This window comes from Bidens hawaiensis, unplaced genomic scaffold (assembly GCF_021521415.1).
Source record: "Bidens hawaiensis isolate Kalapana, Puna unplaced genomic scaffold, B.hawaiensis_p1.1 tig00007412_1, whole genome shotgun sequence".
NCBI lineage: Eukaryota > Viridiplantae > Streptophyta > Magnoliopsida > Asterales > Asteraceae > Bidens > Bidens hawaiensis.
In genome coordinates, this window is record NW_027491516.1 from 1,142,849 (window position 1) to 1,214,937 (window position 72,089).

At 36.8% G+C, this 72,089-nt stretch overlaps 4 protein-coding genes and 2 pseudogenes across 9 annotated transcripts; 3 read left to right on the top strand and 3 right to left on the bottom strand.

Moving 5' to 3' along the window:
• The first annotated feature begins 22,934 nt into the window (after nt 1–22,934).
• On the top strand, nt 22,935–25,986 carry LOC143635171 (homeobox protein ATH1-like). Of its 3 annotated transcripts, none has more exons than XM_077103057.1 (5): nt 22,935–23,055; nt 23,656–24,625; nt 25,211–25,548; nt 25,641–25,701; nt 25,807–25,986. In XM_077103057.1, exons 2-5 carry the CDS (start codon nt 23,699–23,701, stop codon nt 25,939–25,941), a joined length of 1,461 nt encoding a protein of 486 aa, XP_076959172.1. In that variant the 5' UTR covers nt 22,935–23,055; nt 23,656–23,698; the 3' UTR covers nt 25,942–25,986. The 3 variants fall into 3 exon arrangements, with proteins under 3 accessions (XP_076959172.1, XP_076959174.1, XP_076959173.1); XM_077103059.1 differs by having other exon boundaries at nt 25,789–25,926; XM_077103058.1 differs by lacking the exon at nt 22,935–23,055 and having other exon boundaries at nt 23,324–24,625.
• LOC143635172 (histone deacetylase 2-like) lies at nt 25,970–29,160 on the bottom strand. 2 transcript variants are annotated; one of them, XM_077103060.1, is made up of 13 exons: nt 29,029–29,160; nt 28,891–28,946; nt 27,913–28,030; nt 27,765–27,827; nt 27,601–27,669; nt 27,345–27,511; nt 27,201–27,265; nt 27,067–27,113; nt 26,929–26,973; nt 26,798–26,848; nt 26,630–26,716; nt 26,459–26,546; nt 25,970–26,380 (listed from the first exon to the last, which is right to left on the bottom strand). In XM_077103060.1, exons 1-13 carry the CDS (start codon nt 29,113–29,115, stop codon nt 26,292–26,294), a joined length of 1,032 nt encoding a protein of 343 aa, XP_076959175.1. In that variant the 5' UTR covers nt 29,116–29,160; the 3' UTR covers nt 25,970–26,291. The 2 variants fall into 2 exon arrangements, with proteins under 2 accessions (XP_076959175.1, XP_076959176.1); XM_077103061.1 differs by having other exon boundaries at nt 26,003–26,380; nt 26,459–26,541; nt 26,625–26,716.
• Nucleotides 29,161–30,375: 1,215 nt separating this feature from the next.
• Nucleotides 30,376–32,483, bottom strand: LOC143635154 (uncharacterized). The gene is made up of 6 exons (XM_077103039.1): nt 32,301–32,483; nt 31,634–31,704; nt 31,517–31,554; nt 30,948–31,418; nt 30,770–30,860; nt 30,376–30,693 (listed from the first exon to the last, which is right to left on the bottom strand). The coding sequence occupies exons 1-6, from the start codon at nt 32,455–32,457 to the stop codon at nt 30,607–30,609; spliced, it is 915 nt and encodes a 304-aa protein (XP_076959154.1). The 5' UTR covers nt 32,458–32,483; the 3' UTR covers nt 30,376–30,606.
• A 5,074-nt stretch (nt 32,484–37,557) lies between these two features.
• Nucleotides 37,558–43,576, top strand: LOC143635173 (glycine dehydrogenase (decarboxylating) A, mitochondrial-like; annotated as a pseudogene).
• A 3,786-nt stretch (nt 43,577–47,362) lies between these two features.
• On the bottom strand, nt 47,363–48,723 carry LOC143635155 (zinc transporter 4, chloroplastic-like; annotated as a pseudogene). The gene is made up of 2 exons (XR_013154003.1): nt 48,011–48,723; nt 47,363–47,885 (listed from the first exon to the last, which is right to left on the bottom strand). The product of XR_013154003.1 is annotated as a zinc transporter 4, chloroplastic-like (transcript).
• A 14,861-nt stretch (nt 48,724–63,584) lies between these two features.
• On the top strand, nt 63,585–68,088 carry LOC143635174 (putative splicing factor 3A subunit 1). 2 transcript variants are annotated; one of them, XM_077103062.1, is made up of 3 exons: nt 63,585–63,689; nt 65,367–67,563; nt 67,648–68,088. In XM_077103062.1, the coding sequence occupies exons 2-3, from the start codon at nt 65,461–65,463 to the stop codon at nt 67,915–67,917; spliced, it is 2,373 nt and encodes a 790-aa protein (XP_076959177.1). In that variant the 5' UTR covers nt 63,585–63,689; nt 65,367–65,460; the 3' UTR covers nt 67,918–68,088. The 2 variants fall into 2 exon arrangements, with proteins under 2 accessions (XP_076959177.1, XP_076959178.1); XM_077103063.1 differs by lacking the exon at nt 63,585–63,689 and adding an exon at nt 63,907–64,078.
• Nucleotides 68,089–72,089: the final 4,001 nt, after the last annotated feature.

The window sequence follows — 72,089 nt, forward strand, 5'->3', positions numbered from 1 at the left end:
CTTTTCCAGAAGTGAGACGTGAAACGACTGTCTCGATCAGAAATAATGGACAATGGAACTCCATGTAAAGCCACAATGTTGTTAACATAGATACGCGCTAATCTATCCATACAATCACCCAGATAGCATTGTGTTGTCGAGTCGTCTTCGAGAGTTTGGTAATGAAGTCCGAAGTGATTAACTCCCACTTCCAAACGGGAAGTTCGGGTTGCTGAAGCAATCCTGAAGGCTTTCGGTTTTCAGCCTTGACTTTCAAACACGTCAAACATTTCGCCACATGCGAAGCGACATCTCTCTTCATTCCATTCCACCAATAGTTTGCTTTAAGGTTATGGTACATTTTGTCGCTCCCGGGATGCATCGTATATTTAGACTTATAGGCTTCGTTTAAGATCATCTCACGCAATCCTGCAACAATTGGTACCCAAATTCAGTTTCCCATTCAAAGAATACCATCATCACCTTTGACTAATGAGTCTGTAACAACGTGAAAATTTCGAGTTCAAAGTATCAACTTTCCAAAGTCTAGGGAGTAAAATTGCCAAATTCCAAACTTGAGGGTTAAAAATGAAATTATGGTTTTCCTGACCCATCGCGCTACATGATGAGTCAGAAGAGACTCCCATCGCGTATCGCGATGGGGTGTCTGACAATGTGTGACACGTGTGCCACGTGGCACTGGTTATCGCCACGCGTCACCACGTGGCAACAGTGCGGTGCCTGCCATGTGTCGACACGTGGCAGGTCTACGCTGTGAGTCAGCAGACCTATATCGCGATACGCGATAGGTCTGCTGAGCAACCTATCGCGTATCGCGATAGGGACCAATTTCAGCTCTATAAATAGCAAGTCCGGGATTTCATATTTTCACATCCTAAACAGCTCTCTCACTTCTCTCTACCTTCTCTCTAAATCCCGAGAACCCGACTCACGATTCACCTCGATAAACGTGCCATATTTCATCGTAAAGCGTGTCCCGATCCTTCATTTGTGTATAACGTTTCCTCGAAGTTGTGCCACCCTCCACCCACATACCAAGAAGGTGTTGTTATAATGGCAATGAATCTCGATAAGCGGGTTGTCGAGAGTTGAAGTTTGGCGTTATCGATTGACGACCAAAGAGTTCAAGCGGCGTTGGAGTTCTGCTTGAGTCCCTAGAGTTTCTGTACGCCATTAAGGTTAGGCGTAATGATGAATTCAATATAATTCAATATTATATTAAAGGCTTAAGCCTTAAGTCGAGGTTATACTCGATACCTCGATAAAAGAAAAGAAAAGAAAACATAACAAAGAAACGAATGAAAATATGATTATGAATATTGTTGAATACGTATATATGTGTGTAAGTATATATGTAAATATTCTTTGTTATGAAATATTATTTAATGAAAAAGGAGTATTCTTAAATAATAAAAGAAAATGATTACGTTTCTTGGAGAAGAAGAAACGTCGGGTTTTTAATATAAACTAAAGGTTTATAATTTACTTTTAAACTAAAGGTTTTCAAGTAAACAAGAATTGAACTAAAGGTTCAATCGAGGATTGAGATATAAGACTAAAGGTCTTAAGCCGGATCGTGTATCCGACTAACAAATATTTATACTCATACTATAGGTGCGAGATAAAGAAAGGGAAAGACCCTTGGACGGTGAGTGAAGCCGATCCTAAAGAGACAAGGTGAATACGCCCCCAAACTTTTACTTATTTAAAATGAGTCAAACTTGTTATTTGAAATTGTTTACAAGGAGCTATGTGTTCCAAAAACCGTTATGAATAAGGGTATAAACCTAGCCCTCAGGCTGTGGTATACGTATGTCTGGATCCTTACATAGGTGGTACTATGTGATGTATGGGCATGATCGCACCACCCTTGGTCGTAGGACGCTCTCCTGCAGGGAGTACGACCTTATGTGTATATTTACGGGTACTTAACTAAGTCGAACGCTGTGGTGTTTGCTGAGGTGACCTAGCGTAGAGGCTCATATTTATAATGTGTTATTTGACTTTGTTATTCCTAAGCCACGTTGGGCCTAGGCAGGCGTAGTCTCGAGGTGTAATAAAGTAAAAGATAATATTTTTGCGTCAGCGTGTTCACCAGCATTCGTTGTTGACGTATTTTATTACATTTTGCAGGTGAACAAAGTTAGAGCTTGAAAATGACGAAGTACTAATATCCGATGGCTCGGATTCTTTTTTTGTATAAGTTTAACATGGTTGTTTGTAAACATAAAACAAGTAATCTTTTGTTAATAACTTTAAATGGGTATTTTATAATTCCCGTCTTTTGAATGTTTATATCAATTACATTTTCGATCCTTAAAGTTTTATAAGCCTTCCGCAACATAACGCAACTCTGAATTATTTACAAACACGATACCAACATGTGGGTCGCACTCCTAGGCCCTAGATGGGGGGTGTGACAGGCTTGGTATCAGAGCCATCGATCTTAGCGAATTGGGTATCATAAAACAATACCAAGCTTCGATCCAAGTATAGGAAACTATTTGATTATTTGTTTTAAGGATAAGATAGGCTGGTAACCTTTCTATCCCTCTTTACATTCTAAACTACCCAAATTAATAGATGTCATTCAAGGCTCTCATGGAGAATTTTACTCGCAAGGCCATGGAAGCCGGTATAGCCGAACCTTACCCCGAGGATAACATGAGCGATGGATTTTGTGAGGCATACTTCAACCAAGATGTGGAACACGATTTGTCCAAACCCTTATACTACCCTGGAAGTTAGCATTACCCGATAGAAGTACCCGATAGTCCACCCAAGCCAAGTGTTGAGCCACCGAGACACTCCAGCTATCACCCACCAACCATACGGATGTATCAACCATCACAAGAACCACAAAACTATCCCACTGGATATTTCCCAAATGCACACCCATCCTACACTTTCCTTTCAAACCGACCCATGAAGGAAGAACCACGAAGCCCATCCTCCGATTGGATGCAATGTCATTCCGACCCATGCCGATGGTTTACCGGAAGCTCTACTTTCAATGATGTAAGCTCCCAACCAGAGAATAATGAAGGGCCGTCCCGCAAGCCCAAGATGAGGGTAATGATGCCCTACAAAAGCCCGAAGAAGATGAGGACCCTGTGGAGGAGTCCGAGGAAGAAATGGAAGAAGAGCATCCTGATAACTCTAACGAGATGACAAGCTCAATGAATGGATCACTCACTTCCAGAAATCCAAGCTACGGTTTCGTCGATCCGTATGTTCAATATTCGGAACAACTAAGGAACCAAGCTTCGTCAAGCTTCTCGCCATTTCAAGGGAGAATTCCATCAATTCAAGAACAAGCGGATGAAATTCGCGAGCAGAACCAAGCCGCCAAGACATACCTCTACCTTGCATCTGATCAGACTTATGTTCCGTATCCTGAGCCGCGGAACCATTACGAGATGGTAACACTGGGTTATCGCGACCCACCTCCGCAGTACGGATACCCTAACATAGTCCCGCAGATGTATGAGGAACATTTGGATCGTGCATTGCATGAGACCGTTGACTGGAGAAAGAAGGTAGATGAGGAAGAGAAGAAAAAGAAGAAAGTTGGAAAAACACTCCTTCGTAAATGCAACAAACTAACGAAGGTAGTGAAGAAGTTCTTGAAGAACTGAAGATGGAAGAATACGATGTGAAGTTTGTGTAAAATAGTTTTGTATGTTATGTGTATGAATAAAGAACGTTTGAAACGTTCTCATGTAATGATAGGATGATATATATATCGTTGAAACGATATATATATGTATGTGTAATAGAAAATATATATATATATATATATATATATCTTTTACGATATATATATGTGTGTGTGTAATAAAAGGTGTGTTTAATAAAAGAAATGTTGTTAAAATTTTCAGAATTAATTGAAAAAGATAAAAAGAAAATGTCTGAACAAATCAATAATAACGAAAATGCTCGTAAAGAAAAAGAAATGAAAGACAAGGGGAAAGGCCCCGAGAACGAGCGAGAGGAAGAAATTCCCGAGAAATATATGAATAAAATTCAAAATATGATTAAAGATGCTGTTAGGGAAGAATCCGCGTTTAGATCTCAATCTAGACAATCTAGACATTCTCGAACTGCTAATCCTTCCGTTCATCCTTCTCAAAAATCCGAAAGGTCTCGACCGAATCCGTCTCGTGTCGAGGAAAGTGTGCATGAGTCTAACGCCGACGGCGGAGTTAGACGTGAGTTCAAGAAACTCAAGATAAGTGGTTGTTCGTTCAAGGACTTTAAATACTATGGACCGAAAGAGTTCCATGGTGACAAATGGGCCATCACAACTGTGAGATGGCTCGAGGAGATGGAAACTATTGTTATAACAAGCAAGTGCTCCGAGGAGGAGAAAATTCAATACTCTGATTTGATGTTCAAGGGTGAAGCGCATGAGTGGTGGAATGCGTTGTTGATGAGTAAGGGAAGAGATGTGATGTGTGGCCTGACATGGGAAGAATTCAAGGCCATGGTGATGGGAAAGTTTTGTCCTATGCACGAAACTGACCAGATCCAAACGAAATTTCTCAATCATAAGGTTGTAGGGACAAACCTTAGGGAATACAACACTAAATTTCTTGAATATTGTCGCCTTGTTCCCCAGCTGGTTAACCCTGAGTCCAGCAAAGTCACAAGATACATATGTGGATTTCCGCGGGAAATCCGTGACATGGTAAGGTCCCACTTACCCCAAACCGCTGACTCGGCAATGGAGTTGGCTGGTTATTTGATGGGCGGCATGCTCCGCAATCGAGAAGAGGACAAGAAGGTGCCAACAACAACGGCTGCTCAAGGAAAGACTGGAGGAGGTTCCAACTTTAAAGGAAAGGGCGTAAACCGAAACAACTCTACGCCATGCAAGACATGTAGGAGATACCACAAGGGCCGATGCAATTACGCCCCGTCTTCTAAAGTTTGTGAATCCTGTAATCGTACGGGACATGATGCTGATAGTTGCTGGAAGAAGAAAATGACTTGCTTCAATTGCAAGGAAATGGGTCATTTAAGTTTTGAGTACCCAAAGAACAAGCCCGATGTTGGTGGTGCGGGTGGAAGTGGTCAAAATAAGAAAGGAAACGCTCGAGTCTTTGTACTTGACACAAAAGGGTCGCTGATGTGCCCAAGACCATAACCGGTACGTTTCTAGTCAACGACACCTATGCGAGAGTTTTATTTGATTCAGGTGCCAATTTGAGTTTTATAGATTATAATTTATGTAGTCTATTAAACGAACCATTCCAAAATTAGATAAAACTCTAAGCGTCGAGACTGCTAACGGTGAAATCGTTAAGATCTCCGAAGCTCTTGAAAACGAAAAAATCCTTTTACCCGGTTATTTGTTACCTATCTGTTTGTTACCCATGAGTCTTGCTGGTTTTGATATTGTACTTGGTATGGATTGGTTATCCGATAACCATGCCCGTATCATCTGCAATAGCAAAACTGTTGAACTTCAAGCCCCCGATAAACGAACGATTCGAATTGAAGGGGAGAAAGACGCTGGCCAAGTTAGCATAATCTCCATGATTAGGGATAACAAATGTTTAAATCAAGGATGCCTCGCATTCATGGCCTACGTCATTGAAGAGTTTAAGCCAAAAGAAATCAAAGACGTTCCTATCGTTTCCGAATTTTCTGACGTTTTTCCTGATGAACTCCCTGGTATTCCTCCCGATCGCGAAGTAGAGTTTAGAATCGATCTTGTTCCCGGTACTGCTCCGATCTCCAAAGCTCCATATCGCTTAGCGCCGACCGAAATGAAGGAGTTAAAGAAACAACTCGATGAACTTCTTGGAAAAGGTTTCATTCGACCGAGTTCGTCGCCCTGGGGAGCACCAATTCTATTTGTTAAGAAAAAGGACGGTTCCATGAGGATGTGTATCGACTATCGTGCGTTAAACAAAGTTACAATCAAAAACCGATATCCACTCCCTCGTACTGATGACCTTTTCCGACCAACTTCAAGGTGCTAGTTTCTTTTCGAAAATTGATCTTCGTTCCGGCTATCACCAACTTAAAGTCCAATCCGAAGATATTCCAAAGACTGCTTTCCGAACAAGGTATGGACATTATGAGTTCACGGTTATGCCGTTTGGACTTACTAATGCTCCGGCTGGGTTCATGGATATGATGAACCGTATTTGCAAGCCCTACTTGGATAAATTCGTTATCGTATTCATCGACGACATACTTATTTATTCAAAGTCAAAGGCTGATCATGAAATTCACCTTCGTACTTTGCTTGAAATTCTTAGAACCAAGAAGTTGTACGCTAAGTTCTCAAAATGTGAGTTCTGGTTGCACGAAGTGCAATTTCTTGGTCACATTATTAACGTCAGCGGTATTCAAGTGGACCCCGCTAAGATTGAAGCTATCTCTAAGTGGGAGATTCCAAAGTCGCCAACCGAAATTCGAAGTTTCCGGCCGGCTATTACTGTAGGTTCATCGAAAACTTCTCTCGTATCGTCGTTCCCTTAACTTCTTTAACTCGTAAAAACATCAAGTATGAATGGGGAACGAAGCAACAAGAGGCGTTCGATATACTCAAACAAAAACTCACCCAAGCACCTATCTTGGCTTTGCCAGAAGGTACTGAGGATTTTGTAGTCTTTAGTGACGCGTCTCATTCTGGTTTGGGATGCGTACTAATGCAACGAAAGAAAGTAATCGCCTACGCCTCTCGACAACTCAAAGTACACAAAAAGAATTACACGACTCACGATCTAGAGTTAGGCGCCATAATCTTTGCACTTAAGATATAGAGGCACTATCTCTACGGAGTAAGATTTACCGTGTACACCGATCATAAAAGCTTGAAACATAATTTTGATCAAAAAGAGCTTAACATGCGTCAACAGCGATGGATGGAAACGCTCAATGATTATGATTGCGATATTGTTTACCATGAAGGCAAGGCCAACGTTATGGCCGATGCCTTAAGTCGCAAAGAGCATGAGAAGCCCAAAAGAGTTCAAGCATTGCGCCTAGAGCTTCAAATCGATCTTTTCGAACAAATCAAATCCGCGCAAACTCAAGTGATCGATGAAAACCAAATCTCCGATGAAAAACGCAATGGCACCATTGACTCGTTAGCCAAGGGTGACGACGGTATCCTTAAACTTGGCAATAGGATTTGGGTACCAATCGTTGGAGGTTTGCGTGAGAAAATCTTGAACGAAGCACACAAGTCTAAATAAATGATGCATCCCGGAAGTGATAAGATGTACCACAATCTAAAGGCGAACTATTGGTGGAACGGGATGAAAAAGGATGTCGCTTCTCATGTTGCGAAATGTTTGACTTGTTTGAAAGTTAAGGCTGAACACCAAAAGCCTTCGGGATTGCTTCAACAACCCGAACTTCCCGTTTGGAAGTGGGAGTTAATTACTATGGATTTCATTACCAAACTCCCAAAGATGACTCGACAACATAATGCTATTTGGGTGATTGTGGATCGCTTAACAAAGTCCGCACACTTCATACCCATAAATGAGTCATATTCTATGGATAGATTAGCGCGTATCTATGTAAACACCATTGTCATTTTGCATGGAGTACCGCTGTCTATAATATCTGATCGAGACAGTATTTTACGTCTCATTTCTGGAAAAGCTTCCAACAAGCTCTCGGTACAAAGTTGAACCTTAGCACTGCTTATCATCCGCAAACTGATGGGCAAAGCGAAAGGACGATTCAAACGTTGGAAGATATGCTCCGTGCTTGTGTGATCGATCTAGGTGGAAGTTGGGATGACCACTTGACCCTAATGGAATTTTCGTACAATAATAGCTATCATGCAAGTATTCAAACCGCACCGTTCGAGGCGTTGTATGGAAGAAAGTGTAGAAACGCCCGTGTGTTGGTCTGAAACTGGAAACAGTCAGTTATCTGGACACGAGATAGTCCAAGAAACCACCGACAAGGTTATCCAAATCCGAGAACGACTTAAGACGGCACGTGATCGCCAAAAGAGTTACGCCGATGTCCGTCGTAAGCCATTAGAATTCAAATTCGGTGACAAAGTCTTATTGAAAGCCTCGCCTTGGAAAGGCGTTGGTCGCTTCGGTAAGAAAGGAAAATTGAGTCTTCGATTCGTTGGACCTTTTGAGGTACTCGAACGAATCGGCACTGTTGCATACCGGTTGCGACTTCCTGAGGAAATGCAAGGGATACACGATGTATTCCATGTTTCGAATCTGCGTAAGTGTTTGAGTGATGAATCGTTGGCTATGCCACTTAAAGACGTTGAAATAAATGAGAACTTAAAATTTGTAGAACGTCCAATTCAAATTGAAGATTCGAAAACAAAGAAGTTAAAGAAAAGAACTTTGAAAATTGTGAAAGTTAAATGGGACTCGCGTAGAGGGCCCGAATATACTTGGGAACTCGAATCGGAAATGAGAAAGAAATATCCCCAACTATTCTTGTAAAGCAATCTCGAGGACGAGATTTGTTTCAAGGTGGGGAGGATGTAACAACGTGAAAATTTCGAGTTCAAAGTATCAACTTTCCAAAGTCTAGGGACTAAAATTGCCAAATTCCAAACTTGAGGGTTAAAAATGAAATTATGGTTTTCCTGACCCATCGCGCTACGCGATGAGTCAGAAGAGACTCTCATTGCGTATCTCGATGGGGTTTCTGACAATGTGTGACACGTGTACCACGTGGCACTGGTTATCGCCACGCTTCACCACATGGCAACACTGTTGCCACGTGTTGCCACGTGGAGCGGTGCCTGCCACGTGTCGACACGTGGCAGGTCTACGCTGTGAGTCAGCAGACCTATATCGCGATACGCGATAGGTCTGCTGAGCAACCTATCGCGTATCGCGATAGGGATCAATTTCAGCTCTATTAATAGCAAGTCCGGGATTTCATATTTTCACATCCTAAACAGCTCTCTCACTTCTCTCTAGCTTCTCTCTAAACCCCGAGAACCCAACTCACGATTCACCTCGATAAACGTGCCATATTTCATCGTAAAGCGTGTCCTGATCCTTCATTTGTGTATAACGTTTCCTTAAAGTTGTGCCACCCTCCACCCACATATCAAGAAGGTGTTGTTATAATGATAGTGAATCTCGATAAGCGGGTTGTCGAGAGTTGAAGTTTGGCGTTATCGATTGACGACCAAAGAGTTCAAGCGGCGTTGGAGTGATGCTTGAGTCCCTAGAGTTTCTGTACGCCATTAACGTTAGGCGTAATGATGAATTCAATATAATTCAATATTATATTAAAGGCTTAAGCCTTAAGTCGAGGTTATACTCGATACCTCGATAAAAGAAAAGAAAAGAAAACATAACAAAGAAACGAATGAAAATATGATTATGAATATTGTTGAATACGTATATATGTGTGTAAGTATATATGTAAATATTCTTTGTTATGAAATATTATTTAATGAAAAAGGAGTATTCTTAAATAATAAAAGAAAATGATTACGTTTCTTTGAGAAGAAGAAACGTCGGGTTTTTAATATAAACTAAAGGTTTATAATTTACTTTTAAATTAAAGGTTTTCAAGTAAACCAGAATTGAACTAAAGGTTCAATCGAGGATTGAGATATAAGACTAAAGGTCTTAAGCCAGATCATGTATCCGACTAACAAATATTTATACTCATACTATAGGTGCGAGATAAGAAAAGGGAAAGACCCTTGGACGGTGAGTGAAGCCGATCCTAAAGAGACAAGGTGAATACGCCCCCAAACTTTTACTTATTTAAAATGAGTCAAACTTGTTATTTGAAATTGTTTACAAGGAACTATGTGTTCCAAAAACCGTTATGAATAAGGGTATAAACCTAGCCCCTCAGGCTGTGGTATACGTATGTCTGGATCCTTACATAGGTGGTACTATGCGATATATGGGCATGATCGCACCACCCTTGGTCGTAGGACGTTCTCCTGCAAGGAGTACAACCTTATGTGTATATTTACGGGTACTTAACTAAGTCGAACGCTGCGGTATTTGCTGAGGTGACCTAGCGTAGAGGCTCATATTTATAATGGTGTTATTTGACTTTGTTATTCCTAAGCCACGTTGGGCCGAGGCAGGCGTAGTCTCGAGGTGTAATAAAGTAAAAGATAATATTTTTGCGTCAGCGTGTTCACCAGCATTCGTTGCTGACGTATTTTATTACATTTTGCAAGTGAACAAAGTTAGAGCTTGGAAATGACGAAGTACTAATATCCGATGGCTCAGATTCTTTTTTTGTATAAGTTTAACATGGTGGTTTGTAAACATAAAACAAGTAATCTTTCGTTAATAACTTTAAATGGGTATTTTATAATTCCCGTCTTTTGTATGTTTATATCAATTACATTTTCGATCCTTAAAGTTTAATAAGCCTTCCGCAACATAACGCAACTCTGAATTATTTACAAACACGATACCAACTTGTGGGTCGCACTCCTAAGCCCTAGATGGGGGTGTGACAGAGTCAATGGTGCCATTACGTTTTTCATCAGAGATTTGGTTTTCGTTGATCGCTTGAGTTTGTGCGGATTTAATTTGGTCAACAAGATCGATTTGAAGTTCTAGCCTTAACGCTCGGACTCTTTCGGCTTTTCGTGCTCTTTACGACTTAAGGAGTCAGCCACAACGTTGGCCTTACCTTCATGATAAACTATTTCACAGTCATAGTTGTTAAGAGTTTCCATCCAGCGTCGTTGGCGCATGTTGAGCTCTTTTTGATCAAAGATATGCTTTAAGCTCTTATGATCAGTGTATACGGTAATTCTTACTCCATAGAGATAGTGCCTCTATATCTTAAGTGCGAAGATTATGGCGCCTAACTCTAGATGGTGAGTAGTATAATACTTCTTGTGTTCTTTCAATTGACGAGAGGCGTAAGCGATTACTTTCTTTCGTTGCATTAATACACATCCCAAGCCGGAATGAAACGCATCGCAAAAGACGACGAAGTCTTCAATACCTTCTGGCAAGGCCAGTATAGGAGCTTGGGTAAGCTTTTGTTTAAGTATATCGAACGCCTCTTGTTGATTTGTTCCCCATTCGTATTTGATGTTCTTTCGAGTCAAGGAAGTGAGGGGAACAACGATTCGAGAAAAAATTTCAATGAACCTTCGATAATAGCCAGCCACACCCAAGAAGCTTCGAATGTCGGTTGGCGACTTTGGGACCTCCCACTTAGAGATAGCTTCAATCTTAGTGAGGTCTACTTGAATTCCGTTAACATTGATGATGTGACCAAGAAATTGCACCTCGTGCAACCAGAACTCGCATTCCGTGAACTTGGCATACAATTTCTCGATCCTAAGAGTTTCAAGTAACGTTCGAAGGTGATTCTCATGATCGGCCTTAGACTTAGAATAAATTAGTATGTCTTCGATGAATACGATCACAAATTTATCTAAATAAGGCTTACAAATACGGTTCATCATATCCATGAACGCGGCCGGCGCATTAGTAAGTCCAAATGGCATAACAGTGAACTCATAATGGCCGTATCTTGTTTGAAACGCAGTCTTTGGAATGTCTTTGGATTGAACCTTGAGTTGGTGATAGCCGGAGCGGAGATCGATCTTGGAAAAGAAGTTAGCACCTTGGAGTTGGTCAAAGAGATCGTCGATTCGAGGAAGCGGATATCGGTTCTTGATGGTGACCTTGTTGAGAGCTCGGTAATCGATGCACAATCGCATGGATCCATCCTTCTTATTGACAAAAAGTATCGGCGCTCCCCATGGTGATGAACTTGGTCGTATAAATCCTTTCTCGAGAAGCTCGTCAAGTTGTTTCTTTAATTCTTTCATCTCGGTTGGTGCAAGGCGATATGGAGCTTTAGCGATCGGAGCAGTGTCGGGAATGAAATCGATTCTAAATTCTACCTCGCGATCGGGAGGGATGCCGGGGAGTTCGTCGGGAAAGACATCGGCATAGTCGGAATCAACGGGAACGTCTTTGATTTATTTGGGTTTAGATTCTTCGGTGACGTAGGCCATGAATGCTAAGCATCCTTGATTTAAACATTTGTTAGCCCTTATCATAGAAATTAGGCTAACTTGGCCAGCGTCTTTATCCCCTTCGATTCGTATGGTACGTTTGTCAGGGGATTGGAGTTCAATGGTCTTGCTATTACAAAGGATACGGGCATGGTTGTCGGATAACCAATCCATACCCAACACAACATCAAAACCAGCAAAAGTCATGGGTAGCAATTGAATAGGCAAGGTATAACCGGCTAAGAAGATTTTTCCGTTTTCTAGTGCTTCGGAGATTTTAATAATTTCGCCATTAGCGGTTTCGACGTTTAGAGTTTTATTAAGTTTGATTAAAGGTTCGTTTAATAGACTACAAAACTTATAATCTATAAAAATTAAATTGGCTCCTGAATCAAACAAGACTCTAGCATAGGCATTGTTAACAAGGAACGTACCGGTAATAGTTTCCGGTGTCTCGGCCGCTTTCTTCGTATCAAGGACGAACACTCTTGCATTGCCCTTCTTGGGCTCACTCTTCTGACCGCTACCACCCGCCACCACCAGCCACGGGTTATTTTTGGGCATTCAAAGCTAAGATGTCCATCTCCTTGCAATTGTAGAAGGTCATCTTCTTCTTCCAACAATCGGTCGTGGCGTGACCGAATTTGTGACATGACGAACAAGGACGGGGAGTTAGATGGCATCGACCCCTATGGTACGTTTTGCAAGTTTTGCATTGTGGTTTGCCGGAGTTGAAGCCAGACCTTCGTTGGTCGACTCCCTTACCCTTGAAACGGGTATTTCCTTCCTTCTTCATATCTTGTGTCGTCACGACCCTCTTATATTCTTCTCTGTTGCGGATCATTCCGCCCATTAAGTATCCAGCCAACTCCATCGCGGAGTCGGCGGTTTGAGGCAAGTGCGACCTTACCATGTCACGAATTTCTCGTGGTAGCCCCCATATATAGCGTGTAACCTTGCTGGATTCCGGGGTAACCAGCTGGGGCACCAAGCGACAGTATTCGTGGAATTTGGTATTATACTCACGAAGGTTCGTTCCGACAACCTTGTGAGATAGGAACTTGGTTTGGATTTGGTCTGTCTCATGCATCGGACAGAACTTTGACAATATCAATTCCTTGAACTCGCTCCATGACATGCTGTACATATGTACATATCCTCCCTTCCTCTACTCAAGATCAAAGTATTCCACCATTCTAAGGCCTCGCCTCTAAACATCAGGGCAGAGTATTGAATCTTCTCTTCTTCCGAACACTTGCTCATAATCACAATTATCTCCATCTCTTCAAGCCACCTTACAGTCGCGATGGCTCCCTTATCGCCGTGGAATTCTTTTGGCCCATAGTACTTGAAATCCTTGAACGTACACCCACAAATTTTGAGCTTCTTGAACTCTTGACGAACCCCTCCATCAGCGTTCGACTCGTGTACACTCTCTTCCATACGAGAAGGTATAGATCGGGGTTTGGAAACAGATTTTTGGGAAGGATTTTCAGAGTGGGAATGTTTTGTTTGTCGATATTGGGACCTAGCCATTGATTCTTCCCTAACGGCATCTTTTATCGTCTTTAGAATTCGATCCATAAACTTTTTGGGAATTGGATCTTCTTGTTCTTTTTCGGGTCCCTTTCCTTTTTCTTTTTGTTTATCGGCTTCCTTTCGGGGAGCCTCAAAGTTATTACTTTGTTGAGACATTTTATCTTTTTCTTTTTATTCTTTTTATCTGAAATTTAACGAATGCTCTTTATTACCACACATTTTTATTCCATCATTCGTATATACCATACAGGGCATATACAAGGATTATTACAACATACATATATATATACATTCACATTCGATGTATATATATTCTTATCCATACATTATTCATCACATTACACATAAACTTGAGTACACACACGCTTCTTCTCTTGAAACACACCATCACCACCACCCTCTCAGTCCTTCAAAAACTTTTTAACAACCCTCGTCAGTTTGTTGCATTTGTGGAGAAGCTTCTCTCCTATCTTCTTCTTCTTTTTCCCTACTTCAGCCATCTTCTTCCTCCAGTCATCAGTCTCGTGCAACGCGCGATCCAGGTGTTCTTCATATGACTGCGGAATAACGTCGGGGTATCCATATTGTGGCGGTGGGTCATGGTAACCCAGCGTCACCATCTCGAAATGGTTTCTCAGTTCAGGATACGGGACGTAAGTCTGATCAGATACAAGGTAGAGGAATGTCTTGGCGGCTTGATTTTGCTCGCGAATTGAATGGATCCTTCCTTGAAATGGCGGGAAGCTTGACGAAGCTTGGTTCCTTAGCTGCTCAAGATACTGAACATACGGATCGACAGAACCGTAGCTTGGGTTGTTGGAAGTGAGTGATCCATCAATGGATGTTGATATCTCATTGGGGTTGTCGGGATGCTCTTCTTCCGGTTCGGTTTCTTCCATAGGATCCTCCTCTTCGGGATCCTCCTCTTCTTCCTCCATAGGCTCTTCCTCCTCTTCCATATACTGAGTGGCTTGGTTGATCATCGTGGGCATCTTGAAACTCTCGTAAGGCATCGTCACCCTCATTCTTGGTTTGCGGGATGATCCTTCGCCATTGTTGGGTTGTGAGTTGACTTCATGAGCGGTAGAGCTTCCAGTATGCCACCTTCGCTGGTCGGAGTGGCACTGCATCCAATCGGAGGATGGGGATCTTGGTTCTTCCTTTATGGGTCGGTTTGAAAGGAAGGTATAGGATGGGTGTGCATTTGGAAAATATCCGGTTGGGTAGTATTGTGGTACTTGTGGTGGTTGGTAGGTGGGAATTTCCGAGGGGTGGTATGTTGGTATTTCCGTGGGTTGATACATAGGCATTGTTGGTGGATGATAGCTCGAGTGTCTTGATGGTTCGATTCTTTGTGGTGGTGGACTATCGGGTAATTTAATTGGGCATTGCTCAGTCCCGGGGAAGTATATTGGTTTGGGTCGTTCAATGTATTGGTCTCGGCTGAAGAAAGCCTCAAAGTAATCTTCACTCATGACGTCCTTTGGGAATTTGTAGTATTTTCTTGCTCTTCTTGCTTCACGATCATAATACTCCATTAATTTCTCATAAGACATATTTGGGTGGTGTAGAATGTAGAGAGGGAAAGAAAGGGTTACCAGCCAATCTTATCCCTATTCAAATAAACAAGTAAATTATTTTCCTATGCTTGGATCGAAGCTTGGGTATTGTTTTATGATACCCAATTCGCTAAGATCGATGGCTCTGATACCAACCTGTCACACCCCCATCTTAGACCTAGGCGTGTGACTCGATAGTTGGTACCATATTTGTAAATAAATCAGAGTTACGATTGTTAGCAGAAGACTTTATAAAATATAAGGATTAAAGTTGTAAAATATTTACATTACAAAAGTTGAGACGAAAGTCCTGATTGGATTTACTTGTTTATAAGTTTTAACAAAAACATCATGTTATAGATTTAAACAAAATTTATCCGAGCCATCGGATTCTTGAGCCTTCGTCCTTTAGCTCTAATCTTGGTTACCTGCAAAATGTTATAAAAATACGTCAGCAACGAATACTGGTGAATATGCTGACGCGAAAACATTTTCTTTTACTTTGTTACCCCTCGAGGGTTACGCATGCCTCTGCCCATCTTGGCTTAGGAATAACAAAGTTAAAACAATATCATTATAAATTCGAGCCTCTACCTGGGTCACCCCAGCAAGACACCGCAGCGTCCCGACGTACTTAGGTACCATAAATATACACAAGGTCATTCTCACTCGAACATACTTTGGTTCGGCCCATCGTGGCTGGAGGTCGTGACCAGGCGTGGTGCGATGTGCCCACCGCATTTTACCACATATGTAAGGATCCAGACAAACGTATACTACAGCCTGAGGGCCAGGCTTTTACTCTTATTCATAATGTTTTTAGAGACACTTAGTCTCATGTAAAGTTTTACACATAACACGTTTATTAATTTGAAAACAAGTTTGTAAAAGTGGGGCGTATTCACCTTTGATCGGGATCGGTTTCCAACACCGTCCTTGCGTACTCTTTCTTGCTATCTCGGACCTATAGTACGAGTATAACTTTTATTAGTCGGATATACAATCCGGCTTAAGATCTTTAGTCTTATTACCTCGATGAACCTTTAGTTCATTTCTTTTACTTTAAAACCTTTAGTTTTAGAAGCAATATTTATAAACCTTTAGTTTATTATAAAAACCCGACGTTTCTTCTTTTCTAAGAAACGTATTCTTTTCTTTTATCATATAAGAATACCCTTATTACTTATATAATATTCATAACAAAGAATTATATAATTCACATATATAAATATACTTTCATATTCTTTCTTTTCTTTGTTATATAGTTTCTTTTCATAATCATCGAGTATAATTCCGATTTAGTGCATTAAGCCTTTAATATTATATCATTATTTTAGTCAGGTAATAAGCCTTACCTTTCCTCGGCTTAATACTTCCTAGATACTCGAGCAGCACTTCTATGCCGCTTAGCCTTTTCAACACTCGCCTTGATCGCCACTTCACTTCGGCACGCAAATCGAGGCACCCAATCTTCTCGGCACGCACTTCGAGGTGATCGTCGGGTTGTAAAAATGGTACCACCTTATTGCTCGGAACGTCGTCGGGGAGTGGTACGAATATCGAGGTATGGCACGTTTATCGAGGAATCGGGGCACGGTTTTCGAGGTGTATCGATGGCACAAATTTCGAGGTTTAGAGAGAGAGTAGGGAGATGATTGTAAACTGAATTTTGGTGTGAGTTATGAAGACCCCGGACCTGCTATTTATAGGCAAAAATTTGGGTCCCATCGCGGTACGCGCCCGCCTCTTGGGCACCCGTCGCGTACCGCGACGTTGCTTTTGTGACGCACACCGTAGGCCTGCCATGTGTCGCCACGTGGCAGACGGTGTGCCACGTGTTGACACATGGCGACCGGTGTGCCACGTGTGGACACGTGGTGAAAAAGTGTCAGGAGTGTCAGGCCACGTCATCGCGGTACGCGATGACGTAGGCTCAACGGCGATCGCGTATCGCCGTTGACGTCTTCTAGAACATTTGACCAAGCCCAATCGCGGTACGCGATGGGCTTGTTCTTTGCCCCGTCACGAGCGCGATAGGACAAGAAATCAGATTTTTCATTTCAGCCCTTGGAGTTTGGAAGTTGGCAGAATTGATCCCTAAACTTTGGAAACTTGACATTTTTGGCCCAAAAATTCTCGCGATGTTACAATAGTCGCTCAAGGCTTGAGTTATAATGTCGCCGTCGTTATGCTCGCTACGCCAGCCGGGCCCCTGCAACCGATTACATATCCCGGCAAATTTTTGACAATCGGCGTTAAGCCCCTTCCAGTGGGCTTGAACCGCTTCTTTTTCCCGGTAGTCTTCGGGTTTATTGATCATCGCGAGCCAAGCTTCAAAGACTTTCTTCCAAAACATCCCGGTGGCTTGAAAGTTAGCTACAAATTAAAATTATTTGTCACAATTAGTTCACATTTTAATAAACACTAAATACATTTTTAATAAATACTTAATATTAAAAAACTTACCGACGTCGGGATCCTCCGAAATGTTGATCCAAGCCCTTGCGAGGGCCACCTCCTCCTCGCTCCAATGCTTGTATGGATCACGTTGCGCCATCGGCAACCCCGATTGTTTCTTTTTGTGTTTACGGGTCGCCTTTTTGCTTGAACCGGAGGCCCGTGACGTTTGCGTCTCCGGCACCGTCACCGGCTCCGACTCCGGTGGTGTAGACCCGAACGCCGGCATTATGTTTTGCGGGCTGAGATAGTTGGCGTACATGTTTAGGTTCGGGTCGGAAAATTGATACGGATAGCTCGGTTGGTTCGGGTTCATCGGGTTCCATTGTAAGTTCGGTTGGTTCGGTTGGCTCGATTGCGAACCATACGTTTGACAGAAACCATGGAATTGGTAGTTCGGTTGGCTCGATTGCGAACCATACGCTTGACCGAAACCAGGGAGTTGGTAGTTCGGTTGGTTCGGGTTGTTTCTAGGATTCATTTTGTTTATTTTTTGTAAGAATTTGGGTATGATTTGTGTATAAAATGGACATAAAATGGAGAAGAAGAGTGTATGTTTATATATATAGTTTAATTTTTATTTTTTTAACATTTGACCGCTGTCAAACGGTCATATTATTATAATATCATTATTTTTCTTCTCCAATCGGCGACAAGTAAACCCCGCCCCCGCCCCTTTTCGCCCAATTATCGCCGAGGGGGGGGGGGGGTTCTAGCCCTTCATCGCCCCATTTCGCCCCCAACCGTCGCCCATTACACATGGCCTTAGTGTTTTTCAGATTTTTTATGATAAATATACGATAATTGTAAGTATGTTGTTTAAAATATGTTGAGCTTAAAATTTAAAAGTTAAAAGATTATTTTAAACTTGATGGTTGAGTAATCTGGTTGCTAATTGATGAAGTATGAGATTGGGTCTTACCTTTTTGGATACAACTTTATAATCAATAAACAAGATTGTGGCTATCAAAACTGTCTCAAACATTTACTATGATTATCCTTACTAAATTGAGTATTATAAAATTTACACAAATCAAAAAAGTTGAATGAATACCGGTTGGGTGGTTGTCAATTGGTAAAGATAAAACTTTTAAACACTTTTGTTTAAAAGTGAGAGGTTTTTTATTCAAGTTTCAAAAAAAAGGATTAAAAGAAATTTGTCGTTAAATAAAATATATAAGTTGAAGAATAGAAAGTGTGAAAAATATCATTATAATGTGTTTTGTGTACACCCGATACATGTATCATAAATCTTTACTGAATGCGACATTGGATCTATCTATTTTTGAACGCGATAAAGTTTCAATCTAGTAAATTGATAAATGAATTATCCGTGTTATCAAAGGATTTCCTGCGATTCTTTCTAGTATGGAATGAGTCAATCATCCACTTTGGTATCTTATTGAACAAAAATGAGATTTTAGCCATTTGCATCAAGCTCAAACTTCCTTCTTGCATGCGTGCCCCTCCAGAAGCACACACTATAATAAGAGGTAGAAATTCTTTAGTAGCGTATTCAATCAAGCGGGTAATTTTCCAACAAAAATACATGCATCCACTTATCCAACAATAAAATAGCAAACGAAAAAGATATATAAATAAATAAATAAATAAATAAAAGATAATCTATAACCCGTCATATTCCATTTAATGAAGTCACGGAAAACACGTGAGCGTTATATATATAAATTTTTTTGAAACAAAAATTTCATTCAAAAAATGAAGAAGGCCTCAAAATAGACCAACCCACAACCCCTAATGAAGTCACGGAAAACACGTGAGTGTTATATATATAAAAATTTTTTTGAAACAAAAATTTCATTCAAAAAACGAAGAAGGCCTCAAAAAAGACCAACCCACGACCCCCACTTACAGCATGTACGACGGGTATTTCACCCAGTCTTTCCAATCAATCCTATTACATTTCTTTCTATATTTTAACCATACGAACGCCAAGGACTTAACTATGGAAACAACCTCTACCACCTTCGGATCAGAGTCTTGAAACACCACCTTGTTCCTTTCTTTCCATAGAGCCCAAATAGTCACCATGAAAATACCACGAATACGCTTCTTCTTCGCAGCAGAGATATTTCTCGAGTTCGGCCAATGTAACACGTCTTCGAGAGAGCCAAAATCAGAAAGATTCAGTCTACTCCATAACTAAACTTTGGTCCACACCTCAGACGCAAACCTGCAGTCAAAAAGAATATGACTAACCGTCTCGTCTTCCAATCTGCACATCGGACAACAGTAGCAAGGCAGCACGATCTTTCTTTTGCACAGCTCTACTCGCGTGGGGATCCTGTCTTTCACAATCCTCCAAACCAACATATTGACCTTAATCGGCACCCAATTAACCCAAGGAAAGGTTAAAATAAAGTTTAAAAAAAGAAATATCAACCTATGGATCAAATTACTGACAATTTTATAGTTTAATGAAAGTAACTATGATTGGGAAGAAGTAGGGCTATCACATTTACCCGAAACTCAACCCGAAAAAACTTGTATTCGAACCCGAACTGAAAAACGTGAACCAAAGAAATGACTAACCCGAACCTAAACCTAAGTAATTCGATGTTGGTTTACGGGTTTGATTTATAAGTTTCGGGTCAACCCGAATAAACTTTTAGTTTTGAAATTAAATATATTTTTAGGAATAACACGCTTAGTCTTAGCCACTAAAGTTATCAAAAGCTTACCTTAATCGATTGTTGTCATTCCAAGTTCCAACTATTATGGATCGATTGCTTATTGTTAGTTTATGTTTTACGTTTATTACTAATAGCAACCGTAATCGAACAACCAAATTACGTCTTATTAAAGAAGATTATGGTTCGAGTTAGTTACTTAGTTTTATTTTTCTTTTGAATTGTTTTATCAAGTTATGTTGGTTTATTATTTGATTATTTGCATTATGAGCAAAGAATAATATGTTGTTTTAATTTTAGTATCGAAGTTTTTAATTTTCTTTTTTTTTTGTTTTGTTTTCTAGGATACCCAAAATCCAATTAACCCAACTCGAAAAAACCCGAACCCGAAGAACCCGAAACCCGAAAAACGAACCCGAAGAACACCCTTATTAAGAAGGGTAGAAAAACACAATGTATTTTATCCGGTTTCCTTATTTTTTAGACAAAAAAAAAACTTTTATTTCGTTTACTTTGGTATGATTTAGTTTTGAAAATAAATTTCTAGTTAAAAAGAATACATATGACTTATTATTTGTCTTATGTTAACAAAAAATAGTGAAGCTAACGCGGAATGAAAGCAATAAAAGTGCTATAGAAAACCGAAACGGAAGAAATATATCTAAGAAAATGTTTCTTTATTCATAAGTTGTGCTACTAGTTTGCACAATAAGTTCGGTATAACCGAACAAGGATTAGGGTTTTGTTGAGAAGAAAGATGATATGATAGTGTGGGACAACAATTGAAAGTTTAGTGTATTTAAATCTGGTAACCTTTTAAACAAATAATAAAAACCGAATTGTTAAAAACAAATTTTAGGTGGATTATTATTATTATTTCTTTTTTCACCTTTCTTTCACATTCCATCGATCCAAGTATAATATATTTCCTTTTATTTTTCCATAGAGAGGTATTGTAGTCTATTTCACTCACTTGACATATATGTTTAAATTTTAAAATTTTCACTCATTTTTCCTGCCATATATGTAACACCTATCTTTCATATATAGAGTAATTTTTTAAGCACTCCCTCACATCCTTTAAACGGCTACAATTTTTTTAAAAAAGCCCCTTGACTTCGTCGCCACAAAAGCAGGAAAGGCTCAATATGGTCAAAAACGCCCACTACACTCAGTCTTAGGTCATGTGTAATGACGTATTATGGGGTGTTAAATATGTATTTAAGGGCATAGAAGCTTTTACAATAAAACTCATATGTATTTTGAAACAGTAATAATTGAAGGGGGCATTAAGAGACATTATTCATTAAATATGAATTTTGAAATGGTATTGATTATGCATGGTCTTACCACCATCCAACAACATCACAAAACCCCTAAGGTGAAATTTGGACAAACTAGAGTTACACTTACCCAAGGTGTAAATTCATTTAATATTATCATAAGTTGGTAACTATATATATTATGCATTAACCAAACAAGTAAAAGAATAACAAGTGTGTAGGAAGAGAGTAACCGTACAAGGTGGTGGGCTGGAGAAAAAGTAATAAGTGAAAGCATTTATTTAAAATAGATCTCCTGCAAGATTTCATTCATCTTCATACCCACAAAACCCTCCATTTTAGCTTACATCATCACTTCACACCCCCCCCCCCCCCTAGTAGAAACAAACCCTACTCACTGCAACCAAATAGTAGCCATTTGTAACAAAAGTAACCAACTTTCTTACCCAAGATTCACACTTTCCCCCAAAAATGGTTAAAAAAACCAACACCCTTTTTCTTCTTTCTTGATTCTTGATCATAATACATCATATAGATCATGCTCATCATACTCATCCTATAACCCTAATCCTACTTTGCTTTCCATTGGGCTTTCAAGTTCATATGTAATCAAGATTTTTAAGTGTGATGATTGCAGCTTTAGAGAGAGAACAGGAAGAAGTAAGGGTAATGGGTCCCCCCTTTTGTTTTGTTTTGTTTCTGGCTAAAGCCTGCAACAAGAAATGAGTGGCACTGCTGCACCATTTATGAGTGAGTAATAAGAGTTTTTTTTTTTAGAAATAAAAAAAAAAGTTTTTTTGAAATTAAAGGGTGTTCTCATAAAGTATGTGTGTTTGGTGTTAAAATTGATTGGGTCCATTTCCAGTTCCATTATTGTTTGTTTCCTATCATCATATAATGTAGTAATGTAATGTAATTTCTCCCCTCCCCACCCCCTATTCTTTTGGCTTTTTGGATCAGAAACAGACTGACTTTATATGCTTTTAATGGTGTACTCATAACACAAGTGACCTTCATTTTCATGACCAATTTGTCTGTCTTGTTTACTTTTAAAAAACCTGTGGGTATTCAGACAGACTTATTGTTGTGTTTGCGTGTCTGCTTCAACTGGGATCACCAGAGCAAATAAATAGTAGCAGTGATGATCATCATCATATATGATTCTTTACTCAACTTTCTGTTTCTTGGGTTCTGTAAAAAAATCATAAATATCTCATCTTTATTATTTCTTGTCCATGCAACAAACCATAATATTCCCATTTCACTTTTTTTTTTTATTATTTCTTCCTTGTTGTTATTGGCTCTAAAAGATCCTAAGCCACAGCAACCATAGGCCACATGTCTCTTTATTTGTCACTGTTTACATGCCTTTTAGCATAGTACTATTACTACTACTCTCAAACTCCATTTTCAAATGCTTGATGATTTATGTCCTCACAGAAGCTGTTTAATTGATCCCACATCAACAAACAACATCTCACCCTCTTCTTCACTTTAAACCTCCAAAAAAGTAAACATTATTTCAAGTCTTTTGTTGGAGGGTAGGCTACTGTTTCTTCTTCATCTCATCTTTAAATGCTTGCAAGGTTGGTTTACTTTACTTCATCTATTATTCTTGATTTTTAAGTGGATTTTGACATCCCAAGTTGGACCTATATTATAAAAGGATGATTGTTGCTTACACAGTTAGTCACACACACTCTTGCCTCCTTTTATACCATAATAATATACTGATTACAAAAATGTTTAATTAACTCTTGCTTTTCTAGTCTCGTCTTTTTGTTATTTACACGATTTAGTTGTAGAATTTTGAAAAATTGAACCAAGACCCTTTATATTATAATTATTGACATGTTGGAGCATTGAGTAGCTATGATCCTTTTGAATTATTAGAAGATATGAAAAAATGATAAATAGTTTTTGGCACTGTTTAAACAGGGATATGATGGTGAGGGTTGAGCTTTGAGAAGTCACTTCTTGCCAGTGAAAAAACTTACATTCCAACTAAGAATGTGTCTTGTGTTTTATCTTTATGATGCACCATTTTTGTTTCTTCCTTTGTTAGCTACTATTTAGAACAGGATGTCTTGAATTATTATGTTTAAACTGTTGGTTATTATCCAATTTATTATAAAACATCCACTTTCAATATATCTTAAATTTATGATATTGTTTTGATGTTTTAGGTAGTTCAGTTGGAAGTTGAATTGTTTTCATCTCAATTTCATCATGGAGAACAATGGATTCAGTGTTCCAATGGGTATACCTGGAGAGAGTTTCATCATTCAAGATGAAAACTTTTTTGGTCAAAAATCATTTCTTGATCAAAACCACAATAGTATTCCAGTATTTCCTGTTATCCCAAATGAACCCACAAATGTTTCAGGTATTACAAATCCAAATGAACATTTTGGAAGTAATTATCTTCCAAATAACCATCACATAGATATTCCCATTCCCATTCCCATTCCCATTCCCATTCCCATTCCCGCTACTGCTCTAGCTTCCCTTCTTGCCTCTAGACACGGTCAAACCGAAAGCCTAGATCACCCTCCTTTTGACCCTCTTGATCAAGCTCCTAAAAGTGTTGTTCCAAACAACTATTTCCCTGATAATTTTGGATATGATGGAATGATGCTTAACGATATCAACAGGAAATGGGAATCTAACAAGGTTTTCACACCTACAACTGACCGAGTCGGGTTTAATACGCATCCAAACGGGTGGGTATCGCGCAATAATGATAATAATAACCCGAGTGCGAGTTCAGATGGGAATGAGCTATCTTTGAGTCTTGCCACGTGTTCAAACATAAGTAATCTTTCTTTAAGTGGAAGACAATTGGGTATTGTGGAACAAGCAAGTTCTTGCAACAGTAAAAGTATCTCTTTAGGGTTTGATTCTAACACCACTAGGCCACCAATTCAGATTTTGTCAACTTCATCTGGATCAAATGGGTATCTTCATATGATGCAGGAGATTCTTACAGAAATTGCAAGCTATTCTATTGGGAATCTTGATCATATGAGCTATAAGCAGATTAGTTTTGATGATTTTTCGGATGGAAGTAATAACTTTGACTCCCAATTCAATCCGGTTTTGAAATCGTATGGTGTTGAAGAGAAAAAGAAGCATTTGCTGGCTTTACTAGAAATGGTATGTAACCAAGTATTAAGATTTTTCTTAATTTTAATCTCTAACTGATTACTAGTTTAAAAGAGAGTAGATTTGCATCTCTTTTGTGTCTAAGACTGAAGATTTTTCTTGATTCTGACTTTTGACCATTTACTTGATCAAGAAGACCTAAAAGTCAACTTTCTTTTTTGTCAACAAGAATCACAATTTTCTTGATTTTATTTTCAACTTATCAAACCAAAAAGGGTTAATATTTCAAACTTTTTGAAACCAACAATCACATGTTTCTTGATTTGATTTGGTAAGAAGTTTTCAGTCTGACAAAAACTTAAAATTTCTAACTCTTTTGTGACAAAGGTTCACAAGTTCTTTGCTTTCTCTGTGACTGGAAAACAAGATTTTTGCATTTTAAATTAAGTTTTAACCAACTATTTATCAAATTTCTTTGTTAAACAGTGCATTTTTCTTGTTTGTAATTATGCATCAATTATTACCCAAAAAGACTTAAAAGTTTCCATCTTTTTCATGACCAAGAATTAAGTTATAACTTTTTAACTAACTACTTGTCTAAAAAGAGCAAAAGTTTCTGACTTTTTTGTGACCCAGGTCGACGAACGGTACAACCAGTGCTTGGATGAGATTCACACAGTGATATCAGCTTTCAGTGCAGTAACTGAACTGAATCCTCAAATCCATGCTTGTTTTGCACTTCACACAATTACTTTCTTTTACAAGCATTTAAGGGAGAAAATAAGTAATCAAATACTATCAATGGCTGCCAATTTCAATGCAAGGGAAGAAGAGCTTTCACCTTTTATACCAAAACAATGGCATCTTCAGCAACTAAGAAGAAAAGAACATCAAATATGGAGACCCCAAAGAGGGTTGCCAGAAAAATCGGTTTCTGTATTACGAGCATGGATGTTCCAGAACTTTCTCCACCCGTAAGCTACTTGCTAATAATACTTTAATTTAATCTTATAAAATATGCAGTTATATTATGTTTTATAATCTATAATCTTAAATTTGCTTGCAGGTACCCTAAGGATGCAGAGAAACAACTGTTGGCTGTAAAAAGTGGATTGACAAGGAGCCAGGTACCATACGCGAAGTACATTCACCAATAGTGTTTCATAACGGGTTTGGGTCAAAATGAGTGGGAATTTTCACTTTTTTATAAATAGTGTTGTGTATGATCACAGGTATCTAATTGGTTTATAAATGCTCGAGTTCGTTTATGGAAGCCGATGATTGAGGAAATGTACATAGAGATGAACAGACGGAGGATTCGTGATGAAGAAACTAGTAATCATAGAAACCAGCAATATCATATTTGAACATGACTGAATCCGTTATTTAGTCCTGTATTCTCCGCTTATTATGGCAAAACTTAAGCCATATTATGAACTTTAATCTAAGTATATATTAATTAATAATGATTTATATTATATCTACTATGGGTTTTAATCATTATTTCCATCTAGAGGTGGTTGGATAATGCTTGTATGGGTCAAATAGACTCGAATTGAAGTTCAAGTTAATGCAACTAAAATTTTATATCAGTCTTGTTTTTTGGCTTTTATTACAACCAACTCTATATAACATTCTTTGTTTGCTAATTTCCATGTTTTACCACAAGATTACTACAACATGTAGAGACACTTACCAGGTGGGGTTGTATCTTGGATTAGGTGCCACCCATGGTGATTAATGATTTGTTTGAAAGGTTTATAATCGAGTCAGCAATTACTCTGGCACTTGTCTTCATGTAACCACCTGAAACACACATTTTCTTTTTGTTGAAAGTGGAAAAAAATATATATTTTACACAAAACGATATGGTGGTTTTTGAACCTGATGTCAGCATTACGAGTGGGATATTCTTATCGTGAGCAAACTTGAAAACCTTCTCATCTCTAATTGTTACCCCTTGAGGACTAATCTGTTATAATTTAATCATCTTAACATAAATCTCATTGTTTTGTATGTTTTAGTTTAACTGCCAAAATATAACTATAACATTACCTTAAGTCTTCCTAATGGGTCACCATCTAAGATATCAGTTCCAGCATTGTAAATCACAAGTTCAGGATCAAATGCATTCTCTGCAACCTAGAATATCACTCCAAGTATCAATGACAATTCAATGAAAAATCCAGACACAATGATTTAAAACAGAAAACTAACATTTACCTTAAGTGCTTCATCCAACATCATCAAGTACTTCTCTGTAACGGTCCCACTCTGTCCACGTCGTATAATTATGTAAAGTTATGAAGCACGTTGTCACAATATATAGAAAATTTAATGAAGGAATCACTCACTGGAACTTCAACTCTCTGATCAATATATCTCCTTGCCTCATAATCCTAAATAAGATAACATCATGGTGCAGGATAATAAGTTAGTCCCACTATTTAGTAAATAAACTGAAATTACGTATGATCTAGGAGGAAACTCACAAGTGGATAGATGTTAGGATTATACATGTCCAGAATATAAACTCTTCCTGCAAGCAACAAGATTCAATATATTGACTTATTTGACCATGTATCATAATATGAAAAGAACACATATAAGATAATAAAAAGCCTACTGTCATTTGAAAAATCCTTTTCATGACCGTTTCCTTGATGAGCATCAAGATCAATTATCATCACCCTGAATGTATTAGAAATACAGCAAGTGAGTTTCATCAAATGCAGTTTAAACTTCAAATGAGTTTGTAAATACTAAATACCTTGAAATATTAAGACGGACAAATGCATAGAGAATGCAAAGAGATATGTCAGCATAAGCACAAAAGCCACCACCACGATCCGCACAACAGTGGTGGAAGCCGCCACCTACATTGATAGCGCAACCTCGTTCTTTAGCAAGTTTAGCTGCCAGAATGGTTCCTCCCACCTAAATCCGAAGTAAAGTTAAGAGAGAACATAATAAATAATATCAAATAAATTAAGAAAAGAAGATTATGAAATAAATATCCAACATACCTGTTTACGGAAAGGGTAAAGGACCTTCTTCTGAACGAGGCAGTTAGGAAACACTGCAACAGGAGGGACCTAAATTCACATAAACAAAAAAAAGAGCAAAAAATCAATTTCTTCAAAAATATAAGAACTGTGTAGAAAGGTGACAAGTGAAAGATTTACCCGACCTCAGTAATTACGGAGACGTTGAGACTGCTTTTGAGACTATTTAAGTACGATTCTGAATGCACCTGCCACTCACAATAATCATAATAAAGTTAGCTAAAAGAGGGAAACAAACAGTATCCATAATATTCTAATGGATGCAATTAATACCACTAGAAGATCATCCTTGGTTGCTTCTAGAGGCTCAACTATACGAGTTTTTTCCAAAGTGCCATTTTCAATGAGAAACCCGCAGATGCGACCCCATTTAGAAGAATCAAACGGGTGGCTGCATTATTTAGAAAACACATGCATATACATAAATATCTTAAAAGACTCACTTTCCCGGACAGTAGTAATGTCAAGTTGGGATAATGTAATACCAGATCCATTATACATAATGAATTATTTGAAACAGTTTAGTTGAATATATCAGATCAGGATGTAGTTTATCATTATCCTTGTTCATAGATGTAGTCTTAACTCACTTGTAATGAGCAAGTACATGTATGTTCTACCCAATTGGGATACAATAAAAATACCAGACAGTTTTCACACACCAACACTGTAGTATTCTTCAAAGAACTCTTTTAACCCAACATGGAACAGACACTTCTGAGTTCTGACTACTTTCCATATAGTTTCATATAACTATATGTGTGAAATTGTTATGATATGACTGTAGAGGTATAACAATTTCCTGTGCGTTATACCTCTACAGTCATATCATAACAATTTCACACATACAGTCATGAAATACGTATCGTGTATCCACATATTCTTGTGTATCTATATTTATTCACCTAAACACTAAGTGATTTATTATATTTGCAAAGTACAACACATCTGCGAATCTAATTAGTCAAAGTCATTATTATGAGAAAAAGTCCGATCCACGACTAAAAGCGTACATACGAAATCCAAGTATCTCATGACTAAAACACACCGATAAACGATAATATCGTAATTTTCCCTATCTTTCCTTACGGAGAAGTGAAAATGCCTATCAATGATGAAATTCTAAGTAACATTTCTAAATATTCACAGTTGAATCATATCAGTAGCATCATGTATTAACAGTTATACTTTGAAACTGTGAGTGAAGTGTAGAAAGTTAGGTTTAGGTATTCAATAATAATTTTCACTTACAGCTTCTCAATACCGAGAAACGAGATGTCGTAAGCAGTGGAGTAGATAATCGGAGCCTGATTGATTATCACAAAAATAATACTATTGAATGTGAAGTAAGTTGAATCCAAAATGAAGAAGAAACCATCAGTAGACTACCTTAGAGAGTGGTACATCAAAATAGAGGTTGCTGGACAGTATTCGGTTCCGTCGGAGTGCGTCGGCGGATGAAGGTTGAGTGGACATGCTGAGGAGACAAACAGAGGCTGACGTCACCTTGCGGAAGTTGAGTAAGAATAGGTGGACTACAAGTGAGGTGGACAAGACGAAGGTACAAGTCTTTAAGCAAAGGGTACATTCATAACAAAAGCGGTTGCGGTGACGGTCCATCCATGGTACTATGACTGACTTAGATGCATTTTTTTAAGCTTCTTTTGACACGTGTCTCAGAATTAAACATTTTTAATAAACAATTAAAATAGTTTTTTTTTTAAATTATTAAATTTACTTAAAAAAAAGAATTTACTATATATTACTAGAGTAAAACAATTATTTATCTAAAACTATAAAACCAGTAAAGGAAATATGAATCAGTTGTTCGTCTCATGCGATTTTGCCAGAGACCATACGCTATAGATATTATTGGGGGCTCTCATGGGGCTTCGAAGCCCCTCCACACCTAAGGAAGTGGTGATGGGACCATGTGTTCGTCTCCCTCTCATACACACACATACATATATATGTATATATTATATATATATATATACTGGGGCGCCCAATGAGCTTTAAAACACAGCGAGACGTTATGGAGAAGGGCACCAAAGCCCCCCAATGTTCACGTGGTGCTGTCGTGGCACTGTGGAGAGGCTTCGATGCCCCCCACTATAGAGAACAGTCTTAATGGTGTAAGATTCTATTCTTTTATACTTTTAGAGCTATATAATTATTAGAGATGCATAAGCACTTGGGTTATTTATTCAAAAGAGAAAGCGAATGTGTTTCATGTTATTATCCTTTTACACGGTTTGGTGTGTGAAAGGCGAGGAGTTCAAAGGAAAGACGGTTAATAATGAAAATAAAATCTATAATACATTATATAACTTTATGCATTGACTGTTCATAGTTGGTCTTTTGACATGGAAGTTAAATGACTAAAACAAATTTCTATACTTGGAAGAATTTTATTCATTAAATTGTTTGAACAAGTTATTTTGAGGTAACGACTGTTTTAATACAGTGTCAAACATGATCATTGTTCACTCTACGATCAGGCTCTTGATAATTCAGTTTTGGTTTATCGACAACTACATTAGACTTCAGTTTCAACGATGACGAGACACTAAACACATTTCCAACACCATTAAGTTTTCTTCTTCTTTTGGCCCTTGCATCAGAATATATATTCAGATATGTGATTAGGTTTTTAACGGTTTGAGATTTTATGATTGTGGTGGCGGTTGCAGATTGATGTCCTTGTTTCTTAAAACGATATAACATACCGTGTTCCTGTTGCTAATGAAAGCAATTAATAAACAAATTAATGAAAAAAGTAGCAGATATCATAAATATAAAAGAAACCTAAAAGGCGATAAACTATCCGCTTATCAACAGGCAAACAACTTATTATACAGACGACGACATACTCGAAAGTAAAACGTTAACACACAAAACAACCATAAGCTTATTTAGAAAAGTCAACCGAGTCAAACTATTAGTTTATCAGAACAAAAAAGTACCTCAGGCTCCATATTTGGGAGCCTTCCAAAGCTTAAAAGCAACTTCATGAAGAAATCTATCAGCTGGTATTGTAAGGTTTCCATCATTCTACATCAATATTCAAAAATTGTATCAATGACATATACAGAATTTGCAAATAACATATTTGATTTGAGTTATTTACCTCCTTAAAATCTTGAAAAGAGAACGTTTTCACTGCATCTTTTCGAGTAACAGCATCTTGCCATTGAGCAAACAACATTGGGCAATAATCTCTGTTAAACAACGCTAAAATTAATACAACCACAAGCCGCCATTAAACACATGTGATACATACTTGTAGCATTTACTTTTTTTTTTACCTTACATTACTCCTCGGGTTGCTACCTTTCATTGTGTAACTTTGACGAGGGTACAGTGAATCTAAACCTGACTTCATAATTCCATTATTATTCAAGATGGTAAAATTGGATTTATCATCTTCTGAAACTTCCCCATAGCTTAACACGACAGATAAATGAAGCCGAGAACCTATCTGTGATTTAGGTTTTGTCTTGGATATTATCTCACCGACTAATGAATTAATATATTCTTGTTCATGAGCTCCAATGTGTACAAAAACTAGATCAAACTGATTTGTATCGAGAACTTTATTTTCTTGAAATCCAAGCAGATTCAGCAACTTAATAGCAACAAGATTAACGGGTGAGTCAGCAAGTGAACGATCGTTGTTAACTAACTCGTTTGAGTCTAGCACCGAAAGTCCAAGTTTGTCTCCACATGACTTCAAACTTTTGTTTTCGGTAACTAATGCTGCTTTTACTCCCATAAACCTACATTGATCAAAACACGCAATATCTATTCAGTAAGCAAATCAAACAATTCGTTCACGAGTCTGTATAAGTAATAAGCATTATGGTTGTGATATTACCTCTCTGATATAGATGGCGTTATGAGCTTGTCTTGATTCTGGAAAAGTAACAAAAGTTAAAAAGTGAAGTTACTATAAATTTTAGTAAAACAATATTCTAACGATAGAAAATCTAACCAAAGCGGGAAAGTCGTCGAATGCGTCCACTAAATTCAGAAATTCTCCAAGTGTTTGACCATCCACGTTTTCTGAAAAATAATGTCTTAAGTAAATAAGTAAAGATCCACAAGTATCAAATCATACTTACAAATTTCAAAGAAAAGATGAACATATCTTGCGGGAAAAATACTGATATGTAGTGAACAAACTCGAACTTCTAATGTAGTAAAATCGTCAAAATATGTATTTCATGTATGAACATATATAAAAAAAATTATCAATTTAATTCCTATACTAAAAAAAAACCAGAAATATTTTCAATTTTTCATCATCTTGATCAACAATGTACAAGTGATTAACCTTAAATAATTCCATTAGCATTTGATACTTTTGGTTTCCTAGAGGCTGCAGAGCTACTTAGTCGAGTCCAACGGGCCATGAATAGTAATGTTACCGCCGCTAGATCTATGAATGTGATTTCCAAAAGACTTAGTTTCGTTATCCAAAAAGGGCTAGCTGCTTCTAATTCGATGTAAAAACATAAACTTTACACAAGAAAAAAATAAAATTCCTCAAAATCTAATAAACCCTGTTGGTGATCTTTGTGAAAAATAAACCTAATTTGACTAATTGAGCATAGATTCAAAAGATAAGTAACCAAATTGATGCACATTAAAATAAATACCAGTAGGAGGTAAGTGTGGAAGAGATAAGAAGCCACATAAAGATTGAGCTGCTAATGCATGGAGATGGGTGTGAGACGGGTTGACGGATCTAGCTAATCCGTGGCCGTACAACACCAATCCTCTGCTGGGTTTGTCAGCCATTGATTGAACTCCCATGGTGTAAAGGGGTTGCGTTGATTCTCAGTTCAAAAAGCCAGGGATTATTACAAGTTTGCAATTGCAACTAGGTTTGTCATAACAAATACAGTATTCTTTTATTTTTCTATGCTATTTGCAATGTGTTCCTAAGCTTCGTTTAACAAGAGAAAGGAAAGGAAAAGAAAGAAAAATGTGTGTTTTTAATTCGTATTTCCGAGTTTAATGAATAGAAAGGAAATTAAGCATTTTGTGTGTTCTCGAGATGGAAGGAAAAGAAAAGAAATTTGCATTCTCACTATTATATCCTCAATCTTCTCATTTCAAGATCCCGTTTACTGCAAAACCTCTTTGAGGCTTTTTCACAAACACCTGGCAGACAATATTTTCAAAACAATATTTTGACCCGCAAAAGAAGGATCAAAAAATGATCAGCGGATATTAAAAGGAAAGCAAAGTGTTGAAACTCAAACCAATGAAAACCTGATTGAAGGAGAACTTAAATGGCGTGGAGAAGAACGAATAGACGGCGTGTTAGGTGATAATCGAATGGACGGCGCTTCGTCGGAGTAAGGTGATGATAGAGATGAAGATTTTCCGGTGAGTGCAGTGAGTTTAGAAAGATGATGGGAGATGGGTTGATGACAGTCTGCTGCTGATGATGATGATGATGATGAGGTATAACTGGAATTGAAATATGAATATGATGTTTGTGTTTCTTTTCTCCTCTCAATTCTTTCCATTCCTTTCCTTTCCAACCATTTCTTTTCATAAAAAAAACTCAAGAACACAAATTCTCTTACTTTTCCTTTTAAATCCTTTCCTTTCTCTCCTTTACGCCCCGTTCTTGAGCTTTTTTAAAGGAGAGAAGGGAAAGGAAAACTAAGGATAGTTAAAAAATGGGTGTTCTTGAGTTTTTTTAGGATGGAAAGGAAAAGAGTAGAAGGAGTTAGGAGGGATTAAATTAATGTATTTTTCTAATAAGTTATCCTCCCAAAAATAGGATGATTACTAAGGATAACTATTTTTTAACATAGTTATCCTTTCATTTCCTCTAATTTCCTTCCAGCTCAAGAATACACCTAATTAAAAAAAATTTCTTTCCCTTCCCTTCCCTTTCTTATCCTTCCCTCTCCTTTCATTTTATTTCCTTGGTTAAAAAACTCGAGAACAAGGCGTTAGTGAAGCTCTGGAACACAGTCTTGAAGTCAACAATAGTAATATTGGGCATTTGTAGAAAACTGGTTTTAAGCCGGTTTGTAACCAGACCTAACCCGTAGGCTTGGCACTGGTTCGTATTCTCATTCTTTGAAACCGGCTTATAACCCGAAATGGTTGTAAAAAAAACCCGGCTAAACCTGTATTTTTGTCCCAATCCGGTTTGTAAACCGACCTGAATCATTTTGATAGATTTGAAGTTTCGTCTTTAAAAACAAGTTTGTAACCCGAACTGGTTTGGCCCACTGGGCTATCAAAGCAGGTCGGTTCATAACTCAAAGTGGTTTGGGATAAAACCCGATTTGTACATGTCTACGGGCTACTTGCAAAACTCGATTTTGAATTCCAATTTAAGTTTTGAAATGCTTTTCGTTTTCGGGGTCAAGTTCACTTTCTAAGAAATTTTACACTACCGTACTTCACGATTGCATATATGTTTTTGGGATTATTTTTATAAAATAGCATGTGTGTAACACCCAGCTGCTTATACCAGCCATCCTTATATTCCTCTCTATCCCGTTATTAACAAATTATCATTTTCTAAATGCTACAAATAACACAAAGAAAAAGTTGGATGCACCACCTTCGGTTGTGTGAATGGTAATGACAACAATTTTTTCATGACCTCGAATATGATATTAAGATAACTGGATTTGGGATGGCCAGTATAACCATTTAAATAATGAGTCATATTCGGATTAACCCACAAATCCATTTAAGTTTCAAAATTATTTATTCATTTTCCTTTCTAGAAACAACTGTTTAATTACTTTAATTTGTTTACTGTTTACCGTAACATAATTTGATTTATCATCAAAACTGGTATCCTTTTCTTTTCGGAGACGAAACTTCAGTTACTTTTTGGCTTATATAGTTATATTAAATGAAATTCATTTGAATTTCGCAAATTATGTCTTCGATTAAAAAATTCTTATGATATATTGATATACTTTTTTGGGTTAAAACTTCATATTAAAATCCTTTACAATAAGGTTGGTTGTTGTGATAAGGCTATTAAAAAAACAAAACCGAAAACCAAATTGTATCCGTAATGAAAACACCGAATCTGAATTTAGAAATCGATTTTCGATTTGGTTATAACGTAATTCCGAACTCGATTTACGTATTTGTTTTTCTTTTTAAGCGATAGTTTGTTTTATTCAGTTAACCGAATCGATTAAAACGTAAACCATAATAATTGTTTTGTATATGACACATTCATTTTTTAGCTCATTTACAATATGTAACCCAAAATCCATATCCATATTAGACCCTGGGCTATTTTAAGTGTTAAAGAATATGAATCATGTTAGATGTCCTGTTATGTTTAAGAGTTTTATGGTTAGAATGATTGTGTGGTTGGCTGGTTATATATTTAAGACTATTTAATAGTTTAGATGTTTTATTATGACCTTTAACTTTTGATTTAGGATGCATATTATGTTTTGTTTCTTTACTATGGTCTTTAACTATTGTTTGGATCTGAAACACAAGCAAAAATTAATTTTAGGCCAAATTGTTGTTTTGGATGAATTCAATTAATATGGTTTGAATCAGTTTGTTTGGTTTTAACCAAAACCGAACCGAATTGAATTCGATTCGATTACCCCCTTATTGAATTCAGTTAACTTTGGTTTTCGATTAGGGGTACAAAAATCCCATAACCGAACAAATCAAATAAATTGTTACCAAACCATTGAACACCCCTAGTGAGGGCTTTAAAGCCCAAGTTAAAGCGACTAGTCATGTTATAGCCTTATCCTTTTAATATCATGTTTTGGTTTAAAGTCTCATTATCACTTTAAAGTCCTCTCTCTTTAGCAATTTAGGCTCCACATGTGTTGAAGCCCCTCATTTGCCTCTCGATAATAAGTTAAGCCCCTCCCATCAGGCTTTAAAGCCATGTCATATCCTATTTTAAAGCCCCTTTTACAACCCACAACAAGCCCAATTAAAATATAGTTGTAGTCAATGTTGTTAAGACTGGACCGGACCGGACCCACCAGTCGGACCGGTTTGACCGGGAATCGGTCCACCGACCGGTCCGGTTATGTGCAGCTCGCTCGGCTCCCAGTGAACCGGCTGGTCCGAATCGGTTCAATCAGTCCGACCGGAAAACCGGACCGGTTGAACCGGTTTTCTATGATTCTAAAAACTTTTTTTCGGCCTTTCCCGTCATTTTTTTCCCGAAATTGTTCGGCCGATCCGACCGGTTGAATTGGCGACCCGGTAGCCTGTCTGGTTCGACGTCCGATCCGGTTATGAAAACATTGGCTGTAGCATAATTCAATCTATTGACTAGACACAATTAACAATTAACACCTCATAATAATAACAATAATAGTACGTGATTCAAGTCATGACACTTGTAAAGTCCATAATATCAAACACTATTAAGTATTATCATAGAACTATTTATAAGAAACACCCAAAACAAATACTGTTTTCAACACTTGTTCATCAATGTATATGGACCCCCTTGTCATTTTCTTCCGAGAAACTAGGAGAGATATTTTTATACGAATGATTGACAACACACTTGGTGTTTTGGTGTGAGGTTGAAATATAAGATAACGTGAGTGTGAAACAAAATCCAATATTACTTACTTCCACTCCAATTTTACCCTAAAATATCCCATCTAGAATTACATACTCCACTTAAACCCAATCCAAGATATCGATCCGTTGCACGCCACATGTTCGACGAATTGCCTAAGTGAATACATTTGCCCACTTGGCTTTGTCTTTGTCTTTGAGTCACACGACTGGCTTTAATTGCTCGCAGTTACACATCAATCGACTCATCTACACGTGTTCTTTGCTGTAATAATAAATTAATTGTCTCTATCTAAACAGTCATCCATCATGCCAGATCTCGTATCTATAAACTATACACACATTCATATCTGCTCCTTCAAATTTAATATCCAAGCTTGATTTGAGGCCGATACTCAAATAAAGTTTGTTTAGTTATCTGGTCCAAGCTCGTCAAGCCTTAACGCGCCTTGGGTATTTCCAAGTTTTACCCTTTCTCGATTTTATGTATTTATTTCACACTGTACACCCGAGCTTTGACTCGTTTAAGATTTTTTTTTTCAAAATATATAAAATAAATAAGAAACTATGTATATAAATTAATGAATAAATAGTATACGAGCCGAGACCAAGCTTGAAAAAGTAATTCACAAGCTGAACTCGAGCTTTAGAAAAAAAGATCGAAACAAGTCGAGCTTGTGCGCTCATAAGTCAAAACGAGTTGAGCTCGGGCTCGGTTTGGCTCTTTTACACAAATCCAACCTTTATTCAAAATAGACATAATGGCTGTAAACGAGTCAAGCCGGTGTGAGTTCGAACTCAACCTCGAAATTAAACGAGGTGGCTCGGCTTAGCTCGATCATGAGCTCGAAGTTAAACGAGCTTAAGATTATGACAGTGGCGAAGCTTGGACTAAGACAACCGAGGGGGGGCCCTCAAAATTTTGGCCAAAAACGACGAAATTTACACTGCGTATAAACTTTTCGGGGAAAAACGGGTAAATTTACACTAATACGCAAAGAAACAGGGGCGGGTCCACCCTGGCCCCAAGGCATACTTGGCCCCTGCGAGCCGAGCTTTGGCTTGGTTACAAAAATGAGCCAACTTGGCTTCGGTTGTTTGAAATCAAGTTTTTTTTAACTAGAATTATTCGAGCGAGCTGCGAGTTTTTTGAGAAGTCTATATTTGAGTTACAACATGAAACTTTGGGATGAAATATTAAAGTAAGTGTATACTTGAGGACCAAAAACATAAATTATTATCCTACATGATGACAAGTGACTAGTTGAACATCACATTTGAGGCCAGTGTAATACCGTTAACTCCTTTTTATCACCACCACCACCACCTTGAGTTGATAAGAAAAGTAGCAACAAACATAAGAGCATTCTTGCTCTTTTCTTTATTGTTATTGTGTTTGATTCAGTCAAGTTCATTAGAACTCACCATACACAATGGAGCGCGCGCGCAGGCTCGCAAACAAAGCCATCCTCGGTCGTCTAGTTTCACAAACCAAGCACAACTCATCATCACCAGCTTTATCTTCACCTTCACGGTATGTTTCCTCGTTATCTCCTTACGTATGCAGTGGCACACACGTTAGATCAGATAGGAACCTTAACGGGTTTGGTTCACAAACTCGGTCCATATCAGTTGATGCATTAAAACCAAGTGAGACTTTCCCACGTCGCCATAACTCCGCCACACCAAAAGAACAAACCGAAATGTCTGAATTTGTCGGTTATCCGAATCTAGATTCACTCATTGATGCCACTGTGCCCAAATCAATCCGTCTTGAATCGATGAAATACTCCAAGTTTGATGAAGGGTTAACCGAGTCACAAATGATTTCAAACATGCAAGATTTAGCTTCTAAAAACAAGATCTTTAAGTCGTTTATTGGTATGGGATATTATAGCACATCTGTGCCTACAGTTATTTTAAGAAACATTATGGAAAACCCCGGTTGGTACACGCAGTACACGCCATACCAAGCGGAAATTGCACAGGGTCGGCTCGAATCCCTGCTCAATTTCCAAACCATGGTTACTGATTTAACCGGTTTACCCATGTCAAATGCTTCATTACTGGATGAAGGAACTGCAGCTGCTGAAGCTATGGCTATGTGTAACAATATCCTAAAGGGTAAAAAGAAAACCTTTATTATTGCAAGTAACTGCCACCCGCAAACTATCGATATCTGCAAAACTCGAGCCGATGGGTTTGATCTAAAGGTGGTTACTTCGGATCTTAAAAGATTTTGATTACTCGTCTGGTGATGTGTGTGGGGTGCTGGTTCAGTATCCGGGAACCGAGGGTGAGGTGTTGGATTACGGTGAGTTTATCAAGAACGCACATGCGAATGGGGTGAAAGTGGTCATGGCTAGCGATTTGTTGGCTTTGACTATTTTGAAACCGCCTGGTGAACTCGGTGCTGATATTGTGGTGGGTTCGGCTCAACGGTTTGGGGTGCCTATGGGGTATGGTGGGCCCCATGCAGCGTTTCTTGCAACATCTCAAGAGTATAAACGAATGATGCCCGGAAGAATTATTGGTCTTAGTGTCGATGCTTCTGGAAAACCGGCTCTGCGTATGGCGATGCAGACCCGTGAGCAACACATTAGGAGAGATAAAGCAACTAGTAACATTTGCACAGCTCAAGTAATATTATAACTTTTTAATGGTGCTTATTACTGCAATAATACATTTGTTTCAACAATGTAACACATATTTTTAATCATATAGGCATTGCTTGCAAACATGGCTGCTATGTATGGTGTGTATCATGGGCCAGAAGGACTAAAGACCATTGCCAAACGGGTCCACGGTCTAGCTGGCACATTTGCTGCAGGTTTGAAGAAACTTGGAACTGTACAAGTTCAAGATCTTCCGTTTTTTGACACCGTGAAAATAACATGTGCGAATTCATATGCAATTGCTGACGAAGCTTACAAGCATAAGATCAATCTTCGTATTGTGGACAAAAACACTGTAAGTATGTTTCCAAGATGCTATTTAGTATTTGCATATTCATTTTTTACAACTTTTCCTCAAACATGTTCGCACAGATTACTGTCTCATTTGATGAAACAACAACAATTGAAGATGTTGATTCTTTGTTCAAAGTCTTTGCATTGGGGAAGCCTGTGAGTGTCCCCATTTCTTTGTTTTACAAATATTTGTATACCTTTTATGACAGAAAATTGAAGGGTTTTTTTCTTCTAGGTGACATTTACTGCTGCATTTATTGCACCAGAGGTTCAAGATACTATCCCTTCTGGGCTTGTGAGGGAGACTCCGTATTTGACTCATCCAATTTTTAACGCGTATGATTCTTTCTTATATTATTTGCTTCAAAACTGGATTTCTGAGCTTCAAGAATCTTACTTTTAGTTACATGTATAGAAAAAGAGCATTTATCGTATTGTTATATGTCATCTACATGATGATAAGTTGTAGTAATCAGAGTAACAATGAAAAAGTTTTCGTCTTTAATTCTTTATACGAAGATCGGTTTCTTTAAGTGTCAGCCTTCATTTTTATGTAATTTTTTTAGGTATCATACGGAGCATGAGCTACTAAGATACCTTAGTAAGCTACAATCAAAGGATCTATCACTGTGTCACAGTATGATCCCCCTTGGATCTTGTACCATGAAGCTTAATGCAACGACAGAGATGATGCCTGTGACCTGGACCGCCTTTGCAGATATTCATCCTTTTGCTCCTGTTGATCAGGCACAGGGTTATCAGGTAACCGTAGTTTTCATTTCTATTAATACAATTCATTTCCTTTTCAGAATTCCAGACTATGTTAAGTAATCTTTCTTAAAAATTTTGGCAGGAAATGTTCAAGAATTTAGGTGACTTGTTGTGTAGCATTACTGGATTTGATTCTTTCTCTTTGCAACCGAATGCTGGTGCTGCTGGAGAATATGCTGGGCTGATGGTTATCAGGGCATATCATATGGTATGTGTAAATTAGTTGCTGACTGTGGTCAACTTTAAGTGTAAAGTTATATAATAAGTTGCTGACTGTGGTCAACTTTAAGTGTCAAAGTAAAATAACTGAGTTGTTGACTTTGGTCAACTGTAGGCAAGAGGAGATCATGATAGGAATGTATGCATTATCCCTGTGTCAGCACATGGAACGAATCCCGCTAGTGCTGCTATGTGTGGAATGAAAATTATTACTGTGGGAACCGACTCCAAAGGTAATATTAATATTGAAGAGGTGCGCAAGGCTGCTGAGGCAAATAAAGACAAACTATCTGCTCTTATGGTAAGTAGATGTTAGTTAAATGTTTTTATTTGCTGCAACCGTATATATACTTAGTTTGTTTAATTGGAGTTCAGGTTACCTACCCTTCGACTCATGGAGTTTATGAAGAGGGTATTGATGAGATTTGCAAAATTATTCATGACAATGGAGGTCAAGTTTACATGGACGGAGCAAACATGAATGCACAGGTATATTAAATTATTGAAGCCAATGCTATAATTTTAGAAAATTTAATATATATTTGGGAGAATTTCTTATATATTCTTAAAAAAATGTCAAATATCTATATACCCAACCTAAACTTAAAATATCATATATACCCTTTATAAGATGAACATTTAGTTTATGACCTTAGTACCCCTCTGAAATATATTACTTTTTTAATCTTGTTCTATCTTTTCAATTAATCTAGTTTAGACAGTCGAAAATTATTACTAATGACACATGAATCATGTGAGATTAAGAAACTCGGTTACAAATAATTAATTGTAAAATATTTTGGCATTATAAGTTGTTAAAAATGAACAGAAGTAAGCAGTACTTATTAAATAATTAAATATAATATATCTAAAACAAAGAAATTCGATAAGAAAATAAATAGTCATCACAGTTTTTCAGTTCTCGGCTGCTTTTGTACTTTTTGGTATGCACGATATGAAATAAGTTTAAAGAACTTATAAGAGAGAATCGATAAGAAGGAAAATGACTTGTTTCTGATGAAGTGATTAAATATTGTATTTGAGAAATATATTTGCCAGTGAGTAAGTATAACGTTTAAAGTTAAAAATAAAATATGAAATTTTAAAGCGTTAAGAAAAATAAAGGTAAAAGGGTCATTTCAATTTGCTTTTAACAAAATGGGTAAATCTGAAATTATAATTAGTTTCTAGGGGTGTGTATGATATTTTAGAAGTTTTTTAGGGGTATATATGAATTCACCTTATATTTTTGGGTTGTTATTATAGGTTGGTTTGACAAGTCCAGGGTGGATTGGTGCTGATGTGTGTCATCTAAACCTACACAAGACATTTTGCATTCCACATGGCGGTGGTGGGCCCGGGATGGGTCCCATTGGTGTTAAGAAACACTTGGCACCATACTTGCCTTCACATCCTGTGGTAAGTACCACAAACAATTAGTTGTGAAGATGTGTTCTTACTTTCTATATATTATGTAATTGTACATCTTGATTCAGGTCTCGACAGGTGGCATCCCGGCCCCTGACCACGAACAGCCACTCGGTACCATTGCTGCAGCCCCGTGGGGTTCGGCTCTTATCTTGCCAATATCATATACATACATTGTCATGATGGGATCTCAAGGAATAACAAACGCATCAAAGATAGCTATTTTGAATGCAAACTATATGGCAAAACGTCTCGAGGTCTCATTTCTTACCTTTTTTAATAAACTACATATCCAATTCTTGAACTTTGTATTATTACATTGCAGAATCATTATCCAATTCTTTTCCGCGGTGTGAATGGAACAGTTGCCCATGAATTCATTGTCGATTTGAGACCCTTGAAGGTAATTTTAAAATTTTAATTAGTGATTACCTTAATCAAGCTTGTTGATGCAGGATCATCTCCTAATTTGAATTCAGTTTTTAATATCTTTTATTATTTTATGTTTATTTAGTTTCCATGATTATCTCTTTTTCGTTTTAGTATAAATAGGGTGTTAGGGTATGTTTGTTAGGTAGTTTTTGATTGAGTTTTAATATAAAGAACATTGTTCTTGGAACTTCGGTTCGATTTATCGTCTTTTGATTACTCATGAGTCTCTCGAGCCATTGATTGCTTCCGAAACTGCATCACTTGTTAATTTAAGATCTGTCATTTCTAGACTACTGCTGGAATAGAGCCAGAAGACGTTGCTAAACGTCTTATAGATTACGGGTTTCACGGTCCCACAATGTCATGGCCAGTTCCAGGAACACTCATGATTGAACCCACTGAAAGTGAAAGCAAGGTATGATGTGGAGAGTAAAGTTTTCATTTTTATTAAAGTTATAATATTATTTTACTTAAAGCGCGCAATGTTGTATTTTTAGGCGGAGTTGGACAGGTTTTGTGATGCTTTAATCTCCATCAGAGAAGAAATAGCAGAGATTGAGAAAGGAAAAGTTGATATCAACAACAATGTCATCAAGGTATTAATGTTGTCATCAGTTTAATTGTTTTGGGATAATGGTTTCTTCATGAATTGTTTTAGTGATTTGAGAGAATTTATGTTTGTAGGGAGCTCCTCACCCGCCACAACTACTCATGGCCGACAAGTGGACAAAACCATACTCTCGTGAATATGCGGCTTACCCTGCTCCATGGCTTCGTGCTGCTAAGTTCTGGCCTACTACATGTACGTCTCTCTTTCTCTACACACACACACACATAAATGGGAGGGTTCCAGACAGAACACCAAAAATGGCTATGTTACATATAAAAGAACATTAAACAAATTTGTTTATATGTTTTTTTTTTCATTTTTATGCGTCTACCTACACGCCTACACATGTGTAGGTTATGTGTAGAAATATAGCCTGCCTACACATGCTTTACACATGTATAGGTTCTATAAACAATCCGTTTTTGTTTATATTTCAAGAGATTTATAAACATTGCATTTTAACCATTTTCTTATATTTTAATATTTCTTAAGATTGAAAAAATAAATGAATTATTGAAGCTGAATATTTGGTTATGATGTTTTTGATAATAACATAATCATTTTCAAAACACATATTCAAAATTTCAAACACCCTTGTAAATGACAAATGTCTTACTTTTTCAAAAGGTATACTTTTCTGTTGTGTCTTCATGTGATAAGTAATTAACTATCGCTTAATTGTGGTGACAGGCCGTGTAGATAATGTGTATGGTGACCGCAACCTCATCTGCACCCTTCAGCCGCCACAAGACTATGAAGAGAAAGCTGAAGCGACTGCTTAATTATTAACCTATCAACCACCACATGTGCTTCAAGGTTCTTTCTCAGATTTTTACTTCAGTCTGTTCTTGTATATACATGTTTCATGTTGTTACACCTTACGGCTGTTGGATTTAATGATACTAGTGTAATCATGATTATCGGATGCATTTATAACAGTTCCTTATAATGTACAGCTTTCAAATACAAACACATAACTAACTACATAAGCTATTCAATCAATGTAAGTTATCAGTAAAATCTAAACATTAACTTTTAAATGAAAATTGCGGTCAAAATTAAAACTGTTATAGACATTTTGTGCTTTGCTTATTGGAACTCGTCGGATTGGTTGACGCGAGACGCTTTTTTGTAAAAACACTTTGAGCAACTTTCCAACATGTATGTCAATTAACAAGTCATCTCTTTTTGAATGAGTGGTGTTTCTGTTATTGTGGATGGTCTTATAGGGATAGTAAAAAACATTACAAGTTTCGTAAATTAAATATATTGATTAAGATATGTAAAATCTGCTAAGATGTTAAATAAAACACCCTTCAAATTGTACCCGCCCAAACCAACATTCGTTCTTTTTATTCTCTGTGAATTATCCAATTGAACTTTGTTGCATGCAAACGGAATATTTCAATATGAGAGTGATCTTTTATTCTTTAAAGACATATATCCATGCCTTAATCACGCATTCCAAAACCACATCAACATCTCCATCCTCTCCACCATCATCTTCCGTGCCACAATCTCCAACCCTTGATACGTGCAAAGTAAAACCCTAAACAGAAATTTTGTGGTTGGTTGTTAGAATTAGAAGCTAACACATATTATCTTGTTAATTGATATCTATACAAGTCCTAAAGAATACAAATCATTTCAAACTATTATGCACTAAACACGCAACTAAAAAACTATTTGTGTAGGTTAGAGTTTTTATATTTATATAGTCGGGTTTGAATCAAGTATAAATAAAATTAATGTGCTAAACGTGAGAATCAAGTAGGGTAATTATATATACAAGTAGAGTAATTTTACATCATATAGTAATTACATAATTACTCTATGTTAATATTCTTAGGTAGCCCATTAACATGTTAACATGAAGACTAGGTTGTATATGGTTGTGTAAAAATATGGTGAAAATATTTAACGACTAAAATCGTTGATAAGATGATCCAGTAACATAATTGTCATGTCATATCAATGTAAATAATCAGCATTGTAGGTTGCGGTTCATTACTTATTTAAATTCACAATGTTGATGCATAATTAGATTTGAATAATTGAGCATTAAAGAAAGTCTGAAAAACCTAGTGATACAATTCAAATACTAGTGACATATCTTAACGTATATGATCTCATTTCAAGTTGAAGTATATTATAAATCTCAACTTGCACAGAATATTGTGTTACATATGTAAAAAAAAAAACCTACACCTCAACTGCAAAAACCTAAATCTTTTATCATTGTATCTATGATTGAAGCAAAATGATTTTTTTTTTTTGAGCTATAATCTCGAAATTTAATGTATTATCACTAAGAAACAAATATCACATGGGACTCTAATTGTGTTAAATCAAAATGCTACAAAACTTACCTTGCCTGAGTGACTTGTCGTAGCAGACGAATTGCTGGGCAAATCTCCTTTGGCAGTAGAATTGAAAATAAACTACTGCCAAATGAGCAATTGCCCAGTAATACATCTATACATTTAAAAACATTTCTATTCAGTCGCAACTTGTTAGATAATACTTTCACATCGAAAACAATTTATAGACCAATACTTTGATGTAAATATTCTTATGCATATAGAATATCCTTAAAATATTTCTTTTTTGTGCAAAATTTAACGTACAATTTGTATAAAAGGTTTTGTGATATTAATTGGTGGCAAACATTATGTTTTACTGACCTTTTGTGTTTCAAAGAGACAATGAAACGCAAAGGTAAGATTGGGATTGTGTTAAATTGCCTTCGCTCAGTAAATCTTGATTTGCACCACTGTTCTTTATAGACTGATGTAGACTATCGAAATTTAATGTATAAAATCAACACGTACGTAATAGGAGTTTAACTAGGATATACATTTTAACGGGTGTCGTGTCATAATGATGAGGAAAATGGAGAAAGTAATTAAGTTCCAATTCAAGAGAAGACTTTTGTATATACGATCTCTATATTAAGTAATATTTGAATGTGAAATGTTAATATCACATAATTCATTAAGATATTAGGCCCACATAACTTAGACATGTTATTGTAAATGCACAACTTTATATGCCTTTATATGCATAATTGTAATGAGTTTAGACACACTGTTATAATTAGGTGCGTACCAACATTTTCTTTAAATGATCAAGCAATACAATATGCTCAAACTAAAGATAACCAAATCTCGTCTTTATATCATTTACAATATTGCCACTTCTTCGATATTAACTAATGAAATAGTAAGACCAACTATCCTAAATATTAAAATATTAAGAGAAATAACCCATATCACTTCACACGTATTTTTTTATAAAATATTCAATTCATAATTTATCTTTATTCTATAACTAATTTCTCACAAGCTCTAACTTTTCTCATTTTCTCTTTCCTCCTGCATCAACGTTAATGAATTTTAAAACACTATAAACATTTAAAGATTTTTTTATTCTTTTGGTTACAAAAGCAGACAATCTTTTAATTCTCTGTATATAAAACAATTTATATGCTTTCTGTGTGTACCTTGGCATATCCAATACACAGAGACATTTATACCAACGACCAAGAAAAGCATCAAGATCTCAAAAGTGTGAAAAGGTTGCGATATGTTGATAATATTGAGCAAGTTTCGATGGTCCTAGATGGAATTGAACCTTAGTATATCCAATTTATTATATATAGGGTGATAAAAGTTTATGGTTGACGGGTCGGTTTACGTGACAAATGATGCATGCATTGTCGATATCGATGAAAGAATAACGTAACACAATATTCACATAATCTTATCACTATAAAGAGCGCAAATAATACAATTAGTAGGTCACTATTGACTATAGTTTATGCATTACGGGTTGTGGTTTTTAAGTGTGTTGGAGAAAATATAGTAAATGGCATTAATTAGTGTTAGGAATTAGGATGTCTTTTAAAAGTGAATATCTGATATTGTGTAATCAACACAACGCATGTAAACAATTCGAGTCCGAGTTTATTTAAGCTCAAAGTCAGTTTATTTCGAATTTTTTTTCTAAAGCTTGAACTTGACTCGTGAATATAATTCTTAAAGATCGAACTCGACTGAGTTCAGTTTGTTTATTACTTATTAAAGATCAAAGCTTATATTTATTTCATTCAAATACATATATAAATTAGTTAAACTATCTATAAACTAATATATTACTCCTATACAGTTACTTTTTTTTGTGTAAATTATACATTTACTATATTATATAAAAATTATTACATTTATTTATATAAATATAATAGTTTAGTCTCATGAGTCTAATCAAGCATAGTATATAAACTTCGGGGCTTGAGCTTATTTAAACTTGACTTGATTTAAGCTTTTTAGCGAGATGATCTCAAATAACTTATAAAGCCGAGCCCGTTTACAACTTTATGCAACTTCTACAAAAGTAAAGTAACTACGTATACTTAGCCCTAGATAGTCAAAGGTATACTTCATTAACTCAATCAATAAAAAAATCACCAAGTACGGATAATATAATATACGTTGTCAATACTTAGGATGACATTCGACTCGATATCACCTAATGTCATACCCGTTCCATGCCTGCAAATACTTTTAAAACTAATCACATTCCTAAAAAATGTGTCCCAACTATTTAAGTTTCCTGCATTCTCGGGTTTTTTTTTCCATAGTTGTAAATCATACTTCATACATGTAAAGTTAAATCCACATGAATCCAAAATCAAAGAGCTATTATAAAACATTCTGTACATTTATACATAAAGCCAGTTAATATTAATTACTTACACCATTAGTTTTTTTTTTTTAAAAAAGAGTCATCTTTAAGCCCATGCTGCAAGAGAAGCCATTAATCCAGCCCCAATAAAAAGTGAAATAAATGACACCATTTGAACCCCTAAATTGCTTCTCATCTTCTTACTCAAGAACTCTGCAGCAATTAAGTCCCACCAAAGCCATATAAATTAAAAGCCCAGCAGATATTGAGTCCAAAATACCTTCAATTATCAAAGCCTTAGGGCTACTATGGTCATAAAACGAAGACACGCCCATCCCTATGCCCACGCTTACAGGAGCCGTGACTGCGAAAAAACCAGCCATTAATGTCGACCGAAGCGTCCCAAATCTTGCTTGTGAGATACAACCCGCTAATGCAAATCCTTCAAAGAATTGATGGAAAGATAATGCCCCGAGCAACGGTCTAATTGTGCATGGACTTTGTGAAACTCCTAATGATAAACCGATTATTATTGAATGCGACACGATTCCAAGTTCAAGTACCTGAAATGAGTTATGTTGAGTAAGCCACCTTTTTTTTGTAACAGTAAAACTCACGGGCCCCACCAATACCAGATAATTAAGATGGAAACCAGTGGAAGCTGGATTTTAAGAATCCATAAGATTACCTGTGAAACGACAGCATATCTTACAACACCATCCGTATCATCATCGTCATGAAATGCGTGTTTGTGAGAATGGCTCTCCAAGTGCTCGTGCGTTTGACCGTTTTCATGGATGTGCGTTTGCCTTTGACCGTCCATACCCGCAATACGAATCCCGTTCCCGACTCCTTCCTCATCCAAACCGCAATCTTTCATCACCAACGGGACCACCACGGAATCCAAATCATCCTCCTCAATTTCAAAACTCTGAATCTGCTTTTCTTGTTTTCTCTCATAATATTGAGTGCTAATGAAGTCGGCAAGCAATGTAAACAAAGCAGCCATCATCGCAACAAAGCCCGAAAACGGGAAACTGGACCAGGGGAATTGAGGCAGACACGGGTTGGACAATGCTGACGTGGCGTCGGGCAGTACGTGCACGAAACCTGTAGCCAAGATGACACCTGCAGCAAAGGCTTTCACGCCCGAAAAGAAACCGGAATCTGATCTGAGAATTCGACAGTTGTTGCCAAGCAACGGGACCGATACTCCAACAATTCCAGCCAGTAGTATGGAAGCAATGGCCACAGTTTTGAGAATGAATGCAGCTTTTTCATCCCAGCATGCTTCTAATTCTGGTGACTCAGTGCAACTGATGGTTGACATTGATATTGAAATATTCCTATGAAAATATGTATTAAATTAACAAGATTCAAACAATAAATGCAACCCATTCTCCAATTATTATTATTATTTTGAACGACCAACAAACAAACAGAAAATTGTTTATTAAAATTAATTATTAGAGGATAACTTGAAGAAGCGGTGACATGTTTATTAAAATTAATGTAGTTTTCAGTAAGATGGCGTCAACGCACGCTACCGAAGTTGCCTTTCCAGAAAAATGACTTCAGAACCTTCTCTTTTGCTGTGAGCCCTTATCTCCAATTTTAGAAAAAACCCACACCACCTAACCTAAAGGCCCACTGATGATAAATTCCGGACGTTTTTACAATCGAACCGGATATCATAAAGATCTCAGTTTTCCTTCATTGAGTCCCTCATGCATTTCCCAAAGTGTTATAAGTGGGAATCGAACATGAGTCTCCGTTAAAAAACTCAAGCTTTCTACAACTACACCACATTGAAAAATGAACCATACCGGAATAGACTTCAAATACCCAAATCTAATTTCTTTTATTTATTTTTCATTAAAAGTAAATTAAACAACTGAACATTAAATATAACTAAATTTTTATATAAATAAAAAAAATACGTAATTCAAATAAAAAACATTAAACACAATAAATAAAAACAAACACATGGATATAAAACTAAACCACCCAGTCATCTAAGTTGAGGGACAATTGATTTAAAGTTGTAAGATGATCCATAAGATCAAATCAAAGTCGAAAATATGTGTTTTCATCAATAAACTTTGGTGTTAAAACGGGCTCAGCCGGCGAATCTCTTATGTATACATGTAATATCACATTTTCGTTGTCCTTTAAGATCATGTTGTGCAACAAAATGCAAACATGCATCACTCTCTTAATCTTGTTTACAATCATATCCCGCATGAGTCATCTAAGAATACCTGATTTTGCCGTTAGATTACCGAATGCTCACTCCGCATCTTTTCTTGCTGAAACTTGTACTTTCTTAAACTTCTTTTCACTTCAGGCCGAGATATGGACACGTTTTCACAAATGTTAACCAAGGAGGGTAGATCACGCCGGTAAGACAATACCCATGTTTGTATAATAGCCCATTTACATGAAATTGACACATAGGGGTGATTCCATTCCGTTCAGTAATATTGGAGATTTTTCGAAAACATTGATGTTGTTGTTTTACCCAAATAGACCACAAAATGCATGTCAAACCATAAATCTTGTGAGGCAACCACTTCAATCATGACCCGAGGGTATTGGTAATCATCTTTCATATACTGGCCGCGCAACTCGGTGGCACACATTCTCCAAACGAGATGTCTATAGTCAATGCCATCATTCCTGATTTCCAAGAAGGTGATGTTTTTCTTCATGTGCTTGGTACCAAAGCGCAACATTGTGGCTTCTCGACCTACACAAGGACTCTACTATATAAGCCAATCACGGCATTCACGTGAATTCCTTTGGGACATACATAAATACTCATCGTATTCGTCAGAATGATAACCGGCACGAACAATGTGGTTTTTTTTATCACCGTAAAACTCTTTTTCATCCTCCCGTCTAAACCCTCTTGAAAGTTAAAAGTGGGCACATCTAACTATACTATTAAAGCAATAGGCTTTATGTCAAAATCCCTGATGTATATAAAAATATACATCTTTTTAGCATCAAATAATCTCTAAAAACTGCAACTTCTATCGTATAATATTGTTAAAATAACTACTTATCATGTTGAAATGTATTTTCAGGTGAATCCAAGCCTCAAACGGAGAAACGAACGAAAAACCGAAGAAAAACCAAAGAAAACCCAAGAAAACAGCAAAACACGGGGCTGTGCTTCTGAAAGCACGGGGTCGTGCTTACCTATCAGAAAAGACAAAAATCTACAAGAAAAGACAAAATAGCGGACAACTAGACACGAGGACGTGCTTCAATGGACACGGGGCCGTGGTCACCTTCTAAAAAAGACAAAATGAATTTGGCACATGTCATGATAAAACACGGGGGCATGCCTACCTAAGAACGGGGTCGTGCTCACCTTTCAGAAACGACAAAAAGAATTAGCACATGTCACTAAAAAGCACGGGGCCGTGCCTCAGGAAGCACGGGGCCGTGGTGAGTCATCATGTACGATCTGACAACATGCAACCGGGACACGTAGACACGAGGCCGTGCTTAATAAAGCACGGGGCCGTGCTTCTCTCTCCAGACAGCCTATAAATAGTGGCTCTTGTGCCATTTGAAGGGGGTGTGCCTTAAAAAGAGTTCTATCCGGTTTTCTCTTATAAAAACACACACTAACACTCACATAGAAGATTTAGTGAAGAGTTTTAAGGCTTGGAGGTCATAACCATCAACCATCATCATCATCCATCATCTCCATCATTAAGAAGGAAGATTCATCTACATTTGGTTAGATCATTCCAAGTTTAATCATGTATTTGTTATCATCATTCATCTTAATGTTTATCATCATGCTCATTATGAGCTAAACTCCTTTTACCATCTAAAATCTATGAAAAAGCTTTGTTTTACTTGATAATTATATAAAACATGTGGTGTAGTCTAGTAAAGTACATGGTTATATTACAATTATCTTTTGATGAGAAATGTTTCACCGTCTTAAATCACTAATTCAAAGTTGGTGGTTGTCAATTCTATTGGCAATCATTCATGATCGATTCATGTTCTTGAAAGATAGAAATACTTTGATACATTATTGAAACACGGATCCTTATATTGTACTTAGAAATGATGAGATATAAGTTGTGATGTATTTCTCTAAGTCTTGGTAATCCGAAAATGGCTTTGCTTAGGATATCATGCTAGGTAAAGAAATCATATGTTAATGGAATGTGTAATTATAACCTACATAAATCAACCAAGGGGAGGTTGTGTGAGTTAACTACAACCAACCGAAGTTGTTAGAATTGGTATTTGAGAAATCGAAGTCAATCCTAATCTTTCTACTTTACGAAACTACTTGCCAACTTAAATTGACATCATTGAGATGACATGACATTAGGAAAGGATGGACTTTAAAATGCGCATGTTATCTCCTTAGTGCCAAAGATGCTCACTTAAGGTTTAAGGAGCTATCTATCATATATTGCTATGACAAGTTTATCACATGTTTAAATATTAATTATCAATGTTAGAATGGAGTGGATTTTTGATCTTAGATGGTAACCTTCGCATAATTGAACAACTCGTTTAGAATCTCTCATCTTGGTCACCTATATATTATATATAAGTACTTATATTTTATAAAAAGTTTGAAAATTAACCCCAAAATGATTAAAACCTCCAATTAAAGTAAAACAAAGATTTATCATTAGAAACATTTGTGTCCATGGATCGATACTTGGTTCTTACCAATACTATTCTACATATACGATAGGTACACTTGCCTATTTTGTGTGTGTTTAGTCTTTGTAGAAATCACTTTTATAAATTTAAAACACGATCTTGTGCAAAAGCAATTCATTCAACCTCTTTATATTTTACAAGCCGCACGCGCACGCACATCAAAGTTTTGGCGCCGTGCCGGGGACACGGTACGTTTCTAAGAACGATCCAAGTTTTAAATTAATCATTGTCTATAGTTGTACAAATTTTTTACTTCTATTTTATTTTACCTTTAATTTTTTATTTTTATTTTTACTAAATATTAAAATATATAATTTTATGGCTAGCCTACTTTTTACCTTTACTTACCTTACCTTTACTTTAGCATTAACCAATTTAGACCTTAGTATAATTTAAAATAGCTTAGCCTAACTCATAGTTTAACTTAGACTAACCTTTAGTACTAACTTTAACTAACTTTTACTTTAGTGCTTAATTTTGATCTAGTCCCATGTATGTCCTCTACTTTTGAGCCTAAGCTTGTTTCTCCAATTTCTGAACCGGAACGACTCTTTCGTCGACGAACTTGTAAACGGGCTACAGAAAACGCCGAAGCAATCAAAGACGAATCAGTAGACGCCACCACATCAGGAGAAAATCAAACCGAAGAAATGATGGCAGTCCAGAACAATGAGCCAAACATGAGCCAGTATGCCAAGCCAACTCTTGAAGGCTATGGCAATGGAGTGGCTCCCCCCGAAATCACCGAAAATTTCGAAATCAAATCAAGCACCATTCATATGGTGGAAAATTCAGTTCTATTTCATGGTCTCCTCGACGAAGACCCTCTTTCTCACATATCTAGATTCCTACGAATCTGCGGAACCTTCAAAATTCAAAACTATTCAGATGATCAAATCAAGCTTAAACTCTTTCCTTTCTCTCTAAGGGGCCAAGCCCTAGAACGGATAGAATCTATTCCCTCTGGTTCCATCACCACTTGGGACCAAATGGTTGAACAGTTTCTCCTAAAATATTTTCCGCCTGACAAAACTGCCATATACCGAGCCAGCATTACCGGATTCTGGATCGATGATGATGAATCGTTACACGCAGCATGGGAAAGATACAAAAGTCTTCTGAGAAGATGCCCACACCATGGACTGAGCGTATGGTTACAAGTAGAAACTTTCTTTGATGCACAATCCAGTCAAAACAAACAGGCCATCGACCAAATCGCTGGTGGAGACCTGGGATCCAAATCACCTAACGAAGAATTTGAAGTCCTGGAGAAAGCTGCAAAGAAGAGTTTCGCTTACAACCCACCAAGATATACACTTACCCATAAAGGAATACACCACGTTGATTCCAACACTCTTGTCACAGCACAGCTTGAAGCCCTTTCTAAAAAATCCGAACAACTTCAAGCCGAGCTATCAAAAACCAGACTCACCTGTGACAACTGTGGCGGGAATCATGTAACACCCCGACCGATGGCGGATTATACATCGGGGCGCCACGTATTGTTTCATTACTCGTGACACTATTTGGGTGTCTATATTTAATAAATACATTTTCATTGCGCACGCGCAGAACACAATTCGTAAAGTAACATAAATCATATCATAACTTAAAATATTCAAATAACATAATTCGTCTTGTTACATTTTAATCTAGGTCCAAAGAAAAAGAAAACATCCTACGTGTCCTTGAGATTCCCAAAAGCAGCTACAGCAAACCTGAACATGTGTTAAAATAAAACGTCAACACTTGCGTGTCGGTGAGAAATCAAGTTTAATAGATATAAATAGATAATAACAAACATTGCGCGCAACATGTGCTTAACTGGAGTTTAACATAGGGTGTAATCAGATTGTGATCAAGCCTTAGATCATAGCTCATAGTTCAATCCATGCTCCCAATTGAGCACAAAAACAAGAAATCATACGTGCATGTGTAACAAAACAAGAAAACCGTAAACGATAGGTCTCCCGTGTTCATCTAATGGATCCATGAAAACTTCGGAATAGGCCGAACAAAGCGGTTAATGATTCACACATACAAATAAACAGCCAAGTAAACGTCCATAACACATGGGGTTTTGCGCACATAAATTTCATAAACAAGTTTAAGACTCAAGTTGTACGAACACATGAACATCCCAAAACGTTAAAAATAAAAGGGGATTAAGTACGAGATTACTCACCTGAAAAAGGTGTGTTGAAAGATAATGCAAGAACCAACTTTTAAACAAGCACAAGTTAACCTATAAATAAGAGGTTATTGGTTTAACGATTGGTTTTAATGCCTTGATTATATGCAGTAAGTCACTTAAACAAATTATTTAAAAGGAAAAATTATATATTAATTATTTACCGAGAATCTGGGCAGAACAGAAGAGAAGAAGGAGGCAAAGAGAGGAGTGGCGGCGTCGCTGAGGAACTTCGGCAGGGAGCAAAGGGAGAGGGATTTGGGGAGAGTTTAAGTGTAGTGTGTGTAGTGTAAATAAACAAGAAAATAGTTTTATTTATAGGAAAAACTCAAGGGAACACAATCCCTTGAAAAGGGGAAAAGATCAAATCAAATCAAGCAAAAGATACTAAAAAGCATAAGAAGCCAAAAGCAAAAGATATCAAAAGATATGCCGGCAGCTGCAGGGGGATGGGGAAAGGCTGACAGGTTACAGGTCAAAGCATGGGAGGTGTCAGATAGAACACTGTTCAGGGCATGCAAAAGAAGATTTCAAAAGATTATGTCAGTCACTTTTTCTGTCAACCAATCGGATTGGTGCGCATGCTGCGCCGAAAGTGGCTTTTCGGACAGATGTCGGAACTGACCTACAGCGCTCAAACAAAAGATAAGATATTTTAAAAGCATACAAGCTGACCTAAACAGAAGAAAAGACTTAAGGTCTAGCGCGAGAAGACTCGAGCGCGCGCGAGGGCGAAGGCAGACAGAGAACAATCCTTAGCGCGTCGCGGGAAGAACTACAATTCTTAGCGCGCCGCGGGAAGAACTACAAATCCTTAGCGCGCCGCGGGAAGAACTACAATTCTTAGCGCGTCGCGGGAAGAACTACAAATCCTTAGCGCGCCGCGGGAAGAACTACCATTCTTAGCGCGCTGCGGGAACAGTTCGCCTCGCGTATCGCAGGAACAGCTGGTCTTCGCGCAGGCTTCCTTGTAAGGAGTCTGGCGCGTGGAGCTGCGCAGACATCCTTAGGCGGGAAGAACCAAAGGACAAGCAAAGAGTTAAGAGAGAAGGGGGGGTTCAAGGCGCAAGGGTGAAAAAGGGGCGGGACGGCGACAAGAGAGAAAAAGGGAGGCAGGACGGCGACAAGAGAGAAAAGGGCGGGACGGCGGAAAGGAAATATTATTATTAGTAAGTAATATAAATATATATATAATTTATTTAATGTTAAATTTACAAAGATTAAAAATCAAATTTTAAATTATAAAAAGAATCGGATTCGAAAACGGGTACCTGGGTCGGGTCGGATTGGGCAGATGTCACAAATCATAAGACGAGTGACTGTAAACAAGTCATCATGACCATGGAAGAAGTCGATTTCATCGCTCGACAAAACAACGCTTTCAGCAATAACTACAATCCAGGATGGAGAAATCACCCGAATTTCAGCTGGAAAAACGGAGGTAACACTCAACCTTTACCCGGATTCGAAAAGAGACCGATGAATCAACCCTTCCAGCCTAAACCTCAATTTCAAGATCAGAGTTCTAGTAGCCATCAAAACCCAAACTACTCTAAGATCGAAGAAATGCTAATCCAACTGATGGCCAAAACAAATGAAGCAGAAAAGAAAGCCGACTCAAGAGCTGTTGATATCAGCGGAGTATTATTAAAACATGAAGCCGATCTCAAAAGTCAACAAGCATCACTTCAGAACCTAGAAACTCAAATCGGACAAATTGTCCGACAATTATCCAAAAGACCACCTGACACTCTTCCAAGCAACACAATCACCAACCCGAATGCAACAGCTAACGGCGTTACACTCAGAAGCGGTACGACCACTGTTGTCTCACCAACTTCAGAACCAGTTATGGAGAAAAAGTCTCCTGATGAAGCACAGGAGAGGCTGACCCCAACAAGCACAGTGCAGCCCAAGGAGCTAGTTCGAACTTATGTTCCACCTATTCCATACCCTGGAAGACTGAAGCAGGAGCGATTGGAAGCTCAGTATGGGAAGTTTCTAGAACTCTTTAAGCAACTCCATATCAACATCCCTTTTGTCGAGGCTATTGCTCAGATGCCAAAATATGCCAAGTTTCTCAAAGAAGTAATGACAAACAAAAGAAAGCTGGAGGAGCTCTCGCATGTCACCCTAAGTGCAGAATGTTCAGCTGTCCTCCAAAGCAAGCTACCAACAAAGATAACCGATCCAGGGAGCTTTACTATCCCTTGTCTCATAGTAAATTTGTCTGTTAGCAATGCCCTGGCTGACCTAGGAGCTAGTATTAATTTAATGCCTTATGCGGTTTTTGCAAAACTAGGATAGGAGAACCAAAGCCCACCCGCATGAGCATTCAATTAGCTGACCGATCTGTTAAATATCCTCGGGGCATTGTTGAAAACATGCTTGTCAAAATTGACAAGTTTGTTTTTCCAGTAGATTTTGTAATTCTAGACATGGAGGAAGACAAAAGTGTACCTCTGATTTTAGGAAGACCCTTTTTAGCCACCGCAAAGGCTATTATTGATGTTTGCACCGGCAAACTCACTCTCAGGGTCTATGACGAGGCAATCACTTTTGACATAGGAAAATCTATGCAATATCCGCAACAGCACGATGACACATTATACTGTGTTGACATCATAGAATCCATCGTAAGTTGCTATATGCGAGATTCCTCCATCAATACTCCCCTAGAAACACAAGTCTTAGACAAAACACTTAACAAACCCATTTTAGAAAACGAAAATCTCAATAATGACTACCTCGAAGAATCAGAAATGATATATGAAATCATTGAAAACAATGAAAAATCAAAACCATCAATCGAAGAACCACCAGCCTTAGAGTTAAAAGAACTACCAAAACATCTCGAATACGCCTTTCTAGAAAAAGATTCTCAACTCCCAGTAATTATTTCATCTCACCTTTCTAAAGAAGAGAAAGACGAACTTCTTAAGGTCCTTAAAAACCATAAGAAGGCTATCGCATGGAAGATCATGGATATCAAGGGCATTAGTCCCTCCTTTTGTACTCACAGATTCTCATGTAAGAAGAATACAAACTCGTGGTCCAACATCAGAGACGTCTCAATCCCAACATGCAAGATGTGGTGAAGAAGGAAGTAATCAAACTGCTTGATGCCGGATTAATCTACCCAATCATAGATTCACCTTGGGTTAGTCCCGTTCAAGTAGTACCCAAGAAGGGAGGAATGACGGTCGTAATGAACGAGAAGGACGAGCTGATACCAATGAGAACCATCGCAGGCTGGCGAGTTTGCATTGACTACCGGAAGCTTAATGACGCCACAAGAAAAGATCATTTTCCACTTCCTTTCATTGATCAAATGCTTGAACGTTTATCTGGAAAAATGCTCTATTGTTTTCTTGATGGATTCTCCGGATACTTTCAAATTCCAATTGCTCCTGAAGATCAGGAGGAAAACCACATTTACATGTCCGTATGGCACCTTCGCCTACCGAAGAATGCCATTTGGACTATGTAATGCTCCAGCCACATTCCAACGTTGCACGGTGACCATCTTTCATGAAATGATCGAACACTCTATGGAAGTTTTCATGGACGACTTCTCAGTCTTTGAAGACTCCTTCGATCATTGTCTGAAAAACCTCGACAAAATGTTGGCTAGGTGTGAAGAAGTAAACTTAGTACTCAACTGGTAAAAATGCCATTTTATGGTCAAAGAAGGCATCGTTCTAGGTCACAAGATATCCCAAGCAGGACTAAAAGTTGATAGGGCCAAAATAGAAACCATATCCAAACTTCCACCACCAACTTTAGTCAGAGCCATTAGAAGTTTTCTAGGTCACGCAGGATTCTACCGTCGTTTCATAAAGGACTTTTCCAAAATTTCTAGACCTATGACCAAACTTTTAGAGAAAGACGCACCATTCGTCTTCTCTAAAGAATGTGTTGACTCATTCAACATATTAAAAAACAAACTTGTCAACGCACCAATCATGACTACACCCGATTGGACCCTTCCAATCATGACTACACCCAACGCACCAATCATGACTACAACATTTGGTACCAAGCTTAATAACATATTTTCATATTTAATTTATTTATTATGTTTACTTAAATTATATCATTGACTTTTGTAGGAATTATTAAAAGCTTTTTTGAGGCAGTTTTATGGTGATGACGCCCCATGTGGAGTTATAATGATTAGGATGAATAATACTATTATACAATAGTAAGCTTCAATTACTACTAAATATTTAAGAACCACTAAAAATTATTTTATTCACCTTTTGTATGTATTAAAAAATGAATACATTATTAGTATCTTACTAATGGAAAATAAGATGTCAAAAGGCTATATAAGCTATCATCTCATGCTCAATCTCTAATCGGGTGTTAGGTAAAAACCTCAATTTATTTGGTGTTTGTTGTATAAGGTTTTTTACTTTATTTATCGAAAGCTTTATAAACTATTTTTTTATTATAATTACATATCAGGAGCTTGACAGTGGAATTTGAATACACGGTAATTTCTTAGCTTATATTCATCATTGCGTAGTTAATTTAATTTTGACCTTTAAATTGATTAATTACTAATTAGTTATTTAATATTTCTTCCATGATGGTTTAGATACAACACTGCCCATTTTGGAATTCCAAAACAACATTAAAGTACTTACAAATTGCTTATATATTTATACTGATGGCCAAATATCTTATTTACCTTATCATTACTATACAATTTAATATTTTCATTATTAAATTTGAAAACTTTTTTACATTATAATAATTAGTAGGTCCTCCTAAGATAATACTGTTGTGGTTGATTTCATTTCGCAAAAATAACATGGAGAAGATGTTAATGGCTAAGTGCATGACTTTTCGGGAGGAAAATAAATAGATTGGTTGCATATGAACAAGATTTAGGTAAAGTTTATTAAACTCATTTCTAAAGAGTACTATAAAAAGATAAAGTTCTGTTTCTCTAATATATTAAACTACTTTCCAGCCAAGATCATTGTGCAATTTGATTTTTTATTATCAATATATCATATGTTGTAGATACTTGTCTTCATGGATATAAAGATTATTAATACAGATTAATAAATAAAACCAATATTTTAAGATTTATACATACTGTTAGGCTCAATGAGAACTACTAAATATTTAAGAACCACTAAAAATTATTTTATTCATCTTTTATATGTATTAAAAAATGAATAAATTATTAGTATCTTACTAATGGAAAATAAAATACGTCACTATATCGAATGGTTGCTACATCCGGACTGTTATTAGCCACCATATGCATATGTAGTTAGGCATGTCAAATTGTGCAGGTTCATGTCATGATTTAGAACATGTTTGAGCTAATATGGGTTATTAACAACTTGAGTTCAAGTCACAACAAGTTCAAGTCAATATTAGAGTGTATACAATTTATAGCTCTATGAATCGCTAAACAAGTTATATAAGCCAATTGATATTTGTAACTGTTTATTTATTAGCTATTAAAAAACCAATTTGTTCCTTTTTATATTTATCAACAACGAAATGCTACAAATTAAAGTATAAACCTTATATACAAGGAAGTATTTAGGGAGTTGTAAATAATAAATTTATGATACTTTTGTTAAATAAATAGTTAAATTGTATAGAATTTTCTTCATGTTTATTTTAAATTACACTTCAAGTAGTTCTTCATACACCTTGTAAAAGCACAAGGTACTTAAACTATCAAACAAACACGAGGCTCACAGTTAGATGTCAATCCTTACATGTTGAAGAGATAAAATAATTTGCGAATTGACTATTGGATATAGGTGAAGGGAATGTTGGGGGGGGGGGGGGTTCAAATGACGACAGATGAATGTACAAATTCCGATGATCTTCTAATTAACAATTCATTATATCCAATATCTGATTTAATAGACTTTGTCTATCCTTCGAATTTAGACAAGTTCTATTAACTTACTTTCGAGGACGGGAAATATTGTCGTTTGAAATTATATGTGTTTATTAGACGATTTCTATATTTCCACCCGTGGCGCCCACGTGACAATAACCTAGTATAATATATAAGTTCTTAATCAGCCCACATAAGCCCAACCCAACCCAACCTTAGCCGACCAAACAAAAAACCAACCTATTATAAAATACCCATGATCGTCGGTTTGTCCTGGTTAATCTTAATCTTAATCTTCCACATTCTCCTGTTGCGATTCATTAAACACCCCTCTAACGCCACCGTCAACCCTACGTCGAGGTAAGTTTTTGTTTTGGTTCTCTGACATATTCTTTATCCATGATTTTTTATGCATGCCTAATAACATATCTGTTGCTTGACATATTCTTTATACATATATATGTAACATATCTTCACAATTATTATTCTCTTCTCTACCATTATAAGATATACATGTAACATGTATATATTCATTTAACTGATCGACTACCAGTTTCTTGGCTTATCATCTTCATATTAATATCATTCATATTAGATGTTCATGGCTGAATGAAATCTTGTTTTTATTTTTTATTATTATTTTATGATCTTTCTAGTTGCTCTAAATTAGTAACAATAGAATAATTCACAAACATATAACCACACTTGGTTCCTATATATATGCTTTGACTTTGCTACTAAACAACGTACAATATATATTTGCAGGAGTACGGAAAATTCTGCCACTGCAACAATTACTACACACAATGTGATTATGCATCCTCCCCCTGACATCAGAACCATTGTCGACAAAACCGCAAGCTTTGTGGCCAAAATCGGACCTGAGTTTGAGAAAAGAATCTATGCTAGCAATGCTGGAAATCCCAAGTTTAATTTTCTGAATGGTTCAGATCCGTATCATGCATATTATAAGAACCGAGTGTCTGAAGCCCGGCAGGGGCTCTAGTCAACCTGGCTACTGCAGATGGCCACCATGCAGGCAAGAAATCTGTTGCGCGAGGAAAAGTAGACACGCCTTCAAAAGGGTGTCTCTGTGTTTAGTACTTGAATGTATAGACACCTTGAAAAGACTATTTTCTTCTTTTGTTCTGTTTAGTACTTAAAACTGATGTGACAAAATGATTTTTAGTAAATTTTGTTTTGCTTGTAAAATGTGTTTTACTTCTTAAATAGTAGAAGAAAAGTGAGATGTGTGTTTTAAGTTTCTTTTGAAATTAATATACTTTTACTCTTAAAAAATCTGACTAAAAACGAAAGTGAGAATGGCTACGCATGAGAATTTTAGTAAGCCACTAAACCATATAATGGTTAGTAATCGAGACCAGTCGTTTTATACTTGTAGCATAGCATGTGAGGAAAATATGACAAGTAGAGTCGCATAGAAAATGCATTTAAGAACTAAACTTATATGGATATAAACTTGCGCCAGCCAAGTAAAGTACACTATACCAGTATTCATAACTCTAGCATAGATTTTTTTTTTTAATTTCTTTTTATTTAACATGACTACAAAAATATCCCACGTACTAAAATAATGATTAGTTTTTTTTTAACTCTCTCTAATAATTAATGGTTATAGAGTTTTAATTTATGATCATATCAAAGCATAGGACACAAATAATCTAACTTAATACTTTAGAGGTGCACAAAACTGGATTTGGGGTGAAAGAATACCAAAACGTTCAAACCTTTGCTATTAAAGAAAATATTAAAATTGAGCTCGAATTAAGCTCGTTTAACTTACATAGAGTTCGAGCTTAACTCATTTACTATTATTTAATTAGTTTTTATATATTTATAGTCATTTATATAGATTTGTTCTAGTGATAATTTTATATATAACATAATAGTGTAATTATGTAAAGTAGTTGTTCTGTATCATGTATGCAATGTAATTACTAAAATTATACATACAAGTAGTGTAATTATATACTATTTAATTAACACTTTTAGCACGTTAATTTAATTTGTATTTGATCTAAATCCTAACATAGTATATATTATTCAACTACTTTTTCTAATAACTATTATATATATATATATATATATATATATAGATAAAGGATCAAATACAATAATGGTTTATCATACAATACGTACGCGACTCGTATCCCCGTTGATTTTCAATTTAACGCGGGTGGCAATTTTGTAATTTTCATCAAATCTGATTCACTGCTCCCATCGATTCCGTCCACCTTCATCGTCACCATTCAGCAATCTTCATCGTACAACGATTTTGTCCACTGCCGAAGCCACCATCCACAATCATCATACATCGTCGTCTATTATTTGTTCACAGGTTTGTTAATATTTTGATAAAATTGAAATTGAAATTGAAATTGATGAACCTAATTCATCAATTAACCTTTAAATTGATCTAATTAATCATCAATTTGAAGATTTGGTCGATTAATTTTTTCCGTTTTTAGTGGGTTATGCTTGAACGTTTAAACTCTTTTGCCTGAACGTTTAAACTTTTTTGCTTGAACGTTTAAAGGTTTAACATTTGAAAAAACACAATTAATATTTGTTAGTTTTAGAAGTTCTGTTTAGAAGTTCTGAACTTCAGGTGTTTAATTTTTATTTGTTAGTTTAGAAGTTCTGTTTAGAAGTTCAGAACTTCTAAACCTTTTTGAACACCCAGAACTTCTTAGAACGTTTAAAGATGTCCATTTTTTTTGAACATCCAGAACTTCATTGAAAGTATTAGAACGTTTAAAGATCTTCATTTTTTTAACACCCAGAACTTCATTGAACGTATCAGAACGTTTAAACATAATATTTTGAACCCTAATCAGAGCTCGACTGAGTGCGTTATTTATGCAATTCCATAATCGATTGATGATTCTAAAGCCTCTTACACATCAATTCGATTGATTAAATCATCAATTTTGGTGTTTATTTTGGTCAGAACGTTTAAACTTTGAGCAGAACGTTTAAACATGAACGCTAATCATAGCTCAATTAAGTGTGTTAATTTGTATTTTCATAATCGATTGATGATTCTAAAGCCACTTACACATCAAGTTGATTGATTAAATCATCAATTTTTGATCAATTTGAAGATTTTTAATGTTCAGGGACGTTCTAATTTCAATTTTGATTTTTGACTTTAGAGATTTCATACTTTAAGCTGTGATTAGAGTTTAGAAATTGGATTAGATTGAGCGACAAGTTCCGAATTTGGATAAGAGTTGATTTGTAATCGACAAATTTGATCGCGAACTACTGTTGGGTTATTTACGAAATTGCCACCGCGCGTTTTTTAATCAAACGTTCTGGAATGTCGCGTACCCGTGAGTCCGTGATGCTTAATAGTTTTAAGTTTGTCTACAATTAAGTCCTAAAACAGCCCACATAGGCCCAGCCCAACCTAGCCCGTATTATAAAATACCACCTGTATATACAATACCGTACATACACACATACACACCCCTGGTTAATCAAATCAATCTTCTGCTGCGATTGAACAAATACCCGCCCGCCGGTGCTATAAACCACCAGCCAACGCCACCGTCAACCGGCGAGGTAAGTTTCTGTTTCGTTTTATTCATCATTACATTTTTACTGATTCATCTACGTTACTTAATTTTATTGACTCCTCAAATTAGGGTTTCTGTAAGCCCTAACATTAACAACATATTCTTCTTTTGCTTTAATTTCAAACACATTTACTGATTATTTTTGTTACTATATTATTATTATTATTATTATTATTATTCAAGCCATAGAAATTGAACTGAGATTGTATGCAAGGTGTTTGATAAAATGCCTCAATGAAATCTTGTTTTGTCATCAACTTAAATTATGTATTCTCGCGGACGGTTATTTGCTCGGTTAAGAACATTGATTAGTTTTTGTTTAGTCTGCTAGGTATCTAGATTCATGAGGTGCTAAACTTATGACATTGTATGCTGGTCTATGCAGTTGATATGGTATATCGGTTATCAGTCCTTTGGTAAAATATCGGTGCAAAGACCACGATATTGACCGATATATCACCGATATTTTCGATATCTGTGTTTTAAGTTTTTGTTCTCAAATTTTTTATGTTTAATGTTAGTATTTTAAGTCTTAGTAAGTTCCTACTTGCTACAATTGTTAGTGTTTTGCAAGTTGCAAATGGTTTATATGTTAATGTTAGGAATTAGGATAGTATACTGTTAGTGTCAAATTGCCATATATATAAATTCTGCATGTTATTAGTATTCCTGACTGATATCCCACCGCGATAACCGATATCTTATATATCGGTTCTTGACTGATATCCGGTATTTTTCCGCATTAATTGCATAGATGCTGGTAAACGAATTAGCATGCTTGGTTCTCATAATGCTGGATTTTGCTACTAAACAACATTTGTCAAATTTAAGATTCGTATAAATTCAATCAATCAATCAATCAATCAATCAATCATACCCAGTGTAGTCCCACCAACAGCGAAGCTATAAGTAGGGTCTGGGGAGGGTGGGATGTAGGCACACCGTACCTCTATCCAAAGGGATAAAGAGGTGGCTTCCAGAGAGACCCTCAACTCTAAGGTACATATGTATGAAGCAATACATATACATCAAAGTTCAACAGTAATATAAACATTAATAATAGTAATAATAATAATAATATATGTAAAGAAAATATCATTATGGTGGGTGACAAAAAAGGAAAATAGAAGCCCTAGGGTAATCGTTTATTCCTAAAAATCCTTAACTTTAATTCTACTTCTCCAAGAATTCCTATCCTCAACCATGTCCTCGGAGAGGTTTAGGTCTATCAAATCATGCCTAATCCTTTCGTCCCAAGTCAATTTAGGTCGTCCTCTACCCCTCTTCCCCTCTATAATAATATTTTCTACGGTTCTAACAGGACTCGTCGTCTGTCTTCTCTTCACATGTCCAAACCATCTCAATCTCCACTCTCTTATCTTGTCTGCTATGTTCGCTACCCCTAATCTCCACTCTCTTATCTTGTCTGCTATGTCTGCTATGTTCGCTACCCCTAAGATTCGTATAAATTCAACACTTCAATTTTCTGAGGGGCAAACAGACCTTTTATACTTATTTTTTTTCTACAGATACTTGTGAATTTGTATCAGTGATTTACTTATGACCAGTGTATATTGCTCCTGTCTTTGTGTTTTCTTGTAAGTATTATATATTATTTTTATTCAAGTCACAGCAGATCTAAACTATAGCTTTTTATTTGCAGGGTAACTTCTGGAGTATGTTAAACTCGTATTGGAACTAAATCTTGCTGTATCACTGTTTTAGATTTTGAAGCCTTTTTGTTTTTTTTTTTCAAAATGGTGGGCTTTACACCGATATTGCCTCTTCCAGCACCACCAGCCGATGGTGATCTAGGTCCTCTGCCTCCATCCCAAGTGGAAAATGATTCCAAAGACGAGCAAATGCAGGATGCCGATGATGGTCAAAATAAGTCATGTTCCGCTCCTGCATCCGTTGCTACACACACCCGAACAATCGGGATTATTCATCCTCCACCCGACATCAGAACCATTGTTGACAAAACCGCTAGCTTTGTGGCAAAAAACGGACTTGACTTTGAAAAAAGAATCATTGTTAGCAATGCTGGAAATCCCAAGTTTAATTTTTTAAACGGATCGGATCCATATCATGCCTATTACCAGCACCGACTGACCGAGTTTCGAGCTCAAAATCAAGCCCCGGGTCAACAGTCAAACCAAGCGTTTGAGGCGCAAGATTCGGAGACAATCTCTTCTTCAGCTCCTGAGGAGAGCAATGATACAACCGAGAAAGTTGACCAGTCAAAGTTTAGAGCTGTTAAGAAAGTTTTGGATCCCCCAGAGGCTGAGCAGTACACAATCCGGCTCCCTGAGGGCATTACTGGCGAAGAGCTGGATATTATTAAACTTACTGCACAATTTGTGGCACGAAATGGAAAATCTTTTTTGACTGGATTAACTAGTAGAGAGAACAATAATCCCCAATTTCATTTTTTGAAGCCTACACACAGTATGTTTATGTTGTTTACATCGCTAGCAGATGCGTACTCGAAAGTGCTAATGCCGCCTAAAGGGTTGACCGATAAGCTGAAAAAAAGTGTGACCGACATGACCACGGTTCTTGAACGGTGCTTACACCGGCTTGAGTGGGAACGGTCTCAAGAGCAGGCGAGACAGAAGGCGGAGGATGAGATGGAACAGGAAAGGCTGTTAATGTCCATGATTGATTGGCATGATTTTGTTGTTGTGGAAACCATAGATTTTGCGGACGATGAAGATGATGATTTACCGCCTCCAATGACAGTAGATGAAGTTATAAGGAGGAGCAAGATGTCAGCTGCTGTTGAGGAAGAAATTGTGGAACCTGGAAAAGAAGTTGAAATGGAAATGGATGAAGAAGAGGTACAACTTGTTCAAGACGGTATGAAAGCTGCAAGTATAGAAGAAAGTTATGAAGTTGAAACAATCAAGGAAGAAAACGAGCCACGAATGAGGATTGTTAAAAACTATAAGAGACCCGAGGAAAGACTAGCAGCCGCAGCTGCAGCTGCTGAAAGAAACCCGGGTAATATGGTTGTCTCACCGATTACTGGTGAGTTGATTCCGGTCAACGAGATGTCAGAACATATGCGGATCTCACTTATTGACCCGAAGTATAAGGAGCAAAAGGAGAGAATGTTTGCAAAGATTAGAGAAACTACGCTTGCTCAAGATGATGAAATTTCTAGAAACATTGTCGGGCTTGCTCGGACCCGTCCCGATATTTTTGGGACAACTGAAGAAGAGGTTTCTAATGCAGTCAAGGCGGAGATTGAAAAGAAAAACGATGAACAGCCACAACCAAAGCAGGTTATTTGGGATGGTCACACAGGAAGTATTGGTCGCACCGCTACTCAAGCAATGTCACAAAATGCAGCGGAAGATCAGATTGATGGGGTTAGTGACGGCCGGAATCTTCCGGGTCCTGCTGCACCGCCACCTAGACCGGATATTCCATCACTTCGTCCGCTTCCTCCTCCTCCTGGGCTAGCTTTGAATCTTCCCCGTGTCCCACCTAATGCTCAATACTCCACTGTAAATCCGCCTCCTCGGCCTGGAATTAACATGATGGTTAATCCGATGCGTCCGCCACCGCAGCCAATGCAGATGAGTTACGGTCAGCAACAACCTTACATGATGAATCGGCCACCACTACCAAGTATTCCGGTGCCACCACCGCCTGGATCTCAGTTCACACCGTTTGCACCCCGTCCATATATGCCTGGCATGCCTATGGTTCCTCCACCGCCTATGCCTCATGGGATGCCACCACCGCCACCTGAGGAAGCACCTCCACCACTTCCTGAAGAACCCGAACCAAAGAAGCAAAGGCTTGATGATTCTTTACTTGTTCCTGAGGATCAGTTCTTGGCTCAACATCCGGTACGTTTTTTTTCAGTATTTATAATTCTTATCACTTTTAAGCTTTGTGTATAATCCTGTTAATGTGAGTGTTGGTTTTGACAGGGGCCTGCTCGTATAAGTGTGTCGGTGCCAAATACTGACGAAGGAAATTTGAAGGGTCAAATACTGGAAATTACCATTGAGTCCTTGTCTGAAAGTGTAAGCAGTTTGAAAGAGAAGATTGCTGGGGAGATTCAGCTGCCTGCAAACAAGCAGAAACTGAGTGGGAAGGCGGGTTTTTTCAAAGACAATTTGTCTCTGGCTTATTACAATGTTGCTGGAGGTGAAATGCTTTCTCTGTCTTTGAGAGAACGTGGTGGTAGGAAGAGGTAAGTAGTCGTTTATGTTTCTCGGAACATTTTATTTAATCTGCTTTTGTTGATGAAGTATGGAGGATTATACAGACAGCGAATGGTGTTGTGTTATTGATTTTTGGTTCTGTTACTGCCACTGCTACTTATCATATCTGTTTCTGCTCTCCTCTTTTCTAGTCTATTTTTTTTTTAAAATTTTTATGATAGATCACGAAACAAATCACTCATACATTTGTGATGCGCTACTTTATGGATTTAACGTACGTGTTAATCAGTTTTATCGACAACTATGAAAGAAGATCACATAAAAAGTCTAACAACAGGATCATACTGTTCATTCTCAATCTTGCATTTTTCTCTTTTGAAAGTGTGCTTTTGTTTGTATGTATGCATTTTTCAAATTGACTAGTCCTTAGTTTGTTATTCTTGGTCGTCAATCCATCTCCATTGTCATAATGTCTGTTGGTTTCTTGTATAAAATTGAAATGTCAGTTCTTTGAATAAAAGTTAGAAAACTAGCAAGCCAAATCTTGAAATATACTGTAACTACTAACTATCCCCCGATCGCATGTGTCTAGAGGTGAGTTAGTTAGTTATGTCTGGTGAATTGTGGAGGCTATCTTCAAGTTGAATCTGTCAAGTACAAGCAAACAAGGTAAGTGATTACAAATCACAAAAGCTGTTGAAAGTTGAAACTGATTCATTTGAACTTATGTGATCCATTTAAGGAGACGCTCAAATAATGACCTGTTGTGGCTGTTGGACCGTTAATAGGTTTTATAATATATGTTATTTTGATCTGTTGACTAACAAATTTTGAGTAGACCTGGTTTGACCAATTGGGCATTGGCTACTTTAATGTGTCCTAGTTTGACTCGTTGACTAATTTAAGGTGACGCAAATGGGCCTATATACAACTTAGTTTTGTCCAAATGAGTTATGATTGACACCTCTACTTTTCTTGGGTTTTTAATAGAGTATACTTTTGATCATCTAGGGCAAAATAATTAGTTTCATATACATAGTTACTTGAATTGATAGAACTTGCAACGAAAGTGGTTATATAATAACAAGAAATGTATTTTTATCATTCTCTGTTAATATTTTGACAACCAACATTTTGGATATACTAAGGTTCAATTCCTTTGAGGACCATCAAACCTTTTTACATTTTCTGAGATCATGATGCTTTTCTTAGTCGTTGGTATAAATGTATGTGTGTGTATTGGACATGCCAAGGTAGTGTGTATAGGATATGCCAAGGTACACACTTAGTTGAGGAAAGCATGTGAATTGTTGTATACACAAATAGCTAAAAGATTGCTTGCTTTTAAAACAAAAGAATCATAAATCGTTAAATATCGCGTTTCACTAACAAGTTAACGAGAACTAGAATTTGTGGGAAATTATATATAGAATAAAGATAATTTTTGAAGTGAAAATTTATATAGAAAGCGCATGAAGTAACCTGAATCGTTGATCTTACTATTTCAATGGTTAGAGTCATTAATCTTTTTATTTTAATGGTTAATATCAAAGAAGTGTTATGATCGTAAATAATATAAAATATAAAGGTACAATGACCGAAAGAGAAAAAAAATGAACTAACTTAAATTGCCGGCTCTTTTTATTTAAATCTTGTTCCACTGATTTTATAAACTTAGATAGCTTTTATATATTTTTTATAAATACATAAAGACGAAGATTGGGTATCTTTATTTTGAGCATGTTGAAATTACTATATTATTTTAAGAAAATGTTGATACATGGTTGATTATAACAATGCGTCTAAACTAGTTGATTACAACATGTCTAACATAGTCACAACATTTAAATCAATTATACCAACACATCCAAATTATCAATGCCTAACGCAACAAAATGATATGACAAGAATATATCTTATATAATCTCATATTATGTGTTGATTTCATACACTTCAAATTCTGATGGTATTTGTCAACCTAATGGAGAATGGTTGTGCAAATCAGATTTCTTGAGCCAAGGCAATTTCATACGATGGTCATCTTATCTTTACGTTTCATTGTCTCTTTGAAACACAAAAGGTTAGTAAAACATAATGTTTGCCACCATTATTCGTCACAAAAACTTTTATACATATTGTACGTAGAATGTTGTACAAAAAGAAATATTTGAAGGATATTCTATATGCATAAGAATATTTGCCACAAATTATTGCTATAAATTGTTTTCGAAGTGAAAGCATTGTCTAACCAACTGAGATATAATTGAAAGGTATCACGTATATAGATGTATTACCGGGCAATTGCTCGTTTGGCAGTAGTTTATTTTCGATTCTACTGCCAAAGGAGATTTGCCCAGCAATTCATCAACTACAACAGGTCACTCAGACGAGGTATTTTTGTTGCATTTCGATTAACAAAATCAAAAGTCATTGAATTCTATGTGAGCATTTTTTCTTTATGATAATGGTTCAAAATTTTCCTAGAGTCGGAATTTTACATGTGTAACACAATATTCCGCAAAGTGAAATTTGTAATATACTTATAAAGAAGTGATATCATATAAGTTAAAACATGTCACTATTAATTGATTTTTATCACTATTCATCAAGGTTATTCAAACTTTTTGAAAAATACGGCAAGCTACATTACCAATTATTTACATTAACATGAGGTGACAATAATAAAACCAAATCGTCTTGTAAATTTGTTTTACACATTATTCATCATATTTTTACACCACTAAGACGTCCTTTATTTGTAATGGGCCAACACAACACACCTAAAGGAATTTTAGAACACTATACTTTAAGTTACCATAGAACAACCACCACCCACAACTTTGAAACAATTTATAACAATAAAAACTTGATTTTATGTTTCCGGTCACGATATGATACCCAGTTAAGTATAATTCAAGTTAAAACACGCCAAATCCTTAGATATTTAGGTTACGTGTTTCGTTGCTCGCATTCTTAATAGTAATAAGGTGTTTGATTGTTTGGATGTAAAAGTTGATTATGATAATTAGGGTGAAGTAAATTGTTTTCAATACATACATATTTAGTACATGCTTATTGGAGTTTCATCATACTAACAACATCACTCTTCTCTAATCGTTAAGTAATAATAACAAGGATCTTTTTTTTTTTTACAATTGATCATCTTCTCCGCACTACTAAACATATGGGTATCATCGACAAACAATTGTGGACGACAACGTTCCATCGATAATCCCTGGATTACTCATGGAAACCATAAAAGAAAATTCAATTTTTTAAGGTTAATGCTATATTTAAAAATGTGTTTCTTTTGGTGAGAAAGCATTATCGACGGTGATAGTAGTTGATTAGATTAAGAGATTGGCGTGTGGGCCCATGTTCCATTAGTAATATATCCGTCAAGATTTCCGATCAGATCACCACCCATTAGGCTGTCAATTTATGACACAGACCTGTTAAAACGACACGACATGAGTTTTTAACAGGTTTAGGTTTGAGCTTAACAGGTTTCGTGTCTTAAACAGGTTGACCTGCTTAAGACATTTTAATTTCGTGTCTTAACAGGTTAAAGACTAGTTAGTAACCTGTGTTGATTTTAATTTAAAAAAATAAATAAATATACACTCCTAAAGTCCTAAACCAAAAGTCATACTTATATATGACATTTCACTCATGCATGTCGAAAACCGATATTATATTTTTATTGAATGTTATGATTTGCTTCTATGGTTTTTTGTCTTTAAGTATGTATGGATTTCTGTTTTTTCGTTTCAAATATGTTATAGATTATGTATTAATTAAGACTTGTATGCTCGTTTTGAAATTTTTTGTTTCATTACTGTAACATCCCGAAATTTCAAGATAATATTAATTATATTACTTAATAATAGAGGGAAAGTTTACTCGGGTTATCAGGAAATAAATAAAAGAATAGGAGATGGTATGGGTCGGGCTAGTGTCGGGTAATGGATGTGGGTTATGGACTTGGATTAATAGAGATGGGTTAAATGAGAATGGGCCTTAGGTCCATGGGATTTCAGGGATATAAATATCCCCTAAACCCAAAATATCTTTCATTTTTCACCAAACTCCCTAACACACACACCACACACTAACTTCGCCGGAACCGGGCCGAGCCAAGGGAAGAATCGGGCAGGTCCAAGAGAAAAAGATTAGTGTGCTAGCAGGTTAACGAGATCCAACAA

Excerpts from the sequence above, each read along its gene's own strand:
- LOC143635154 (XM_077103039.1), bottom strand. The coding sequence starts at position 32,457 with ATGGGAGTTCAATCAATGGCTGACAAACCCAGCAGAGGATTGGTGTTG. Across the intron at positions 31,705-32,300 it reads TCCACACTTACCTCCTACTG|AAAACGTGGATGGTCAAACA; the intron begins GTATTTATTTTA and ends ATTATTTTTCAG. Across the intron at positions 30,861-30,947 it reads AACCCGAGGAGTAATGTAAG|AGATTATTGCCCAATGTTGT; the intron begins GTAAAAAAAAAA and ends GTTGTTTAACAG.
- LOC143635172 (XM_077103060.1), bottom strand. The coding sequence starts at position 29,115 with ATGTCCACTCAACCTTCATCCGCCGACGCACTCCGACGGAACCGAATA. Across the intron at positions 28,031-28,890 it reads TTTCTCGGTATTGAGAAGCT|CCACCCGTTTGATTCTTCTA; the intron begins GTAAGTGAAAAT and ends TAAATAATGCAG. Across the intron at positions 26,717-26,797 it reads TGTTGGATGAAGCACTTAAG|GTTGCAGAGAATGCATTTGA; the intron begins GTAAATGTTAGT and ends GTGATATTCTAG.
- LOC143635174 (XM_077103062.1), top strand. The coding sequence starts at position 65,461 with ATGGTGGGCTTTACACCGATATTGCCTCTTCCAGCACCACCAGCCGAT. Across the intron at positions 67,564-67,647 it reads AGTTCTTGGCTCAACATCCG|GGGCCTGCTCGTATAAGTGT; the intron begins GTACGTTTTTTT and ends TGGTTTTGACAG.
- LOC143635171 (XM_077103057.1), top strand. The coding sequence starts at position 23,699 with ATGGAGAACAATGGATTCAGTGTTCCAATGGGTATACCTGGAGAGAGT. Across the intron at positions 24,626-25,210 it reads TGCTGGCTTTACTAGAAATG|GTCGACGAACGGTACAACCA; the intron begins GTATGTAACCAA and ends TTTGTGACCCAG. Across the intron at positions 25,549-25,640 it reads TTCCAGAACTTTCTCCACCC|GTACCCTAAGGATGCAGAGA; the intron begins GTAAGCTACTTG and ends ATTTGCTTGCAG.